The following is a 60,948-nucleotide window of genomic DNA, read 5'->3' on the forward strand; positions in this document are numbered from 1 at the left end:
TGCATTGGACGCGCAGCCCCTGCGGTTCACGGTCCGCCCCCCACTTGCCTGCTCCCTGCCCCTAATGCTGCTCAGCGCCCTCACACTGTGTCTTGGTTATCAAGCAGCCCTCACCGAGGCCCCCACTTGGATTGGCCCTACCCTGCGGCACCGGCCCCCCCCCCGCCCCCGCTTTCAAAGTGTACCTGTGCTGCACCCCACCCCCCAGCCTGCGGCTCTCCTTCCAAGCAGACTAATCAGATGGAGTGACCCACGTGCTCTGAAGAGCTGTGATTGGGAAGGAGGGGGAATTTCAAACCAAACCACGCAGTGGTTGCCTGGACACGGAGCCAGCGAAGCTTGCACACCCAGTTGCCGGAGGAGTGGCATCGGCTACGTTCTGTGCTCACAGGCTGAGCCCCAGCTCCCTTTCCTCCCCTCCTCTGTGGCTTCTCCTCAGGCCCCCAGGGAGGTGGGAGATCTTTCCTGTCCCTCTGCCCAACTTGCCAGAATACCAATCTCACCAGAGCCGGAGAGATATCACCCCACAGAACACAAGATGGGTGTGGGCAGGCACCGCTGTCTTGGTTAGGCATCTCCTTCTAGATCAGGGCAGCTGTATTATCTATGGCCCTGGGCTAGGGCATTATGTACCTGTGGGCAGAGCTAGGAAAACGGGCAAAAGGCTCCAAACTAGGACCATCAGGCAGCCGGGTCCTGCCCTCCGCGCACAGTGGGTCCTCGAATTCTTGGACTCCCAGCCCTGCTTCCCAGGCCTCCCTCCACAGGCTGGGCTCCATCTCCATCTGCTGAGCTCCTCTCCACCGCCCTTGAATCTTGCTGCCCTGACTGGCTGCGTGACCTTAAAGAAGGCATTTCCTCTTTCCATAAAGTGAAGGACTTGGACGCATCACTAAGACCTGTCTGGCTCTGAGGCTTGGTGACCTCAACACACTGCCCAGCCATCCAAAGAAATCAGTGCCCGAGCCAGAGTCCCCATCTCTAAGCTCCCTGGTCGTCGTTCTTGCCATTTGGCTGGGAAACCTCCTTCTAGCTGCCCCCATCTAGCCCCTACCCTGGGCCCAACTCTGCCCTACCCCTCTGCTGCTGACACTCAGCCCCGTCCTATCTCACAGTTGGATGCAGGACCCAGGCCAAGGAGTAGGAAGGACACTGTGCAAGAGGAACCAGGCTGGTCCTGGGGGCAGGGGCCCTGAGGGCAGCAGTGTCAGGGGCCAGGAGAGCACGGAGTCAGGGGAGACGGGGAGCAGAGGGCCAGGGCCCTGCCTGCCTGAGGTCATGGTGGTCGTGGTCAGTTCCCTCTCCTGCCAGCTGTGGAATGTGAGGCCTGGCCTGGGAGATATTTTGGCTGTACTTGGAGCCATCCCCGCCCCCTGGAATCAGACCCTGCTCACTCCATGCCATAACAATGACAACCACTTCCAATTGTTTCCTAGCTGGAGGTGGCGGGGAGGGGAGCACGGTTTGGGAAGGGGGGGGGAGCCTGGGGGAAATGCTTCTAGTGACAACAGTCCTTTCTAAATCTGGCTGGGGACTGGGTGCAGGTGGGGGTGGGGGGCGCCCTGCTGCCCCATATATACAGCCCCTGACCAGGTCACTTCCACAGCTCTCTCCTGCACTCTGTCTTCTTTCCTTGCTGCTCTCAGGTAAGAGCGTAGAGCTGGGGGCCTTTCTCTGGGAAAAGGGGCCCCAGGTTTCGAAAGGAGCTCCCTAGGAACAGCAAGCTGTATGCAGGGCTTCATGCAGAGTGCCAGGTCCGGTCACTGAGCACACATGGGAAGGTCTAAACATGCCTGTATGTGCCAGGGGAGTGGGGGGCTCATGTGTTACAGGGGGAGGTGCGTGTATCTGAGCATGTGGGACCGGAATGCACAAGAGGGGTGTGTGTGTGTGTGTGTGCACACGTGTGTGGTGTCTGAAGGCATGGTGAGGGAGGCTATGTACCTCACTGCCTAAGACACAAAAATATCAACTGGGAGACATGTTTATGATCAGGCCCGAGGACAGGTAGGTCCATCTGTGGGGAGGGGCAAGAGGATGGCGGAGGACGATTGTTTAGGAAGTGTGCGCATAAATGCTAGGCTTGCGATGTGTAACTACCCACGTCCATGCACGTGGAGGGGCTCGTGTGCACAACTAGGAGTCGAGCCCACTGCCGTGTGTGTGTCCCCTGCAGAAGCTGTCCCCAGGCACAGGCACGTGGTGTGGCTATTCCTGTCTTCGTACCCTTGACACTGTACTTGTGCTGTATACATACTGAATGTGCACGTCTGTTGTGGAGAGCGTTCGGCTGTACCATGGGTCTGTCTACAAGAAGAGACCCACAGCGGCTCCTCTCTGACAGTGTTCACCACAACTGACGATAAAACGGGGACAGGAAGGATGAGAACTGGCTTTGGAGTCCTGAGACTGGGGTTCAAGTCCTGGCTCCACCACTTATTGTTACGTGTTCTTGGACAAGCAAGCCGGTTAACCTAGATTTCCTCCTCTGTAGAATGGGGTGAGGACTGAGTAGGAGCACGTGCATAAAGGTGCTCTGTAGGCTGTAAAGCCCCAAAATGTGACCACTGGTTGTACATCAGGTGGCTCAAAAAGGCAAGCTTCACTAGATGGGGGTAGGCAAGGGTGGGGTCATCTGCCAGGAGTGAGGAGTGAGGGGCTCATTGAGTTGACATCAGGAACCTGGGCGGGGAAAGCAAGAGAGAGGACAGGACCAGAGAAGCCACCACCACCGCCCACCCACGTTCATGCCTGAGATGGAGGGAAGATGAAGGGCGGGGCCAGGGCGAGGCAGGGAAGTAGTCCTCACCAGCCAGCCTTCCTTCTCTCCAGGCCCCAGCCAGCTTGACCCCCTTTCCTCTCGAAGGCACATCCGAGAAGCCAAGGTAAGGAGAGCTGAAGATGGGGTGTGGGGGATCTGGGAAGACACACAACTCTAGTTTCTGCCTTGCCTTGGGAGCATGGCTTGGTGGCCAGGAGTTCTTACCTGTGACTAGTGAGGGAGCCAGGGAGGGATGAGGCTCAGAGACGGGTACGGTGGGTATAGTTAGCTTCCTGCTCGCAGAAGCCGGGGACACTCCTCGCTCCTCTAGGAGACCCCCAGCCAGGACAGACGTTAGCCTCCCCGCTCCGCCCCGACAGGTTTGCTAGGGAGTTCTCAGGCTAAAGGATGAGCTCAAGGAACGAGGGACTCTCGGTGACCCCTCCTGAGCCCTGAGCACAGTGCTAGGCTTCGGGGCTCCTGCTGAAGGGGAGAGCCCCGAGAGGGGAGTGGGGGGGGAGGGCAGTCAGCTCCTTTTCCCTCCCGCTGCAGGCCCAGCCATGGGGGATGCAGAGATGGCTGCGTTTGGGGAGGCCGCCCCCTACCTGCGCAAGCCGGAGAAGGAGCGGCTGGAAGACCAGACCAGGCCTTTCGACCTCAAGAAGGATGTCTTCGTGCCTGATGACAAAGAGGAGTTCGTCAAGGCCAAGATTTCGTCTCGAGAGGGTGGCAAAGTCACCGCCGAGACAGAGCGTGGCAAGGTAGGTGGCAGGGCCGGTGTGAGAGGCCACCATAGATGCCCCCCACACCTGGGTGGCCAGAGAGGGGTGCCACCAGGATTGCCCTTCCTCTGGGTAGGGACCTACTCCCTCCAAATAGCCCTTCTCGTCCCCAGCATCCGGTCTTTCTTCTCTGGGACCCTGGGTCCTTATCTCATGAGCATCGTCGTCCTGTAACTTGCCCAAATCCTATCCCTGCTGAGGGGGCTGACAGCAGGGCCTGCACATGGGCTGTTGCAGACGGTGACCGTGAAGGAGGACCAGGTGTTGCAGCAGAACCCACCCAAGTTCGACAAGATCGAGGACATGGCCATGCTGACCTTCCTGCACGAGCCCGCGGTGCTCTACAACCTCAAGGAACGCTACTCAGCCTGGATGATCTACGTGAGTGCACCCCGGGACATCCCTCTGAATCTAGTGGCTTCCTGCTCCACGTAATTCCACCTCCTGGAGTCCCGAGAGTTTCTGTCTTTTGTGCCCAGGCAGTATTGCACTCTGTCCCAATCCTTGCATCCTTGGTGCAGTTCTAATACCCTGAGGGCTGGGATTGCTCAGATTGAGCGCGTTCATATGTTTTCCTTTCTCTTCCTCTCCTAAGACCTTTCTGTAACTCCGAAAACCGCCAACCCTCCCCCTTCATCACTGGCAACTCACTCCTCGTTTTCCTCCCCTAGACCTACTCGGGCCTCTTCTGCGTCACCATCAACCCTTACAAGTGGCTGCCGGTGTACAACGCCGAGGTGGTGGCTGCCTACCGGGGCAAGAAGAGGAGCGAGGCGCCGCCCCATATCTTCTCCATCTCTGACAACGCCTACCAGTACATGCTGACAGGTGACAGGCCCCAAGCAAAGGGTTTCCAGAGGGCCCTTCCTCCTCTGGAGGGGTTCAGGCCGCTGGGAGTTGCCGAAGAGAGGCAGGGAGCTGGGGCGGGTTGGGGGGTGGGGAAAGCCAGATGGAGCATCTTATGTGGCTCCTGACTTTTCCTCCCCATTTTCCCCCCACCAGACAGAGAAAACCAGTCCATCCTGATCACGTGAGTGTGGCTCCTACCCGTTCCCTTCCAGAATCTCCCTGAGCCCAGCCCCTATGAGGACCACAGCCCCTGTGCATAGACCCACAGTTCTCTTTCCCTCCACCTTCATGCCAGCTCTGATTTCTTCTCTGGCCTTCACCCTGACCTCTCCTTGCTCTCCCCCTTCCTTTCTGCTTCCCATCCGTCTCTTATTTTTTCCTCTCCCATCTCCTTCACTCACGCCCCTCCAGCTCATCACTCCTTTATCCATAATCCCAGTAACACCACATCTTCTTCACCTCTTCATTTTCTTTCATCGTTCCCTTCGCAAACCTTCTCCATTCTTCCAGCCCCACCCATTCTTTTCCAAAACAGCCCAGGCCCATCTCCTCTGATTGACCTTGCCCAGCTAAGACCAGGTTCCACCTGCCCAAATCCACACCTTCTTTCAGCATCCTTCCTGGTTGCTACCCTTGACCATATGTACGTCAGAGTACAGCTGTGTGTTTGAGATGCATATTACCTGGTGGCTTCCTGCTTCAGGGCTCCCCCTGCCAAGTAAAACTAGGCAATCTCTCCTGACTTTAGGCTTGTTGGTCTCCAACAATGTTTGTTCACTGCCTAATAAGCCCAACTGTCCCAACAGTGGAGAATCCGGGGCAGGGAAGACGGTCAACACCAAGAGGGTCATCCAGTACTTTGCTGTCATTGCCGCCATTGGCGATCGCAGCAAGAAGGAGCAGGCCTCAGGCAAGGTAGGCCTACTGTCCTCCAGGGGCCTGCACTGCAAAAGGGAGGAGGAGGCCTCTCACCCGCCACCCTTCTTGACCTCTGCAGGGCACCCTGGAGGACCAGATCATCCAGGCCAACCCCGCCCTGGAGGCCTTTGGCAACGCCAAGACCGTCAGGAATGACAACTCCTCCCGCTTTGTGAGTGGTCCCTGACTTTGGACTTGGGATTTGGGCTGGTCAAGGGATGGTGTCAAGTATGAGCCTTCCCTCAACTCATCACCACTCTTCTCCACCTCTCCAGGGGAAATTCATTCGAATCCATTTTGGGGCCACCGGAAAGTTGGCGTCTGCAGACATAGAGACCTGTGAGTGCCAGGGATCTGCTAGGGCTCAGCCTGAGCTCATCCTCATTCTAACCATCTCCGTTTCAACCTCCCTCTTTGTCTTTCTCTAGGGCCCTGCCCCTCAGGCTCTCTCCCTCTCTCCACCTCTGTGTCTCTAGGTCTATATATTCGTCTCCTTCTGAGACTTCCTCTGGTCTTTCTCCATCACTGTCTCTGCACATCTGTGTGTCTTTCTCTGGGACTTTTCTTGGAGATCATTTCTCTCCTTCTGGGACTCCATCTCCATCTCTGTGTGTCTGTGTATGCGTCTCTCTCCCTCTCTTGTCTCCCTCTCCCTCTGTCCTTCTCTCACTACATTTATCATTCCTTTTTCTCTATTTCCTTATACTTAAATCCCAACCTTTTCTTCCTCTCTTTCTTCTCCCCTACTATTCACAGACCTTCTGGAAAAATCCAGAGTTATTTTCCAGCTGAAAGCAGAGAGAGATTATCACATTTTCTACCAAATCCTGTCTAACAAAAAGCCTGAGCTGCTGGGTGAGTCACAGCTACCAACCGAGACCAACTATCTCCATGGCAACCTGGTCACCTCGGCTTGTGGCTGCTTGTTGACAGGCCCTGGGTTTATGGCACTGCTGGATTCAGTTCTGTGGGATGTAGGACCCTGTTAAGCCCTGTTCATGTGCTTTTCTGCAGGTCATGTGGCAGATAGCCCCAGGGAGGGCCAGGGGTTTGCACTCACATTCTAACCACGTCTTTCTCCCCCGCCAGACATGCTGCTGATCACCAACAACCCCTATGACTACGCATTTATCTCCCAAGGAGAGACTACTGTGGACTCAATTGATGATGCAGAGGAGCTTATGGCCACTGATGTAAGTGCATGAGGACCCAGCTGAGAGGCGAGGGGATTGGCAGTCAGGGGTAAATGGGGCCAGTTCACTGGCCCACGAATAGAGCTAAGACACTGGCTGTCTGTTGTTCAACGTGGTACGGCCCTCCCTGAGGACCAGAATGTGCCCTATGACCAGGATGTGCTGGGGTACGGGTGTGGTTAAGACAGGGCAGGCCAGTACTTGGTGTTTTCAATCAAAGCAGAGAGGGTTGAAAGCCATGGGACAGAGAAGCAGACAAGCGAAAAAGCAAGGCATTACCAAGGGAAACGGGGTAGTGGTGGTCACGCAGATGCCGTGGGCCTGGGGCAGGCTGTCAGGTAAAGAACGGGTATAGACACATATGAAAGGTCCAGGCGGGGAAGCAAGGGGAGGGCCTAGAAGAGGGGTAACAGTAGGAAACATGAGTGGGCAACCCTCAGCGCCTCCAGCGCACAGCCTGACCACTGACGCCGGGGCTGAGGCAGTCCACACCCCACCCAGCTCTTGTACCTCCCGTCTCAGTTTTGGAGTTCCCCACTGGGGACGGGAGTCTCAGAGCTCACAGGGATTCGGGAGACAAGATCTCTCTCCAGTTCAAGAGGGGTCTCACTTACCTGCCATACTCCCATTTCTGGCTTCCACCAATACGGGCCTGCCTACAGAATGCCTTTGATGTGCTGGGCTTCACATCAGAGGAGAAGAACTCCATGTACAAGCTGACGGGAGCTATCATGCACTTTGGAAACATGAAGTTCAAACTCAAGCAGCGAGAGGAGCAGGCCGAGCCAGATGGCACCGAAGGTGGGAGTCAGGGATGCGGGGAGCAGCTGTGGAGCCCCTGAAGCCTACCTCTGCAGAGGAGTCATCGCATCCTTTACCAGCTTTGCTACCTGCCCTTTCCTTCCAGAGGCCGACAAGTCCGCCTACCTCATGGGGCTGAACTCAGCTGACCTGCTCAAGGGGCTGTGCCACCCTCGGGTGAAGGTGGGCAACGAGTACGTCACCAAGGGGCAGAATGTCCAGCAGGTGGGTCACCTTCAGAAGTTAAATGGGGGGCTAGCATGGTGCAGTGGGAGCTTTGCAACTCACTCTTTCCTACCACTCTCTCATCGGGGCCTCTCCTCCACCTTCCAGGTGGAGTACGCCAGGGGGGCGCTGGCCAAGGCCGTGTACGAGAGGATGTTCAACTGGATGGTGACGCGGATCAACGCCACCCTGGAGACCAAGCAGCCGCGCCAGTACTTCATAGGCGTCCTGGACATTGCCGGCTTCGAGATCTTCGACGTGAGTGGGGAGCCCCGGGGCCGGGAGAACAGTAACTCACTGGTTCGCACAGGCAGCCACCGCTGGCTGAGCCGGCTGCAGGCCAGGCGCGGGGACGGCGGTGTGCTCTGGTGGAGACGGTCATGTGTCTTCAGGGCGCCCTCCCTCCCCGCCCTGACAGGGGAGGGGAGGGGCCAGCTGCACCCCTTGCCGGGCTGGACGCGGCCCTGGGCGCACCGCATGGGCCACGGACAGCTGCCCGCCTGACCCGCTCCCCTCCCCCACCCCCCGCTCTGTAGTTCAACAGCTTTGAGCAGCTCTGCATCAACTTCACCAACGAGAAGCTGCAGCAGTTCTTCAACCACCACATGTTCGTGCTGGAGCAGGAGGAATACAAGAAGGAGGGCATCGAGTGGGAGTTCATCGACTTCGGCATGGACCTGCAGGCCTGCATCGACCTCATCGAGAAGGTGCCGCTTCGGCCCCTCCGCCTGAACTCTCCACTCACACCCCACATGCATGAACGGCCCAGAAAAGTGGCAGACCCCTCTCCCTTCTGGGAGATCCAGACAGCAGAAGAAGCCCGAGCCCTAGTTCCCAGAACCTTGCAGGAGAGGGTGGTGCCTGGGAGAGCTGAGTTTCCAGAGGCTTGAGAGTGGACACACGGAGGACGGGCACCTCAAGGATGGCCTCCCATACCAGTGTGCTTGCGGCCCTGGTTTACCCATCAAGGAGCAGGAAGTTTGAGGGCGGCACAGGGGCGCATGAGAGAACACCTATTTTCAACCCCATCATCTCAGGGATCTGGGCGATGGAATGGTGTGTAAAGCACCTGTAGCATCCACATTCCCAGACTTTCACAAGGTCCCTCCGAAATCAAACAGAGCCCCACCTTGGGAAGGCTTGAACAGGTGCCAGTCAATAGACAACTGTACTCAGAGCTGACACTGCTACCTAATACCCAAAGGAGCAGCTCCATTTGCAAATACTGACCCTAGAGCAGGGTCCATCTCCATCTGCTTAAAGCAGGCTCAGTGATGCTCTCCCCTCTACCCTCAGCCCATGGGCATCATGTCCATCCTGGAGGAGGAGTGCATGTTCCCCAAGGCCACTGACATGACCTTCAAGGCTAAGCTGTTTGACAACCACCTGGGCAAGTCCAGCAACTTCCAGAAGCCACGCAACATCAAGGGGAAGCCGGAAGCCCACTTCTCCCTGATCCACTATGCCGGCACGGTGGACTACAACATCATAGGCTGGCTACAGAAAAACAAAGACCCCCTCAACGAGACGGTGGTGGAGTTGTACAAGAAGTCCTCGCTCAAGATGCTCAGCACCCTGTTTGCCAACTATGCTGGATTTGACACACGTGAGTGGAGACTGGGACCCAGGGGACTGGGAGAAGGACTTCTGCCGTGGTTCTGAGGCAGGTCATGTGCTACACCCCACCACTTCCATGTCAGGCTGGGCCTCAAGCTTTACAGGTTCAGTGAGATAGAATTGGGTGGAGAAGCTGAGGCACCCACAATGAAGACCCTGGCCTGCAGGCTGAATGTGAAGAGAGGTTGTGATTCCTCACCCCCTGTCCAGACTCCCCACGTGCACACTCGTCCCATTTTCTCGACTCTCCTTCCCACAGCTATCGAAAAGGGCAAAGGCAAGGCCAAGAAAGGCTCATCTTTTCAGACCGTGTCAGCTCTGCACAGGGTGAGCATGTGGCCCAGCGCCACCCCAGTCCTGCTTGCCCCCTGCCTGGTTCATCCCCAGCTCCTGCCCCTCAGTCTCTTCAGGCCCTTCCTGATCCTGTCCACCCTGTCTTCTCTCCCCTTCATCTGCTGGCCTCGTCTCCCACTCCTTTCTCATCTCACCTCACTTCACTGTCGCTCCTGCCTCCCATCCTCTCCCTCTCCACGCCTCCCCTAGCCCTCCTTTATCCTCTAGTTCCTCGAGTTCTCTCTGTCTCTCTTTCCCTTCCTTCCTCTCCGCTCACTTCTCTTTCTTTCCCTTTCTTTACTTTTCCCTCTTGGGTTTTGGGCCACAGGAGAATCTGAACAAGCTGATGGCCAACTTGCGCTCCACACACCCCCACTTCGTGCGGTGCATCATCCCCAATGAGACAAAGTCTCCAGGTAAGCCCAAGAAGTCGGGCCCAGCCCAAGGTTGAGACGCGTTGCCCCGGGGTCAGGGCCTTCTAGGTCACCTCCTGAGCTCCCACCATGGAGCTTTCCAAATCACACTCTTCTCCTCCCACTGCCCATGGAGTCTCACACACTACCTCCCAACTCGGCCACAGTGCTGCCTTACATTTGGAATGTGTAGCTCAGAGTAATGTGCAAGGCACTCTGATGGACATTACCTCACTAGTGCCTTACAACCGCTGGTGGCACGTGTAAGGATTGTTTATCCCTTTCTGAATGAATCATAAGGAGATGGAGGAGTTCAGGTGCCTAGGTTCAAGGCCTGGCTCTCTTCTGATCAGTTCAGTGACCTCGGTCAAGTCCCTTAACCTGTCCGGGCTTATTTTATTCTCTAAAAAATGGGCTATATTTGCCCTGGCTATCACCTATGATAATAGGCATAAACCATCTAAAATAAGGACCGTGAAAGCCTTTCGGTTATTCTCAAAACACGGCTAGGAAAAAATACTGACTTGCTAAGGTTATAGGCCAGTACGTGGCAGAGCCAGGATCAGAACCCAGAACCCTTGGCTGTTAGTCCCGTGCTCTCTCAACACACTCCTCTCTCTTCCCCTCCTGCCACAGGGGTGATGGACAACCCCCTGGTCATGCACCAGCTGCGCTGCAATGGCGTGCTGGAGGGCATCCGCATCTGCAGGAAGGGCTTCCCCAACCGCATCCTCTACGGGGACTTCCGGCAGAGGTGGGTACCAGGGCCCCCCAGGGCTCAGGGAACAGGGGGAGCATAGGCAGCCTCAGGTGGGAGGGGAGTCTTCAGGTGGCCTCAGATTCTCTGGGCAGAGAAGATCAGTGCAGAACATGGGTAACTACGGGCACCTCCCTCCCAGGTACCGCATCCTGAACCCGGCAGCCATCCCCGAGGGCCAGTTCATTGACAGCAGGAAAGGGTCAGAGAAGCTGCTGGGCTCCCTGGACATTGACCACAACCAGTACAAGTTCGGCCACACCAAGGTGAGGAAAGGGAAGAAACAAACTGATTACAGGAAGACCTGTCTTGTCCTTTGACTCCTCACCTCATGGCTCCTTTCCTTTTACCAACCATCTCAGGAACATTACTGAACCACGTGCTAGCCCTCCCCATGGACCAGACAGCACTGCTCCCCCATGCCAGCTCCAGCTGCCATTGACCTCCTTCCTCCAGTTCTTTCCTGCATTGTTAGCCTCTCTAAGATAAGCACCCCCTCTTTTCCATCCTGCCTGTCCTAGTCATGTCCACACACACCTTCTCCACAGGTGTTCTTCAAGGCGGGGCTGCTGGGGCTGCTGGAGGAGATGCGGGACGAGAGGCTGAGCCGCATCATCACCCGCATCCAGGCTCAGTCCCGGGGTGTGCTCTCCAGAATGGAGTTCAAGAAGCTGTTGGAACGCAGGTGAGAGATCTCAAAAGGAGGTTCTCAGGTCTCTAAGGCCCAGGTTGGTTCAGGGCAGTATAAGGAGAAAGAGCACACCAGGTCTTCAAATGACAAAGGGGGCACGACACACATACAGACACAGGGTGGGCCTTGCTGTCGGAGTGTGGGATGGATGCAGGACAGGGCCATGACCCAGGAGCCAAGGCCTCAGGACGGGGAGGAGGGAGGAAGCTCTCTCACCAACCTTCTTGCTGTGCCCCTGCAGAGACTCCCTGCTGGTAATCCAGTGGAACATTCGGGCCTTCATGGGGGTCAAGAACTGGCCCTGGATGAAGCTCTACTTCAAGATCAAACCGCTGCTGAAGAGCGCAGAGACAGAGAAGGAAATAGCCCTCATGAAGGAGGAGTTTGGGCGCCTCAAAGAGGCTCTGGAGAAGTCGGAGGCTCGACGCAAGGAGCTGGAGGAGAAGATGGTGTCCCTGCTGCAAGAGAAGAACGACCTGCAGCTCCAAGTGCAGACGGTGAGGCTCCCGGGCCTCTGCTGGCTCTTCTGCCCTACACCTGCCCACATCCCCCACACACCCTGCACTTCCCCACCCAGGGGCTCACCATCTTGTGCCCTCATAGGCAGAGGATTCTGGAATCAATACTTCCAAAGACCTCCAAAGAGGTCTCTTGAGGGAAAGAAAGGGAAAGGGAGAAAGAACTAACTTAAAAACATGGGCTTTCCACCAGGGTTCAACCTGGATCCACAGCTTAATAATTTTGCAACCTTGGGCAAACCATGCATTATCTTTGAGTCTCAATGTCCTCATCTCTAGATGGGAAATAAAGCCACCCATCTCACTAGGTTGTAAATATGTAAAGTGCTGGCATCAACAAACACAGTTCCCTCCCGTTGATGGAAGAACCAGAGGAAGAGGGCCAGATAAAGAGACTTCTGGTTCCCTTCCTCTCGGCTCTCATCCCCCAGTGCTCCCATCACATTGCCCTAAAACTCTTCCTCTCCCCATCCTTCTGAGGTTCTTCTCAGCTGGGGAGATCCTAGAGCTCCCCTCCTATAGTGAGGGTGGAGCCTGTCCCTCCATGCACTTGCCAGGGCGAGGACCCCACCCACCAAACAGCCTCCCCTCTGTACCTTGCGCTCAGGAACAAGACAACCTGGCTGATGCGGAAGAGCGCTGCGACCAGCTGATCAAGAACAAGATCCAGCTGGAGGCCAAGGTGAAGGAGATGACCGAGAGGCTGGAGGACGAGGAGGAGATGAACGCCGAGCTCACGGCCAAGAAGCGCAAGCTGGAAGACGAGTGCTCTGAGCTCAAGAGGGACATTGATGACCTGGAGCTGACGCTGGCCAAGGTGGAGAAGGAGAAGCACGCCACAGAGAACAAGGTGAGGGCAGCTCCCTCTGGCTCCAGCCCGTGTCTCCTCAGGATTCCCAGACCTGAGTGTGGCCCAGGTCCTTGGCATTGGAGGTCTCCACAGATGTCTCTAGGTTGGTGACCTTTGACCCTAAAGGGGATGGGGTTCTTGGTCAACAGGTGAAGAACCTGACAGAGGAGATGGCTGGGCTGGACGAGATCATTGCCAAGCTGACCAAGGAGAAGAAAGCTCTGCAAGAGGCCCACCAACAGGCCCTGGATGACCTTCAGGCTGAGGAGGACAAGGTCAACACCCTGACCAAGGCCAAGGTCAAGCTGGAACAGCATGTGGACGATGTAAGTAGATTGTCACAAGGGCCTAGATATACCATGTCCATCTGTGCTTGTGTGTGTGTGTGTGTGTGTGTGTTTGGGGGGGTGGGGCTGGACAGTGCTCCCTCTCCTGATACCTTTCTAGAAGGGAGCTGGGGAATAGAAAAGGGGAGGGGTGATCAATTCTGATTTATATATCTTATCTTGCTGATGTGATCCACAGTAGAGATGGGCTTCCTTATTCCACTTGATGTTCAAGCCTATATGTCTCTCCCTTCAACCACGGGATTTAGAGGGTTAACTTGTAAGAACATGAAACATTTTCTTGGGAATTTTGTGAAGCTCCTCAAGGATGATCTTTGGACTTCTAATATTTTAGCCAGGATCTGATCCTTAGTGATCATTGTTCTCACACGTAGTCCTTTGAGCATATCTCTACTGAATCACTTTTTATCACTCTGTGTTATCATTACTGAAGTATTCGTCCCAGCCATAGACTGGAAGCTGCCTTTAGGTGGGAACTTGGATTTATTCAATTTTGTGCCTATAGTGCCTAATAGGGGGCCTGGTATCCAGTAGGTGCTTATAGGATGCAGAATGAATGAACATAGCTTTGGGATTTCATCCCACAGTCATTCATTCAATCATTTATCAAATAGTTACTGAGCATCCCTCCATGCTAGGTGCTCTCACAGTCCCCTGGCAACAACCGGCCCATTCTGGGGAAGCTTTCCCAAGTCTTGACACCTCTCAGGATTCCTCAGCCACAGAGGGACTTAGCTCCCAAATCACCAAATAAGGATGCTTGGCCTAACAGGGCACATTGGTCCTTTTCTCCATCAGCTGGAGGGATCCCTGGAGCAGGAGAAGAAGGTGCGTATGGACCTGGAACGAGCCAAGCGGAAGCTTGAGGGAGACCTGAAGCTGACCCAGGAGAGCATCATGGATCTGGAGAACGACAAGCAGCAGCTGGATGAGCGGCTAAAAAAGTAGCGTGTTCCCCGCCCCATCGCCCTTCCTCCTCCCCCGCCCAGCAGACTGTTCCGCCCATGGCAATATTAGCTGAGCCAAGACATCCAACCTCAGAGGCAACAGCCTCATGCAGCCTCCATAAGTAGGTGCAAAACTGTGGGCAAAGCCTCCAGGAAGAGGGCTTTCCTCCCCCAGACACGCACATCAGGGCCCGGCAGGCCTCCCTGGCAAAAGTCTAACCCGGATCCCTCAAGCCCTCTCTTCCTGCTGGGCCCTCAAAAGGGATGGAAAATAACAGCTCACCCCCTTTATACACAAGTCTCTTTGGAGACCAGTTGCTTAACACGGAGGAAACCTCCACACAAAAGCCTCTCAGGTAAATCCTTTCAGGTCCTTCACAGAGAGCCCAGAGGACCGCAGAGAAACGGCTCAGCCACCACGTGTGAGCAGGGCATGGTCTGGCTACTTCTTTGTTCAGTGATCTTGTGGTTCCAATTCTTATTGCAAGATCTTCAAAAATGTGTGGATCCACTTTTCACACCTGGCGAACAGTGAGTCTGTGGGGCATTTCTGGATGATCAAAGTGCTTTAGCGTCAGGACTATGAAAGGCTGTGAAACTCATCCTGGTCTACAATCTCACCAGGAAACCTTCACACTTCCCCAGGCACAGTACTTGCTGAATGAATGAATAAATATATGATCCCAGTGATCCTCAAACCACCTTTTAAGAATGGTACTTGGGGCTTCCCTGGTGGCGCAGTGGTTGAGAGTCCGCCTGCCGATGCAGGGGACAAGGGTTCGTGCCCCGGTCCGGGAAGATCCCACATGCTGCGGAGCGGCTGCGCCCGTGAGCCATGGCCGCTGAGCCTGCGCGTCCGGAGCCTGTGCTCTGCAACGGGAGAGGCCACAACAGTGAGAGGCCCATGTACTGCGAAAAAAAAAAAAAAAAAGAATGGTACTTGAACCCCACTTACCAAAGAGGAAAGGAAGGCTCAGAAAGGTTACCAAGTTGCCCAAAGTAACAGTGACAGAATTAGAGACCATCAGAGCTAAAAGGGGCCTTTGAGTCGACCTAGTCCAACGCCTTCATTTTATAGACCAAAGAAGGGAGCATCTCGGAGCCCAGGTCCTGTCACTCCACCTACAGTGCTCTTCCTGTTATATTTCCTATTGAACTTCAATCCTTCAGCAGGTGTTACACTTTCAGGGACCTTACAACAGCCCTGGAAGCTGGGGTTTTTTTGATGAAATTTTGCTCCTCGTTTGTTTCATTACCATCTCCAACCACGGGCAGGCCCTCCTGGAGCCCAACCAGCCTCCCTTGCCTCACCCTCCCTCCTTCCCCGCAGGAAGGACTTTGAGCTGAACGCCCTCAATGCAAGGATTGAGGATGAGCAGGCCCTGGGCAGCCAGCTGCAGAAGAAGCTCAAAGAGCTTCAGGTAAGGTCCCTGGGCTGGTGCTCAGCCCCCCAACCCTCCTCCAGGCCGTTCTCTCCCAGCGTCACAGGCACTGGCTCTGTGTCTGTGAAGGGAGGTGCTGGGCCATCACAGTTCCCCTGTGGAGCACCTCGAGGAGGGCTGGCTGATCCAAGGATGACATAGGAAGAGATCTTGAAACACTCACGGGTCTGGGGACAGAAATCCCAGCTTCCTATATCAGCTGTGGTTCAGCTGGTGACTGTGGGTAGTCCACTGCCAATCTCTGGGTCTATATGTCCTCCCTTGTTCCCTGTGGCTTTTAAGGTCCCTTCAGCCCTGATGGTCTGTGACTTCAGTTCTTACCTCTAGAGTGAACGCTGTGTTGGGTCTTTAGTTGTCTGGTCAGACGAACGTGGCTCTCTCATTCCAACTTCTATTATTTTTGCCACAAAACTGCTTAAACTATCCCTGGAACACAGGTCTCTTTGTCCTTCTTCAAGAGCAAGCTTCAACCGCTTTCCTTCCAATAAAGACAATGTACAATGTTCCGGCCCAAACTCAGCTGTCCAAACCATCTCACCAAAATCCTGTTATTTCTACCTGTCCACTGGTGGAACTAAGCTGCCTGCTGTTCCAGACAGGCCAGGAGCCTTCTAGAGCCCTGGGGAGGGGGCTGTGATAGAGGGTTCAGGCGGTGGGTCTGAGCCCCCTGTACCCTGCCCAGGCGCGCATCGAGGAGCTGGAGGAAGAGCTGGAGGCCGAGCGCACTGCCCGGGCCAAGGTGGAGAAGCTGCGCTCAGACCTGTCCCGGGAGCTGGAGGAGATCAGTGAGCGGCTGGAGGAGGCCGGCGGGGCCACGTCCGTGCAGATTGAGATGAACAAGAAGCGCGAGGCTGAGTTTCAGAAGATGAGGCGGGACCTGGAGGAGGCCACGCTGCAGCACGAGGCCACGGCGGCCGCTCTGCGCAAGAAACACGCCGACAGCGTGGCCGAGCTGGGCGAGCAGATCGACAACCTGCAGCGCGTGAAGCAGAAGCTGGAGAAGGAGAAGAGCGAGTTCAAGCTGGAGCTGGACGACGTCACCTCCAACATGGAGCAGGTCATCAAGGCCAAGGTGGGCCTCTGCTCTCCTCTCCCCTCCTCCCATTCCCTCCACCTGCCTCCACTTTCTGTCCGTGCCTCCTCTCTCTTCTTTGATGGTTCAGCTTCCTGCTTCCCTTCTTTGACCCAGTTCTTGGACCCTTTTGTTCCTCCATGCCTTTCTCTTCCCTTCTCCTTTAATTGCATCACTCACACCCCTTCAGCACCCCCTACATAGATCGTATGACTCCCCTTCCTGTCTCAGGCTAACCTGGAGAAGATGTGCCGGACCCTGGAGGACCAGATGAACGAGCACCGAAGCAAGGCCGAGGAGACCCAGCGTTCTCTCAACGACCTCACCAGCCAGCGGGCGAAGCTGCAGACCGAGAATGGTGAGCCCCATCCTAGTCTCCCAACTTCCTGAGCCACCACAGGCTTGGGTGCACACACATATCTCTCCAGAGAATGGGACCTGAGGGTTAGGGGAGGGGTTGGGGGAGAGAGGACTGACTGACCTTTGAGAGTTGAGCGTGCCTCGGTGCCTCTCCAGGTGAGCTGTCCCGGCAGCTGGATGAGAAGGAGGCGCTGATCTCCCAGCTGACCCGGGGCAAGCTCACCTATACCCAGCAGCTGGAGGACCTCAAGAGGCAGCTGGAGGAGGAGGTTAAGGTGAGGCCTGGACTCAGGGCACTTGGTCCAGCATACTGGCTGGCCTCGCATCCACATCACTTTCTTTCCTAAGAATGAGGCTTGCCATCTACCCAGTATTTTCCCATTTTCCAAAAGGGATAATAGCCCAGACTCTACCACGCGCCTCCTTAATCTATTCCCCATGCGGAGGCCCTCTGTCTTTCTGCTGCTGTCTCTGGAGGGCATGAAGTAAGGGTGCCCAGGTCGGGGGGAAGCGAGGTGAGGAAATAAACTAGGGAGATGTGATGGCCTTCACTGGGTATAGGTATGGGATGCAGAAACTGTACAAGTGGTCCTGGGATTAGCAGAGCAAGCTGAAAACTGCAGAAAGAAACTCCACTGGTTCCTGAAATTCTTAGCACTTTGCTGGGCTCATGAAAAAGGGAAACGACTATGACTTTTAAAAAAGGCCAGGTCTCAAATCCTAACCTGCCTCTTAGAGCTTGGTGACCTTGGGGAAATCAACAAACCTCTGTGAGCCTCCGTCTCCTTCCCTGTAAAACAGGGGTGAGGATGATAACGCCTGCTGCCATGAGGAGCACGGGGGGGACGGGCAGGAAGCATTTTGTAAATAGCGCAGTGCTGTACGGACTTTCTTTGCTTATAGTACTTAGTAAACCGTTCCAGGTTCACTAGGGATTTAGAGATAGGTGAGGCCACTAGGGTGTTAGTGCTGAAATTTAGGGTGAGGAGACGGGCAGGAACTGGAGTTGCATCACAGGGAAAGCTGAGCCCGCCTCCCGGTGCCGCCCCTCCCAGGCGAAGAACGCCCTGGCCCACGCGCTGCAGTCAGCCCGGCACGACTGTGATCTGCTGCGGGAGCAATACGAGGAGGAGACGGAGGCCAAGGCCGAGCTGCAGCGCGTCCTGTCCAAGGCCAACTCGGAGGTGGCCCAGTGGAGGACCAAGTATGAGACGGACGCCATCCAGAGGACCGAGGAGCTGGAGGAGGCCAAGTGAGTCCCGGGCAGCCTGCCTCTGGCTGAGGCCCCTGTGAGGGTAGGATGCAGCCCAGCCCACTCCTCAGTGGGTCTGGCCCAGGGGATGGATGCTTAGCTGTGTTTTGACCACACAGAGGACCCTGCCCTGGCCCCACCTCCTTCTCCTCTCAGGGAAGCTTTTTGCTCGCGTTATGTTTCTCATCCGAATATAAGACGAACAAAAGGTTTGTCTGAGGGCAGAGCGCTCCCACCTGGGGCAGGGTGCCATGGCAGGGGAGATGGGGGCGCTCAGAGCCCATGTGTCCTCCGTGTCTGCAGCCTAGAGCCTAGGGATGCCTCGCAAAGGGCCCTCCGGGTGCTGTGGGTCTTCACACCTCCCAGAACCTCTGCCTGCCCCGTTCTCAGCCCCTGGGCCTGTCCTCAGGTTTCTCCAACAATGCTTCTGAGTTTTCAAAGACTGTTTTCTACAAGCCTCACAATGTGTACCCTTGTCCAAATCCACACCCTCCATCCTCCCCACCCTCTCCCACCACTACCCCCCTTCCCCCAACACGGGCAGGAAGAAGCTGGCCCAGAGGCTGCAGGACGCCGAGGAGGCCGTCGAGGCCGTCAACGCCAAGTGCTCCTCTCTGGAGAAGACCAAGCACCGGCTGCAGAATGAGATCGAAGACCTGATGGTGGACGTGGAGCGCTCCAACGCGGCCGCCGCGGCCCTGGACAAGAAGCAGAGGAACTTCGACAAGGTGGGCCCAGGCTGGGGACTCGCAGCCAGGGGCCAGAGCAGGCGGGCAGGCGGGAGTCAGGAACGTCCTCCCAGGAGGCAGAGGCTGGGAGGAGGCTGAGCCCAGGAGAGGGGCCTGGGTGCCCCTGGACGTGGGGCTGGGGCTGCCCGGTGAGCCGCGTCCCGTCCCCGCAGATCCTGGCCGAGTGGAAGCAGAAGTACGAGGAGTCGCAGTCGGAGCTGGAGTCCTCGCAGAAGGAGGCGCGCTCCCTCAGCACCGAGCTCTTCAAGCTCAAGAACGCCTACGAGGAGTCCCTGGAGCACCTGGAGACCTTCAAACGGGAGAACAAGAACCTGCAGGGTGCGGGCCCAGGCCGGGGGCGGGGGCGGGGCAGGGAGGGTCCGCACGTGGCGCCACCCAGCGGCTCCTAGAGGCGTGCCCCCCGTTGGAGCCCGGCTGCCCCCAGCTGAGCGGCCCGCCCCTCCCACAGAGGAGATCTCCGACCTGACCGAGCAGCTGGGCTCCAGTGGAAAGACCATCCACGAGTTGGAGAAGGTCCGCAAGCAGCTGGAGGCTGAGAAGCTGGAGCTGCAGGCGGCCCTGGAGGAGGCCGAGGTGCGCACACAGGGGTAGGGGGTGCGCAAGGGGTGGGAGAAGAAGCTGAGCTCTAGGCTGTGGTCCCTGTTCTCATCTCCCTTTGTTTTTGTTCACTGCTCAATTCTCAGAGCCTAGAACAGTGCCTGGCACATAGTAGGCACTCAACAAATATTGTGGAATGAATGAATGAACCCGGTCACTCAGTTCCCTTCACACAAACATTTTACCTATTACATCTTAGACAAGATTTCCTGTTTCACTCCCCCACCCCCCTTCCATCTCTGCCTCCCTCTTCGGGTTTTTACATTCTGTGCCTGATTGCCTCGGTTTCCTTGGCAACACCACTCTCTTCATTTTCCTCTTTGTCTTCATAGCTTGCTCTCCTCTGTGAGAGCCTGAATCACCTTCTCTTAGGCCTTTTTTTTTCTTTCTTTCAAATTCTCTTTTCTTCTTCCTCCTTCTGCTTCTTTGACTGAACCACTTACACCACTCTTGAACTCACTTTGTATCCACGATTCATGGACAGACCCCTGCCCCCATCTGTTCCCTGAATTCCTCGGACCCTCTCTCCCCACCCCACTCCAGGCCTCCCTGGAGCACGAGGAGGGCAAGATCCTGCGGGCCCAGCTGGAGTTCAACCAGATCAAGGCAGAGATGGAGCGGAAGCTGGCAGAGAAGGACGAGGAGATGGAGCAGGCGAAGCGCAACCACCTGCGGGTGGTGGACTCCCTGCAGACCTCCCTGGACGCGGAGACGCGCAGCCGCAACGAGGCCCTGCGGGTGAAGAAGAAGATGGAGGGCGACCTCAACGAGATGGAGATCCAGCTCAGCCACGCCAACCGCGTGGCCGCCGAGGCCCAGAAGCAAGTGAAGAGCCTCCAGAGCTTGCTGAAGGTACCTGGTGACTCTTGGAAGCAGGAAGTCACCTCACCCAGAGAGGGGCGGTGGCCGAGTTGGGGGGTGGCGTCCCATCACAGCACCAGATCCCTCCTGCCCCGGGGCCGTCGCAGGCACCTCCCACAGGTCCCACCTGAGCCACCGCCAGGGGCTCTCCGCAGCATCCAGTTCAGCTGACGGCCTCCTGATGGGCCAGAGCCCAGCTGCCTCTCTCACGCCCACTCTCGTGATGCGCAGGACACCCAGATCCAGCTGGATGACGCGGTCCGTGCCAACGATGACCTGAAGGAGAACATCGCCATCGTGGAGCGGCGCAACAACCTGCTGCAGGCCGAGCTGGAGGAGCTGCGGGCCGTGGTGGAGCAGACGGAGCGGTCCCGGAAGCTGGCCGAGCAGGAGCTGATCGAGACCAGCGAGCGGGTGCAGCTGCTGCACTCCCAGGTGAGAGGCCGGGAGAAACCTGCCGAGCAGCAGAGCCAGGACACCTAGCGATGCTCTGAATCAGATGGCCTGAGAAAGCATATGTCCAAGCACATGGATCATAAATTATTTCATCTCTGGGACCAGCTCGCCTCTGTTAGTCATGGCTGCGGAACCACAACCTTGAGAAAGGGGTCTACACTTAAAAGCTAAGAGTGTCATGGTGGATTGGTGGTGCCTGGCAAAATCACAAATCTGGGAGTCGTGGAATGCACGCTGTTATGTGATATCCTACCTCTAGAAGACAGCCAGCCTCAGCTTGCTGTATTAAAATGGGACTTTTGGGCTTCCCTGGTGGCGTAGTGGTTGAGAGTCCGCCTGCCGATGCAGGGGACACGGGTTCATGCCCCGGTCCGGGAAGATCCCACATGCCACGGAGCGGCTGGGCCCCGGAGCCACGGCCGCTGAGCCTGCACGTCCGGAGCCTGTGCTCCGCAACGGGAGAGGCCACAACAGTGAGAGGCCCATGTACCGAAAATAAATAAATAAATAAATAAAATGGGACTTTTGGAGTTGAAAGAAGCACAACTGCATCTACTTGCAAACCAAATTCTCCACAGAACACCATTTTTCTGCAATCCCATACACACTGTTTTCAGCTATACTCGGTAATGAGTTTTTACGTCCATCTCACTGCACTGCCCTGTGGAGTTTTGTTCTGTAATCTAGTACATGTGGGAATGACATCACCCACGGATGTGGTCCTCTCTTCCTTACCCCACTCCTTCTATAACTATAATCGCTTCCAGGATACAGTCCCTTTAACCAAGTTTCTCCCATTTTCCTTGGAATATTTTCATCCTCCTGCACAGACGTGTTACTACAGAGCTCAGGAGTAGAACAACAGACCCTTTCCTGCTTGAAGTCTTTCTTCAGAGCCGAGTCCCTTTAGATATACTGTCTAGAATATACCTATTTTCATAGGAAAAGAGAAAGCAGGTGCAAAACAAGGAAAATACTAAAATCAAGACATGTTTTTAAAAAATGACCAGTTCTAATTTTCTCTGGGTAAAAGTGTAGAGTCAGGCAGCAAAGCATACATTCAATAGTTTTCTTTGCCTTTATCTAGAACACCAGCCTCATCAACCAGAAGAAGAAGATGGAGGCAGACCTGTCCCAGCTTCAGGGCGAAGTGGAGGAGGCAGTGCAGGAGTGCAGGAACGCCGAGGAGAAGGCCAAGAAGGCCATCACGGACGTGAGTGACCGCTCCCCTTCTTGCCCTCCCCAAAAGACTCGAACCAGGCCTGTGGGTCCAGGCCAGGCCACTGTGCTGTAACAGCGGTGACTCTGCCACTCTGTGGGTTTGAGGGCCTCAGGGAGCAAACGGCAGGATGGGAAAGAGGTGATCCTTAATGGGAAAGAAGAGGCCCCGGGGTCCTGTTCTTTTACGCTCTCTGTCGTGCACAGGCCGCCATGATGGCGGAGGAGCTGAAGAAGGAGCAGGACACCAGCGCGCACCTGGAACGCATGAAGAAGAACATGGAGCAGACCATCAAGGACCTGCAGCACCGGCTGGACGAGGCCGAGCAGATCGCCCTCAAGGGCGGCAAGAAGCAGCTGCAGAAGCTGGAGGCCCGGGTGCGGGAGCTGGAGAATGAGCTGGAAGCCGAGCAGAAGCGCAATGCAGAGTCGATCAAGGGCATGAGGAAGAGTGAGCGTCGCATCAAGGAGCTCACCTACCAGGTGCGGGCGTGGCAGCTGCTCTGGGGCCAGGGCCTCTGCATTATGGCATGAAACCAGGGTGACAGCCACCCCAGAGGGATGAAGTGTTCTCTCTTAGCCTCTTACAGGTCAAGGAGTGAGAGTACAGCCCCTGGCTGCCCTGTTTCTACCTCTGCCTGACCCTGTTCTACCCTGAGTGTCCCCTGGCTCAGAGGGCAGTCTCTGAGCCCCTGGCCTTCAAGTTCCACCTCAGCATTCCCCCTCAGCCTTTCCCCTTCAGACACCAGAGCTCGAGCTAGAGCTCACCCTGCACAGATTACCAGAAAGCAAATATGTAGCCAAACCTTAGCCTGGCGTCATCACCACCAAAAAACACCAAACCATTTAAACGAATCTCAGAACTTTTCGGTTACTCAGGGAAGTGTAGACTTTAGCTCTTATGGTGTTTTCTAGAATCAGACTGTCAATCAGATTTTCTTTCCATTCCAATCCAGAGATTCGCCATCCCTCTATGCATACTTGTCCTTAACCTAGATCAAGTCAATGTCATTTCCCAGCAGCCCAGGAAACCCCGTCAGGCCTGCAGTCCCAGAGTTCCTGCCAGCACACGCTGGGTTCTAGAAACAGGGGGCTTACTCTCCATGGGCCCCCAGGACCCCCCAGGGCCTGTGCACACACACAGTTTTGTGTGCAATTTCAGGGAGCCCATCCGCTCCCTAGACTCTTTCTTGGTACAAACCATTAAAAGTATTCATACCTTTTTGGGTAAGAAATTGTGAGGGGAACTCAAGTGTTTGGTGAGGATCCAGGAGTTGAAATGGGTCAGGATATTGCATTCAGGGTAAAGCCGATGAGTGGGGAAGGGGCTGCAGTGCTTCCCATGACCATGCCGTACTCACTTCTGCCCGACCCCCAGACGGAGGAGGACAGGAAGAACCTGCTGCGGCTGCAGGACCTGGTGGACAAGCTGCAGCTGAAGGTCAAGGCCTACAAGCGCCAGGCCGAGGAGGCGGTGAGTGACCCCGATGGGGCCCAGGCCTGGAGGAGGGGACAAGGAGCCGGCCCCCAGGCTGGGAGTCTAATAACCCCTGGCTCCTCTCGCCTCATCCCCCCGCCCCCCCGAACCCCCGCAGGAGGAACAGGCCAACACCAACCTGTCCAAGTTCCGCAAGGTGCAGCACGAGCTGGATGAGGCAGAGGAGCGGGCGGACATCGCCGAGTCCCAGGTCAACAAGCTGCGGGCCAAGAGCCGCGACATCGGCGCCAAGGTGGGTTTCCCGCATGGCAGCGCCCACACACACATCAGTCCCCCTCAGACAGAGCCCCTCGCCCCAGCATCCCTCCCCTTCATTCACCCCCACAGCTGAACCCCACGACCCCAGAGGCGGGGTAACTCAGTCCTCCACGATTTCTAGGCTTCTTCCCATTCTGACTACCAATGATTTTGTGAATCCCAGCCCTAGGGTGGTCAGCAAAGACCCCAACTGATAGACACCTAGTGTGTCCCAATTTCCCCCAACTGCTATTTCTACTTCTCTTCCACCTAGTTTAGGCCTTCAACCTTGTAATTCCAACCTAAGGTGCACCTCCCAGAGGACCCCTTGTCCTCACCCAGGAAGCATCCCTCCAGCTGACCCCAGAGCCCTACCCTCCAGGACTTGCCCTCCACACTGACCCCTAGGACCCATCTCCCACCACCAGGGGGCCTCCCTCAGGCCACACGGTGGTCCTGCCCCCATCGGTGCCCATCTCCCCTTTGTTGCCTGTGCCCATCCCTGCCCAACACCCACCTCTCCGGAGCTAGTTTGGACTTTGTTTCCTTTCCAAAGGTCTTGAACGAGGAGTAGCTGTGCCACATCTCCTTGATCTGCCCCGTCCTGAGGGTGCAACGAAGCTCCCAGTCCTGGAGCCTGGAGAGCAGCCCCTTTGGAGGAAACAGAATAAAGCAATTTTCCTTGAAGTGAGATCCTGCCTCTAGACTTTTCTTCGCAGTCTGCCAGCCACAGGAACACAGGGACGTGGACGCGGGGTGGGGGTGGGTGCTCCGGAGGAGGAGTCCAGACCCAAGAGGCCTCCCTAGGGAGCCTGTGAGGCTCTGAGCATCCTGGTGCAGCCCTGCCAGGTGCTCCCCTTCACTTCCTCCTCAGCAGGTGACACCTCTCCTGCCAGCCCTCTCCCTGGCCCAGAGACCCTGGGAGGTAAAGGAGATTTGGGGAGGCCCTTAAGGCTCTCCTAGAGCAAGTGAGCCCACCTGCATGGCCCTACACCCCAAATCTGATCAACACGACCCTCACCTCTGACAATACTGAAGCTGGGCTGTGGGGAGGAGGTTTGGTGTGTAAGGATGCCCCCTGAGGCATGACCCACTTGGGCAGGTGGGCCCCCAGCCTCCGTCCGCGGCAGGTATCTGAGGGACACAAGGACTTGCATCCACAGCCCACCCCCTTCCAGACACGGCCTCCATGGTCTCCAACCACCTCCCCACCGCGACCAGGAGAACTGTACCCTAGCCCACCTTCCTCTCCTCCTCACCTCCTCCCGGGGCCTGGCCCTTGGTCCAAGGCACTCCATTCTTCTCCCTCGTTACTTCCCACGGTAGCTTCCGTTCCCGAGACCCTCCTCGTCTGGTCTTGCTGGAAGACGGGGGTCCTTTGGCCCGTTTAGAGCAGGCCATCTGGAGGGGAGGCAGGCAGAGGAGGGATTGGGGAGAGTCACGTGTGAGCAGGACCCTGGGGAAGGGAGGGGAGGGAATGGGTTGCCGGAGGGCTGGAAAATGGAGGAAGGAGCAGGCTCCCCTCCACCTAAACAAGCCTAGCTCCCCTGGAGTCGCTGCCACACCTGGGCTGCTCAGGGAAGGCCTGGGACTATGGGCCACAGAGGGCAGGGGCTTGGGAGGCCCTGGCCTGAATCTCCCCCATGCACCACACACAGCCATTCTGGGCTCTGAGCTCCCAATGCAGCAGCTGGGAAGAAGGGAATGCCAGTATTAGAGAATGGGAGGAGAGGGAGAGGGGAGAAGGGGAGTAGGGAAGGAAAAAGGCAAGACCTGGGCTTCCCTGGTGGCGCAGTGGTTGAGAGTCCGCCTGCCGATGCAGGGGACACGGGTTCGTGCCCCGGTCCGGGAGGATCCCACGTGCCGCAGAGCGGCTGGGCCCGTGAGCCGTGGCCGCTGGGCCTGCGCGTCCGGGGCCTGTGCTCCGCAGCGGGAGAGGCCGCAGCAGTGAGAGGCCTGCGTACCGCAAAAAAACAAACAAAAAAACCCACAAAAAAACCAAAGGCAAGACCTGAGGAGTGGGGCAGTGGAGAGAGAAGGAGAGGGCTCAAAAACCTGGAGGACGGTGACCAGGGAAACCAACAGAGAGAAAAGATAGAGGAAGTGCTGTGTCCTCTCCTCACATCCTCCTGCACTCTCCTCGCCTAGCCCTGCTCCTCTTCCTAGGAAGGACCTGGAGAGCAATGAGGAGATAAGTGAAGGAAAGAGAGGGACACACTTGAAATGGGAGACGCAGGGGATGCCCAGAGAATCCAAGCTCCCAGAGCAGAGGAGAGAGGCTGAGGAACAGCCAGAGACTGGGCAGCAGACCGGGGGATGGGGGGCGGTTGACAGGGCTGGCAGCCGAGCCACAGAAGGAGGGTGCCGAGAGAGGATTGGAGAGGAGACAGGGAGGGTGAGCCTTGGATCAAGAAGCTGGGAGAGCGAGGTGGGGCGGTACTGGGCAAAGGAGAGAATTCTGGGTCACCTTCAGATGCAAGCAAAATCAGGAAAGTGGAGAACAGGTTAGAGAGAAGCGGATGAAGACCCTGGAGCAGGGTGTGGAGGCAGAGATGAGACAGGCAGAGAGCAAGCCGAGGTGGGCTTAGAGAAGGCAGAGACTTATGGAAATGCAGGCATGTCAGACCCCGCGATGGGCAGAAACGTGGTGCGAGGGAGAATCAGAGGCCAGGCCCAACTTTGAGACAGGGAACCAGGAAGAGGGAAAGGGAGGCAGACATACAGGGAGCCAGGCACAAGAGGGGCAACCCGGTGCCAAGGCTAGCCCTGCCTCCGCGTCCCCTTCCCTGTGGCAGGAGTCTCCATCCCGTGCCCTCACTGGCCAGGACTTCTAGCAGAATGAGGAGTTGCTCTAGGAGGCAGTGGAGGGAGGACGGAGAGCAGGGATGGATGTGAGAGCTGGGGAGAGAAGGGGACCTAGGAAAGGGAGAGAAGGGCAAACCAGACCAGATGGGAAGCAGAGCCCTGGGACCAATTTAACCCCTCCCCTCCTCCTCCTTCCACAGGAGACAGTGGGAACTGCCTGCCTACCCCTCACCCCCACTCCACCTGTACCCAGTCTGGCCTGCTCAGGACATAGGGTTCCCTGAGGACAAAGCCTAGTCTTTGTCATCTGGGCCTGACCCAGCCTGACCTGGTGTTCTCAGCCCCTTATCACGTCCCCGTGGCAATGGGAACCAGGCAGTGGCGCACTGGGCCACAGGCTGACCCCCAGCTTGCACGCTAGGTCCTCCAGTGACCTAGAGCTGGGGACAAGTAGCTTGCATCCCCTAGGGGAACAATTTGGCATATGTACCTGCCGGAGGCGGGAATGTGGGGTTGATTCAGGTCCCCCCAAGGACACTGGATATGGAGTACGGGTTCCCTGCAGACAGATGTATCCCTGAGTCCATTAATGGGGCGGTGGAGGGTCCTAAGGAGTTGGCGCATTGGGGGAGAGACCACATATTTGGTGGAAAGCAGAGAAGTTGACCCCTGTCCGTCCTACCCACCTCCCCACTCTAGAGCTATATTGAGAGGTGACAGGAGATGGTTTGGGAGGGGCAGCTGGGAGAGCGTTCCTGGGTGTGAGGGTGTAGGGCAAGCCAGGGCAGGGGAGTCTGGCTTTGTTTTCTGCACACAATGTCCACTTAGTCATAACAGGCATGGCCTGTTGAAGACCTGACACCTACCACCTCTGAGAGACAGCATCACTGGAGGCTGGGGAGGGGGGCCCTGAGGGCCTGGGGCGCTGGGGGACACCCATGAAGATGGATGTGTGAGTATGACCCCCACGACGGTCGGGAGGGAGCGCTGGGGTTCTACCTGGGGAGGGGGAGCAGACGGCAGAGCCCCGCCCCTGCCCTGCAGAACGCAGAGCTTGGGGCCCAGCTCCTGTAAATCCCTGGGGCGGCCAGGACCCCAGCCAGCCTCAGCAGCACCTGCACCCTCTGGCAGCCCAGAGAGGCGGAAGGGAGCAGCCCCCACCCCCTCCCGCCTCAGGCCCTGGGATTAACGCCTCTTGCCCCTCCCCACCCTACCCCGCCCCTCACCGGGAGCAGAGGGTGGCAGAGGAGGGGTAAAAGCTTATGTGTGCAAATGTGTGTTTCAGTGTGCATAAAAGCAAGAAGGAAAATCTGCAGACTTAAGTGTGTAAGTGTGAAATATCTGTACGCGTGTGTTTAAGAATGGGCACGGACCCATGGTGGCCAAGGCCATGTGTGAGGGTGCTGGACTGTGGGTCTGGGTGCGAATCTGCTTTGGTGGCGTGGGGAAATCCCTTCCCCTGTTTGAGCGGTTAGACGGTGGTCACTGTATCAGGAGCAGCAGGGGAGGGGCTGGGGGCTCCAGATGTGTCCCCCGAGTAATGCAGCCTCACGTTCCCAGGAGGACACCTGCCTGCAGACTTGGGGATCAGAAGGAAACCAGGACCACGCAGAGAGGACAGCCTGGCAATTCTTTTCCTGACAAAAGGAAACTGAGTCAAGGATCTGGGAAGTAGAGCCCCTCCCTGGGCATCCTGTTTCCGGCTGCCAGTCCCCAGCACCATGGGACTCCAGGTCCAGAGAGAGTGGGGAGTTGCTCCCAGCCTGGGCTGTGTGAGGACAGGCTGGGGAGGAAAGGAGGGAGGGGAGCCCGTGGTTGGGGGCAGGGGACAAGCATCTGGCCTGCAGGAGAAGGTGGCCCTCACCAAGAGAGCTCAACTCACCCTTCAGGTTAAAAATAACCAAGGTAAGGGCCTGGTGGTGCCGGGTGCGGGGTGGGGGTGGGGGGTGGGGGGGTGTGAGAAGTCCTGTCTTCCCACTATCTGCCCATCAGTCCTTTGGAGGGGAGGAATGTGCCCAAGGACTAAAAAAAGGCCCTGGAGCCAGAGGGGCTAGGGCGACAGACCTTTCATGGGCAAATCTGGAGGCCCTCTTGTCCTCTTGTCACCTCCAGAGCCAAGGGATCAAGGGAGGAGGGGCCGGGAGGGGAGAGAGGTGGGAGGGAGGGTCCCTAGGGAAGGACTCCAAATTTAGGCAGTGGGTGGGTGCAGCAGGATATAAAGGATCATGCTCTAGGGACAGACTGACACTCCTCTGAGCCAGGTAAGATGGGGTTTGGGTGGGAGCTCCGTAGCTAGCCCTCAGAGCCCCCAACTTGAGGGGAACGGGGGTGCAGGTCAGTCGGAGGCCCAAGGGTTCTGCTAAAACTGACTTTCTCCAGCCCTGGGACGTTTCCACTGACAGAGGGGAGGTTCCAAGGGGAAAACCAGAAACCTCTTTTCTTCTCCCATCTGCATTTCTTTCCCTGCATCTGTCCTCTCCTGCTTTCTGTGTCCTGCGTGTGCTTTCTCCATGTCTGTCCCTCCTTGGACGGCTTCCCTCTCTTTGTCCAATTTTATTTTGCCTCTTGGTCTTTGTCAGTACTTGTCACTATCATACTTCTTTGTCTGTCTCTCCTCCTGCCCTTCACAGCTGCGTGTTCTAATCTCCTTGCCTCTCTGTTTCCAACTCGGATTCCACTCCTCTCACTGTTACTAGCTCTGCATCCTTTCTTTCCTGTCTCCCTGCCTCTCATCTGCCCGACTGCCCATGTCGGTCTGTCCGACTCGGCTGGCTCTCGGTTTAGCTTCCCGGCTTACTTCTCCCCACGGGGCTACCTCCGTTGTTCCTCATTCTCCTTGTCCGTTCTTCCCTCTGCCTGGCTGTACCTCTGTGGCTCCGCCCATGGTCCAGAGTCTCCAGGATTCTCTGTGAAGAGATCGCCGGGTGAGAACCACCTCAATTTTCTCCTGGAAGCCAGGTTGCTGCTCTCCTCTGAGCAGCTCAGCACCTCGCTTTAGCAAACGCTAGCCAATTCCACCCCACGCAGACCCCTCACAGATTCTCCCTCAGCTTCACGTCAGAGGGCAAGGGAAGCAGAACCCGAGTTGGGGAGGACTGGACCCAGGCCAGGTAGGGAGGTGAGACTGATAGGACCCAGGTGGTGAGGGGGTGGGGCAGAGAGTCAGGGGCAGAGGGCAATGCCACCCACTGAGGCCTGGGCCCTCCTGTCTCAGCCGCAGAGGAGGGACAGGATGACCGATGCCCAGATGGCCGATTTCGGGGCGGCGGCCCAGTACCTCCGCAAGTCAGAGAAGGAGCGTCTAGAGGCCCAGACCCGGCCTTTCGACATCCGCACTGAGTGCTTCGTGCCGGATGACAAGGAAGAGTTTGTCAAGGCCAAGATCTTGTCCCGGGAGGGAGGCAAGGTCACTGCCGAGACGGAGAACGGCAAGGTGCGTGGGGCACAGCACGGGGTGGTGGGTGCAGGGTGGAGCCACATGCAGTGGGAGCTGAGGGGCTCTGGAGAAGAGCCAAAGCCAGTGGGGGTGCTGGATGAGCCCCCTCGAGAAGCCCAGCATCTGAGTAAGAACTGACCTTTCTTGTTAGGTCTGAGCAGGGGTAACGAGGCCCCACGCCAGCCCGTTGCCAGAGAGGATGCTGGCGGCCAAAAACCTCAGCTGGTTTCCTCTTCAGAGGGGACTTGTAGATAAAGAGGGCATAGACACAGCATCAAATGAAGCGCCCTTCTCAAACCTGCGTCCCTCCATTCTGCCTCAGTTTCCTCCATGAACCGAGTCTCCCCAGTCCTCCCCAGCCATACCAAGAGCAAACTTTTACCGATGAACGCAAAGAGCAGGAACTCTTGAGTGGAATGTTCAGTCCAGAGCTGACGACTGGCACTCAGAAATCCACAGTCCTTGTCCCTCGTGCCGGCCACGAGAACTGCCACTGGTCAGCAGCAGTGGCTCAGAACCTCTGGGGACTTTGACCCTGAACCCAGCTCTGCCACTAGCAGCCACCATGCTGGCAAATCATTTAGTTATTCGATCCACAGCTTTCTCCGCTGTAAAAAATGCTGGAATACCTACTTGCAGGATCTCATGATGTCAGGGCACGGCAAACTGACCAGTGGAGATCGAACCATTTGACAGTGACCAATGAAGAGTGTAGGGTAGATGGATGAGATGTTTTTCCGTTAGTGGCAAGGTTTGCCCTGAGCAACTGATGCCCTGAAGTACTGCCCCCAGGAGTCAGGGTAAGGTGTGTGTGCACAGGCCAGAGAGTGGCCAGCCCTAGACAATTAAGCAGGGACTGAAAGGTGATGCTCATGGGCACAGGGTCTGGGGAACTGGCAAGACACAGGGACTCTAGGACAGTCTCTAGAAAGGGCGAGACAGTGGGCAGGTAAATTATCTGGTGTCATGGGAAGCTATGGGCTAGGGCCCAGGCACTGGTGAGAGAAGAGCTAGGGGAACGAGGCCAGGTCACAGCCTGTACTCTGGGAGGAGGTAAGTGGGCAAGGCTGGCAAGGGTCCTGGTGGGAGTGTGGTCACCCCTGTCTTACTGCCGCAACCCCTCCCCAGACGGTGACCGTGAAGGAGGACCAGGTGTTGCAGCAGAACCCGCCCAAGTTCGACAAGATTGAGGACATGGCCATGCTGACCTTCCTGCACGAGCCTGCAGTGCTTTTCAACCTCAAGGAGCGCTACGCAGCCTGGATGATCTACGTGAGTGTGTCCTGCACACGGCGGGCAGCCTGTCCTGCACAGAGTCCAAAGTAGGCCGGGGCGATTCTCTCACGGGGAGGGGGTTGGAACGCTCCCAAAGGGCTCTCTGCCCCTATCCCATCCCTGGTCAGCTGCAGGAAGAGAGGAGCCAGCTGGGCTGACCATGGACTCTTCTGCCTGTCACCACTGCCCATCCCAGGCTCTCCCTTCCAACTTCTCATGACTGCCCTATCTCCCATTTCAGACCTACTCGGGCCTCTTCTGCGTCACTGTCAACCCCTACAAGTGGCTGCCGGTGTACAACGCCGAGGTGGTGGCTGCCTACCGGGGCAAGAAGAGGAGCGAGGCGCCGCCCCATATCTTCTCCATCTCCGACAACGCCTACCAGTACATGCTGACAGGTGGGCTGGCTGCTCTGACCTGTGGCCCCTCAGCCCCACACCCGTGGACCTGGGCCCTCAGCCCTGACCCCATTGCCTCTGCTCTTTTCTCTTCCAGATCGGGAGAACCAGTCAATCCTCATCACGTGAGCAAACACCATCCACCCACAGAGGGGCGTGGGCTGGGGGGGACCCAGGCTGATTCCTGGGGGTGATGGGGTGGGGAGGAAAGGTTTAAGGCGGAGACTGCAAGGAACTGGGCTCTCCGAGGAGTGCCGGAGTGACCTACAGTGCTGGGCAGACTCTGCAGGGAGCTGGGCCCCGGGGGAGGAGATTAGATGGCTGGGACTCTGAGAGAGGAGGGTGCAGTGCTGAACTTTGAATGGAGGACGGTGGGAATCTGGGTTCTGATGGGTCCCTGTTGCCCCCAGCGGAGAATCTGGGGCAGGGAAGACTGTGAACACGAAACGTGTCATCCAGTACTTTGCCAGCATCGCAGCCATAGGTGACCGTGGCAAGAAGGACAACGTCAATGCAACCAAGGTGCCGGGTGGGCCACAGGCTCGGCAGAGGGGGACCGGGGGGTGAGCTGACCAGGTGACCCTTAGCCCTGCCCTGGGAAACACTGTGGACTGCACCCCTGAGCTCAAGACCTACCTGGCAGGAGACACACACTCTGAGGGTCTGAATATGACCCGTTGGAGCTGCAGACCCCCCAGCAGTCCATCCGGCCACACCCCCGGCCTCCCCACCACCACCTGGAGGTGGACTGGAGATGCAGCCCCACGCTCTGCTCCCTCTGCAGGGCACCCTGGAGGACCAGATCATCCAGGCCAACCCCGCCCTGGAGGCCTTCGGCAACGCCAAGACGGTCCGGAACGACAACTCCTCCCGCTTCGTGAGTGCACCTGACCACTGCCAACTGGCCTCATGCGGCCTCGACAAAAAAAGGGGGGTGCAGTTTTGCCAACAGTCACCCCACCTGGTTGATTGTCCTGCATTTGGTTTTGGGATATCAAATAACACACACACACACACACACACACACACACTCCAAACCCTCCCCACTCAGCCTGGCCCCCGAGTGCTGGGAACTCAAGAAAAGAGACCCAGAGCTACCACAGATGTTCCAGAGCCGAGTAACAGGGCTGATTTGGGTCACAGTCTAGATTTTCCTTACGACTGTTTCCAAAGCTCTTCCACACTGGAAGTGGAAAGAGAGCGTGGGCGTTGGAGCCAATTCCCCAGCATTCCATCTGCCCAGTAAGTCCCCACACCTCTCTGAGCCCCAGTTCCTTCATCAGTGAGACAGAGGTAGTAGTAGCTACCTTGCTGGTTATTGGGAGGATTACAAGAGATCATATCAGAGGTACAAACAGGACAGATTCTATCAGTGCTCATTCCTGTGTCATTTCTTTCTTTTTTAAAAAAATATTTATTTATTTGGCTGAGCTGGGTCTTTAGTTGTGGCACGTGGGATCTTCATTGTGGCATGCGGGATCTCTAGTTGTGGTGTGCAGGATCTATTAATAGTTCCCTGACCAGTGATTGAATGTGGGCTCCCTGCATTGGGAGAGCAGAGTCCTAACAGCTGGACCACTAGGGAAGTCCCCTCCTGTGTCGTTTCTGCTCAGAGATCCCTGGGTGGCATGTGGGGATGGGCATCCTCTTCCCTGTTTTACTGATACTAAACTGGGATTCCAAAGAAGTCATTTACATTTCCAGAACCGTCCAGGGCATTCTGGGTTGCGATGAGGTCCAGGATCTCCATGCGTCTCTTCTGGCCAGTTCTCTCACTCTTTGTCCCATCTGCCCCCAGGGGAAATTCATCAGGATCCACTTTGGAGCCACTGGAAAGTTGGCTTCTGCAGACATAGAAACCTGTGAGTACGTGGGGAGCGCTGCCCACACCTCTGGGTCCTCCACCTCTGCCTTCATTCCCGCCGGATGCCCCACCTCAACATTTCCCCTCCATCTTCTGTCTCTGTCTACATTTGCCTCTTGGCTTTAGAATTCTTCTTCCTTTAAACCGTATCTTTCCCCGGGCTCTCTCCACTTGCCATGAGAGCCCTTCTCCCCTGACCTCCATCCTGTTGCTGGCTTGGCTTTTTCCCTCCTTACCTGCCTCCCCGCCTTTCCTCACTTCAGATCTCCTGGAGAAGTCCCGGGTGATCTTCCAGCTGAAGGCTGAGAGGAACTACCACATCTTCTACCAGATCCTGTCCAACAAGAAGCCAGAGCTGCTGGGTGAGCCCAGCCCAATGGTCCTGCTGCCCCCAGCGCCCTCCGCAAGCCCGCCTGTGCAGGGCAGATCCCTCCTCCTCACCCGTCCCGCCAGACTTCTCACCCCCCCGCTTCCATCTGCCCATTGCCTTTCTCTTCCTCCCTCACCTTGGACTCCCCTGTGTCAATTCTTGCCTCCCTTTCCACCCTTCCTTGCTGCTTTACTCCTTCTCCTCTGCATTTGCCTCCCCTTCTCCCACCTGTCATTCGCCCACCATCCTCCCACCCTGGGTCCTCGCCGCCCACTTTTCCTTTTCTTCTGGGCCCTCCCCTTGGTCCTTGCTGACGGTCCTCCTCTCTACCTGCTCCCGCTCTTTCCTTCATCCCACCCCTGCCCCTCACCGTGCCCCCTCCCACCCCCTTGTCCCCTGCCCTGTCCCACGCCTGGACAGACATGCTGCTGGTCACCAACAACCCCTACGACTACGCCTTCGTGTCTCAGGGGGAGGTGTCCGTGGCCTCCATCGACGACTCCGAGGAGCTGGCGGCCACGGATGTGAGCTAGGAGGCAGTGGGCGGGTCCCGGGGCTCCTGGGCCGCCCGCCCCGCCACCCACTCTGCCTCTCTTGCCCTGCCCCAGAGCGCCTTCGACGTGCTGGGCTTCACTCCTGAAGAGAAGGCCGGCGTCTACAAGCTGACGGGCGCCATCATGCACTACGGAAACATGAAGTTCAAGCAGAAGCAGCGGGAGGAGCAGGCCGAGCCCGACGGCACTGAAGGTTCGAGGACAGGAGAGTAGGCGCTGAGAAGGCCTGAGGGGATGGGCGTCTGCCCGTCATGCAGAGACGTTCCTCTGGGAGCACGGTCTCCCATTCTGTGTCCCAAAGGGGTGCCTTTCAACGATTTTTTTTTTTGGCTGAGTTGGGTCTTTGTTGCTGCGCGTGAGCTTTCTCTAGTTGGGGCGAGCGGGGGCTACTCTTCGTTGCAGTGTGCGGGCTTCTCATTGCGGCGGCTTCTCTTGTTGCGGAGCACGGGCTCTAAGAGCGCGGGCCTCAGTAGTTGCGGCACGTGGGCTCAGTAGTTGTGGCTCGCAGGCTTAGTTGCTCCGCAACATGTGGGATCTTTGCAGACCAGGAATTGAACCCGTGTCCCCTGCATTGACAGGCGGATTCTTAACCACTGCGCCACCAGGGATGTGCCCCTTTCAATGATTTTTAAGGAGTTATGTTCACAGTAGCGATGTCAGGACCTTGATAGAGAAAGTGGAAAGAAACCAGGAATAGGAGAAGCAGGTGGTTGAAAGGCTGTGCTTTCTCCCAGGGCGGGCTCAGCCCCACCCCAAGTCCACCTGGCCCAGGCTCCAGGCTTTCTTCTCCATTAGAACCTAGCCAGATGCCACCCTGCATCCCAGACAGGCTGGCTCCCAGAGGACCTGAGGTTTGTGGGTGGGTGAAGGCAGGGACATGGGAGAAGTGGGCAGACAGGGAGGCACCTCTCAATCCCGCTAGCTTCTCAACCCAACTGCACAGAGCAGAAGTGAATTGGGGAGATTTCCTTCTGCACCCAAGACACCCCCAAGCCCAGGAAAGCAGAGAACTGATCTCTGCACACCCCTATCACTACTGCAGTGTGTATGTGAGGGATGCCCAGGCCTTGGGTGAGCCCCTCACAGCCTCCGTGCCATGTTCTGTTTGGGAGGCAGGAAGCCAAGGGTCAGGACACAGCTCAGGGCATTGGCACATCACCCACATCGCTGGGTCTCAGTTTCCCCCTCAGTGGAATGGAGCGAAAGTCCTTCCCAGCTCCCTCTAAGGCTATCTCGAGAATCCTTTGAGAAGGAGATGTGAAGGGGTGTGAACAGGGCTGGCCCACCTTCAAGGACCCCTTCTCCATGTCTGTCCAGATCAAATGCCAAGCCTCAGTTTCACAATAGCATGTTGCCAGTTATCACAAAACTCTTGAAATTAACCAAATAAATTCCTTCTAAATAGATATCATATGTTGGATGGCACATTTGGAGAGCTGGGGATTGGGGGAGGGTGACCAACATGCTATTAGGAACCTTGATTTCCCAGCCAGCCATGTTGGCCAACACATAGATTCAGGGTAGAGCAGGCCCAGTCCTGGGCTAGATCCTGGGATTGGGGACAAAGGAGGAAAGAAGCAGAGGACAGCATCAGCCACAGTCCCTGCCCTGGAGAGATGAAGGGATGCAGTGTGGTAGGAGGTCCTGGGGTGAGGGAGGGGCCTGGGCTCCAGCCTGACTCGGGCACACACTGGCTGTGTCACCATTGCAAGTCTTGTGCCCTTCAGGCCTCTATTTGCAACTCTTTTTTTTTTTAATTTATTATTTACTTTTGGCTGCGTTGGGTCTTCGTTGCTGTGCGCGGGCTTTCTCTAGTTGGGGCGAGCAGGGGCTACCCTTCGTTGCGGTGCGCGAGCTTCTCATTGCGGTGGCTTCTCTTGTGGCGAAGCACGGGTTCTAGGCGTGCAGGCTTCAGTAGTTGTGGCACACGGGCTCAGTAGTTGTGGCGCACGGGCTTAGTTGCTCCGCGGCATGTGGGATCTTTCCAGACCAGGGCTCAAACCCGTGTCCCCTGCATTGGCAGGCGGATTCTTAACCATTGCACCACCAGGGAAGTCCCTATTTGCAGCTCTTTAACGAGAGAGGCAGGACCTGATGGTCCTGGGCAGGGAAAGAGGGTCTGCTGAAAGTGCTTGCTTATCCCTTTCCTTCTCCACCAGATGCTGATAAGTCCGCATACCTCATGGGGCTGAACTCAGCTGACCTGCTCAAGGGGCTGTGCCACCCTCGGGTGAAGGTGGGCAACGAGTACGTCACCAAGGGGCAGAATGTCCAGCAGGTGTACTACTCCATTGGGGCGCTGGCCAAGGCCGTGTACGAGAAGATGTTCAACTGGATGGTGACGCGGATCAACGCCACCCTGGAGACCAGGCAGCCGCGCCAGTACTTCATAGGCGTCCTGGACATTGCCGGCTTCGAGATCTTTGACGTGAGTGGGGAGCCCCGGGGCCGGGAGAACAGTAACTCACTGGTTCGCACAGGCAGCCACCGCTGGCTGAGCCGGCTGCAGGCCAGGCGCGGGGACGGCGGTGTGCTCTGGTGGAGACGGTCATGTGTCTTCAGGGCGCCCTCCCTCCCCGCCCTGACAGGGGAGGGGAGGGGCCAGCTGCACCCCTTGCCGGGCTGGACGCGGCCCTGGGCGCACCGCATGGGCCACGGACAGCTGCCCGCCTGACCCGCTCCCCTCCCCCACCCCCCGCTCTGTAGTTCAACAGCTTTGAGCAGCTCTGCATCAACTTCACCAACGAGAAGCTGCAGCAGTTCTTCAACCACCACATGTTCGTGCTGGAGCAGGAGGAATACAAGAAGGAGGGCATCGAGTGGGAGTTCATCGACTTCGGCATGGACCTGCAGGCCTGCATCGACCTCATCGAGAAGGTGCCGCTTCGGCCCCTCCGCCCGGTCCCCTTCACCCGCCATCCCAGACAAAGTGGCAGCCCTGTCCCTCTACACCCAGGAAACTAGTCCCAGAACCCCAAGCCCTGCTTTCACACACCGTGACATCACAAGTGTACACGGGTCCAGCCCTTCCTTCTCTCCCCAACACCTAAGACCTTGTCCTGTCTGGTGGACACCTCCCAGGGTCTTAAGAGGGGGGTGTAGTGAAGGTGAGGGTTCCTGCCCCCTCTGACACCCCATGAGAAGTGTCATTCGTGGAAAGAAACTAGGCTGAAACTAGACATGTCGGCTTCCCATCCTCTCCCTGTTGGCTGAGGATAAGCCTGTGTTCAGCTCCTCTTATCTATGGAGGTTCCTCAGAGGAGACAGGACGGAGCTGGTGGGAGGCTCCCAGTGCTCACTTGCTCCCGGGGCTCCATTGCTGATGGAGGCCAGAGGCCGCAGCAACTGCCCCTCCCCCAGCCCAGCCGCGGCCAGTCAGAAAACAGGGCCTTCCCCACAAGCTCTGCATAGTTATCCAGGGTGCTCCTCTTCCAGAGGCCTCAGATTTCCCTGAAATTGTATGTAAGAGTGTGTGTGGACTGGTCGTGGGCAAGGTGTATATGCAAGTGTGTGTGTGTGTGTGTGTGTGTGTGTGTGTGTGTGTGCATTTCTCTGGGGAGGGAGTCTTTGGATTCGCCAAATTCTCAGTAGGATCCCTGTCCCAAGAAAAGTCAAGAGCTGCTACACTTTCTGAAGTGCAGGACATTGTGCAGAACCTGGATCCCGCTAACCGTTCCTTGAACGATTGTTACCCGTCATATAGGCAGGAGTCTGGCCTGCCCTGTAGTCTGGTGCCTCTGACACATTTCTGTCCCAGCCTTCACCCCGTGCTGGGGCAGGGAGCCATTCAGGAAGAAGGGGCTGTTCTTGAGCCCTGGGGGGCCGGGGGCTGGGGATTGGGAGTACAGGGCTCTTCTCTGGGTCCACTGGGGCAGAAAGGTTACATTGCCCAGATCTGAATGTATTCGGATTTAGGTTAACTCCAGGAATATTGGCTTCCTGTATCGGGACACGAGGTACCAGCTCAGGCTCTCTGTGGCCTGCCTGCTACACTGGGCTGCAGTCTCTCCTCCGTCGGGGTATGGGACTCTGCAAGCCTGGGAGTGCACTCAGTGATGCTCTCCCCCTCCCCACCCTGCCATCAGCCCATGGGCATCATGTCCATCCTGGAGGAGGAGTGCATGTTCCCCAAGGCCACTGACATGACCTTCAAGGCCAAGCTGTACGACAACCACCTGGGCAAGTCCAACAACTTCCAGAAGCCGCGTAATATCAAGGGGAAGCCGGAAGCCCACTTCTCCCTGATCCACTACGCCGGCACGGTGGACTACAACATCATAGGCTGGCTGGAGAAGAACAAAGACCCGCTCAACGAGACAGTAGTGGGCTTGTACCAGAAGTCCTCCCTCAAGCTCATGGCCACACTCTTCTCCTCGTATGCCTCCACTGATGTCGGTAAGAGGGCAGCCCTGCACTGCCAGAGCAGTTCCGGAGGTGCAAGGGGCTAGGATCCCGCTGCTTCAAAGCACACAACTCTAAAGGCAGGAGGGAGCCCGTGAGCCACGGGAGGGGGTCAGGAGATCCCACAGCGGCCCATCTCTACCCCTTCTGTGGAAGTACCATTTTGCCCTTTGGGTTATGGACGTTGTTGTACATGCTGTGCATCTCTTCAAGACTCTGAGCAACTGAAGATCAGTGAGAGTGGCACGCACATCACTGCAGCAGGCCTGGCATGGAGCCGTGCCTGCAGGAGGTCACAGTAAATGTTGAGAGGATCACTGAACATACAGTAGAACAAACGAGCCTCCAGTTCAGAGAAGGAAGAGAAAGGGTGTGAACTGAAACGATGAGGGTAAAGTACAAGAAGAAAAGTAGAAAGTGGAAAGATGTAAGCATGGGTAGGGGTTAGAAGGGAACGGGAAGAGAAAGCACAGATGTTATTTCAATGCCTGCTTTGTGCCAAGCACTGGAAAGGCACGCTCCATGCTTGATCTTTTCTAATCTTCTCCTCCTCATGAGAAAACTGAGACTTAGAGAATAACTTGCCCAAAGTCACACATCTAGTGAGCAGCAGAGCCTTGTCCCTACCCGAGGGCTCCTCCGTTTTCAAGCCCTTGTTCATCATTCCTTCTCTTGTTATTAGGGGACAGCAGTAAAGGCAAAGGAGGCAAGAAAAAGGGCTCATCATTTCAGACAGTATCGGCCCTCCACCGGGTAAGAAGGGCCCAGGGATGCCAAGAGACTTGTGGTGGGCAGGCCCAGCCCAGAGCATTTTGTCTGCACCACCCTAACCTGATGCTCTGAGTTTGGAGAGGAAAGAAGCTAGAGTTATGTGGTCATTTTTGGCATGTAAATTCTATACAAGCCTGAACTCACATCATAAATTATGTATCAGCTCCCTATCCCTTTGAGGGTTCTGGTGACAGGTTGTCTGGGTCCCAGGGCTCAGGGACCAAAGGGATGGTCCCTGTGGCTCCTGACCTCCAACTCTCATCCACCCCCAGGAGAATCTGAACAAGCTGATGACCAACCTGAGGACCACCCACCCTCACTTTGTGCGCTGCCTCATCCCCAATGAACGGAAGGCTCCCGGTGAGCGATGCACAAGCGTCTAGTCTGGAGAGGGCACTTGGCATCCACTTGCCCTAAGGCTGACCCCCTCCCTCTCCCTTCCTGCCACAGGGGTGATGGACAACCCCCTGGTCATGCACCAGCTGCGCTGCAATGGCGTGCTGGAGGGCATCCGCATCTGCAGGAAGGGCTTCCCCAACCGCATCCTCTACGGGGACTTCCGGCAGAGGTGGGTACCAGGGCCCCCCAGGGCTCAGGGAACAGAGGGAGCATGGGCAGCCTCGGATGGGAGGGGAGTCTTCAGGTGGCCTCAGATTCTGTGGGCAGAGCAGATCAGTGCAGAACGTGGGTAACTACGGGCACCTCCCTCCCAGGTACCGCATCCTGAACCCGGCAGCCATCCCTGAGGGCCAGTTCATTGACAGCAGGAAAGGATCAGAGAAGCTGCTGGGCTCCCTGGACATTGACCACAACCAGTACAAGTTTGGCCACACCAAGGTGAGTCTAGAGCCCCTTAGGGTGGCGTTGCAGGATGTGCGACCATGCTGAGTGGACCAGCTGGTAGCCTGATTCCTGGCTACCCGTATCAACAAAGGGCTGGAACCCAGGCTTCCTTTCTGTCTTGTTTTTCACATTTCACTCCCAGGTCTAGGATGTGTGGGTAACAGGGCCCTGGGAAGCTGAGCCAGGGTCTCCCACACTCTCCCTCCACCCTGACTACCCTTCTCTGAGGCTGTGGCCCCCTTGGCTCTACCCCTTACCCCCAGGTGTTCTTCAAGGCGGGGCTGCTGGGGCTGCTGGAGGAGATGCGGGACGAGAGGCTGAGCCGCATCATCACCCGAATCCAGGCACAAGCCCGGGGTCAGCTCATGCGCATTGAGTTCAAGAAGATCCTGGAGCGCAGGTGAGGCTGGATGGAAAGAGAGAGGCACTCCCAGAGATGTAAGAGGCAGACAAGCAGAGCGAAGTGGCGTGGGTCAGGAAACCTAAATTCAAATCCTGGCTGCACCACTTACTAGCTAGCCTGAGCAAGTGACTTTGCCACTCTGGGTCTCATTTTGAATTCTTTAAAAAAGAAAATTCCCCTTAGGGAAATACAAATTAAGACTCCAATGAGATACCGTTTTAAAACACTAGATTGACAAAAACCAAGAAGTCTGACCCACTGCTTATGGATGTGTAAATGTGTGCAATCTCTTTGGAAAACAATGTATCATTTTCTTTTAAAGTTGAACAGTTACATACCTTTCCACTCCTGAGTGCATTCCCACAGAGAAACTCCTGCACGTGTTCAACATGAGACAAAAAAATGAATCTTTATGGTAGCATTGGTCAAAATAGCAAAGATCTGGAAACAACTTGAATTTTCATCCACAGGAGAATGGGTGAATAGTAGTATACTCATTCAGGGGAATATTATAAAGCAATGAAAAAGGAGGGAACTAAAACTACATGGTACAATACGTTTGCGCCTTAAGAGCATATTGCTGAGTAAACAAAAGCAAGTCACAGAAGGATACTTATTGTGTGATGCAATTTTTATAAATCTCAGAAATAATTTTTAAAATAGCATATTGTTCAAAGATGCATACACACATGGTTAAAATATTTTTTGAAAAAGTTAGGAAACAAAAAACACAAGATTCGAGGTAGTGGCTGCTTCTGGTGGAAGGACCAGGAAAGGGGATGGGGTGGAGCCCACAGGCAGAATCAGCGATGGCAATGCTCTAGTTCTTGTTTGGGTGATGAGTTCATGGACAGTCATTTTGTTTCATGCTTCATAACTTACACATATATTATAGATATTCCTAAATGGAAAATATCATATTTTTAACATGCTTGAGGTTCTTATGAGATTAGAAACACCGAACACAGTAGACATTCTACTGTGGTAGACATTCTACTGTGGAAGTGGTAGCTTCCATAGCTACTAATACTCCAGTAAGGAAGATATAAACTGCCCTTTTGTTGAATTGATCAATCAATAACTATTTATGGAGCAACTCCATGTTCAGTGTGGTTATGCTGAGGTGGGGTTGCCTATCAAGGCTACAAGACAGGGTTCCTGCCGTCAGGTGCCTACAAACTTGCTTAGATGTGCTGGGAGCCGAGTGCTGCTGGCCCCATGATTGCGAAGCGCTCTTTTACAGTGCCCTTCCCTGCCTCCATGTTTCTTTGCCAGGGATGCCCTGCTGGTAATCCAGTGGAACATTCGGGCCTTCATGGGGGTCAAGAATTGGCCCTGGATGAAGCTCTACTTCAAGATCAAACCGCTGCTGAAGAGTGCAGAGACAGAGAAGGAGATGGCCACCATGAAGGAGGAGTTTGGGCGCCTCAAAGAGACGCTGGAGAAGTCGGAGGCTCGACGCAAGGAGCTGGAGGAGAAGATGGTGTCCCTGCTGCAGGAGAAGAACGACCTGCAGCTCCAAGTGCAGGCCGTGAGACCATTTCTCCTCTCCCCTCCCCTGGATTATAGCCCATCTCATCACCAGGGACTGAGTCTCAGAGCTCTGGCTCTCTTTAAGACCCTGGATCTCTCCTCTCTGTCCTCTTCTCCCAGGAACAAGACAACCTGGCTGATGCAGAAGAGCGCTGCGACCAGCTGATCAAGAACAAGATCCAGCTGGAGGCCAAGGTGAAGGAGATGACCGAGAGGCTGGAGGACGAGGAGGAGATGAACGCCGAGCTCACGGCCAAGAAGCGCAAGCTGGAAGACGAGTGCTCTGAGCTCAAGAGGGACATTGATGACCTGGAGCTGACGCTGGCCAAGGTGGAGAAGGAGAAGCACGCCACAGAGAACAAGGTGAGGGCAGCTCCCTCTGGCTCCAGCCCGTGTCTCCTCAGGATTCCCAGACCTGAGTGTGGCCCAGGTCCTTGGCATTGGAGGTCTCCACAGATGTCTCTAGGTTGGTGACCTTTGACCCTAAAGGGGATGGGGTTCTTGGTCAACAGGTGAAGAACCTGACAGAGGAGATGGCTGGGCTGGACGAGATCATTGCCAAGCTGACCAAGGAGAAGAAAGCTCTGCAAGAGGCCCACCAACAGGCCCTGGATGACCTTCAGGCTGAGGAGGACAAGGTCAACACCCTGACCAAGGCCAAGGTCAAGTTGGAGCAGCAGGTGGATGATGTGAGTAGTAACAACCATGCTCCATCCCTCTCAGGTTGGGATTTTTCAGGCAACACCAATGGCCAAGGGGTTCCCAATCCCTAGAACTAACTTCCATGACCCCTGCGGCCCTTTTCTTTCTACAGTTCCTCACTAGGCTGGGTCTCTAATGCTTCATGCTTGCAGGGCTAACTCTGCTGGTTTGACTTCCAATCCCATTGGACTTTGGGTTTAGACGGGAGCAGAAGAGGATGCACTGTGGATCTCAGGTTTCCTACATCCTGTTCATTTTCTTTTCTCCACCAGCTGGAGGGATCCCTGGAGCAGGAGAAGAAGGTGCGCATGGACCTGGAGCGAGCCAAGCGGAAGCTGGAGGGTGACCTGAAGCTGACCCAGGAGAGCAACATGGACCTAGAGAACGACAAGCTGCAGCTGGAAGAAAAGCTCAAGAAGTAGGAGCCTGCAGCGGCCAGGAAGGGCTACTGAGGGTGTCTGGCCTGAGGGTTAGAGTGCAAGGTGCTGCAGCACCTCTGGCCAAGGCTGCTCTGGGCACACAGCCCCCACCCCCAACCTTCACCCTCGGGGCCAGGGGGAGGGGACTGGTCCTCGAATACCGAGGCAGAAGGAGAGGATGGGCACAGGGAAAGGAAAACCACCTGTCACCCTCTTCTCCTCCAGGAAGGAGTTTGACGTTAATCAGCTGAACAGTAAGATTGAGGATGAGCAGGCACTGGCCCTTCAGCTGCAGAAGAAACTGAAGGAAAACCAGGTGAAGTTCTTCTGGGTGTAGCCACCGGGAGCTCAATGGCGCTGAGGCAGCTGAGGCTGTAGGAGCTGCTTAGGGTTCTAGACAGTATCTAGAACTCCAAGCCGCCCGGAGGCCCCAACAGCCCTGACTTACAGGCACTTGGGAACATCAGCCTTCCCCCATTAGAGCAATAGTGTCTTATTTCAGCAGGACTATTTGGGGGAGAGGGTGGGGATCATACTTACTAAAAGGGCTTCTCTTGCTGAGCTATGCTCCACCTCATGGGTTTGCTGCTCTGGGACAATTGGCAGGGCTCCGTTCTCCTCTAACCCTTACTTTTGGTGCTTCTCCCCACTTCATGGGGGTGAGAAGGGCCTTCATGGAGCACCTTGCCATGGGAAGCTCTGTTCTTATTCTTCCCGGGTATTTACCCTAGCCACTAACTCAGGTTGGATCCCCACAGAGCACCGTGATATGGAGTCAACTCCCGCAAACTTAAGCAAGTCACTCCCCGTCCTGAGCCTCAGATTCTCCTCTCATCTGTAAAATGGGACTAATGACCCCTGCCTTGCAGAGGACCAGAAGAGACATTGTACAGGAACCCACTTTGTCAACCAAGAGGCAACATATATATGTTATTTTAATATAGCTCAGGCTAGAGAAGTGAGCCAGCCACTTGCAAGAAGATGTTCTTTTGTCTTTCGCATGGCTTTCTCATCCCTCTGCAGGAGGAGATTGAATTAACAGCCAGAGCCTCCCTTGCCTTTAATGAACTGAATTTTAATGTGCTTTTAGTCCCATGTTTGTCAGAAGAGCCCTGGAAGCAAGGAAGGCAGGTACTCTCGTTCCCATTTCATAGCTGCAGAAGCTATACGGCCACATCTGGACATAGTGGCCCCAAGGCCACAGGGACTCAGCTATTTATCCTCTCATTTTCTTATGAGGCCACTAGTGGAGAGAGCTAATCTCCCCTCAGCATTCAGGGTCGATGGCCCAGGGTGCAAGTGACACATGAACACAATTCCCCTCCTCTAGGGGCTGCTCAGGGGCTGGTCTGCCTTCAGTGATACTCTTCCCTCCCATCTTCTTGGGTGCCCCTTCTGGGTTTTAGCCTGAATATTAGGACATCCCCAGGTTCTCCTAGCCTGGTCTGGGCAACCTCTTTGACTGTTGAACCCAGAACAACTGTGCTGTTATCCTCACCAGGTCTTGGCAGTGGGCTGTGGCTCCTCCTTCTTCCTGCCCAAGCTCTTGCACTCAGTCCCCATTCTCCATCCTGGGAGCAAGGGTCTGGTGGTTCTCTCTCTCCTGCTCCCAGGACCCCCTCACACACATTCCATCACCACCATCCATAACCACAGGTGAAGGGATCCCACCAATCCTCCCCTTTGCTCCTTGCTAGTCAGACAACAGATCAAAATTGTAAATGGGACATTCTGCCAATTTAGTCAGGCCAAGGCTAAGACCAGAAGGTAGGGACATGATACAGAGGAGGGCACCCTGCTAGCACTCACCGGGCCTGGAAGGGAACAATTAAGCTGGAACCGAGCCCTGGGCCTAAATAAAGTAAGCCCTGGAGAGTGAGGAATGTGGTTGATTGGAGTTTGTGGTTAATTCGGAAGATTACAAAAGCTTTTGATTATTTGGAGGCATACTGCTGCAAGTATTTGTAAAATACAAGCACCAGCTTTCCTGCCTTATCATTAGCAGAGCAGAGCCTAGTGGATCTGTGGAATCTTTGAGACCCAGGACCTCACGGGATCTCAAGATCCCTCTCTGAAGACAGATTCTCAGGATTCAGGGCTGCAGATGCGCAGACTGGGTCTGAGATGCCCCTCCGGGAAATGCCTTGAGAGTTTGGCTTCAACCAAATTCCCACTGACGGTCTTGCATTATAGGATGTTTGGCAGCCTGCCTGGCCCCTGCCCACTAGATGCCAGTAGCAACACCCACCCCCTCCCCAAGTCACGACAATCAAAACTGTCTACAGACCTTGTTGACTGTCCCCTGGGGTACAGAATGTCCCCTGGTGAGAACCACTGCTCTGCAGGACCTGGGTGCTTTGGCCAGGAGCCTTCTAGAGCCCTGGGGAGGGGGCTCTGATGGAGGGGTCAGGCGGTGGGTCTGAGCCCCCTATACCCTGCCCAGGCGCGCATCGAGGAGCTGGAGGAAGAGCTGGAGGCCGAGCGCACTGCCCGGGCCAAGGTGGAGAAGCTGCGCTCAGACCTGTCCCGGGAGCTGGAGGAGATCAGTGAGCGGCTGGAGGAGGCCGGCGGGGCCACGTCCGTGCAGATCGAGATGAACAAGAAGCGCGAGGCTGAGTTTCAGAAGATGAGGCGGGACCTGGAGGAGGCCACGCTGCAGCACGAGGCCACGGCGGCCGCTCTGCGCAAGAAACACGCCGACAGCGTGGCCGAGCTGGGCGAGCAGATCGACAACCTGCAGCGCGTGAAGCAGAAGCTGGAGAAGGAGAAGAGCGAGTTCAAGCTGGAGCTGGACGACGTCACCTCCAACATGGAGCAGATCATCAAGGCCAAGGTGGGCCTCTCCTCTCCTCTCCTCGCCCTCTCCTCTCTCACAGCCTCGCAGTGTGCCTTCCTTCCACTTCCTCTCTGCCATCGCTCTTATTCTCACTCCCTTCGTCACCCTCTGGTCTCTCTCCCTCTCTCCCTTGCACCTGCCTTGCCCTCCACCTGTGTCTCCATCTCCTCACCATCTCTCCCTTCTTTAATTCATGCATCCTCTCCAGATTGTGCCCCTCCAGCCCCGCCCCATTTCACCCCCCACCCCCTGCCTCTGTGCGCTCCCCAACCTTGGCCCTCCCTTCCTTCCTCCAGTCAACCCAGCCCCTCCCACATTCACCTTTCTCTTGTCCCTTACCGCCTGAAGGCAAACCTGGAGAAGGTGTCCCGGACACTGGAGGACCAGGCCAACGAGTACCGGGCGAAGCTAGAAGAGGCCCAGCGCTCCCTCAATGACTTCTCCACCCAGCGAGCCAAGCTGCAGACGGAGAACGGTGGGTGCCCCTAACCAGCCCTGTGCCTGCCTCACGGAAGAGCATCAGTTGCCCCCTTCCATGGCCCACAAACCCTTGTTCCCACCTGCAGGTGAGCTGTCCCGGCAACTGGAGGAAAAGGAGGCACTGATCTTGCAGCTGACCCGAGGGAAGCTCTCCTACACCCAGCAGCTGGAGGACCTCAAGAGGCAGCTGGAGGAGGAGGGCAAGGTGAGGCCCGGCTACGGGGCAGCAGACAGGATTGATGGCAGCCCTGGGGCAACCAACCTCAGAAATGGAGCCTGGAAGCTGCAGAGAGGCTGCTAATGAAAAACCCTCCAGGCCAGGTTCTTCCACTCTTCAGCTAAGCCACACCCGAACATCACTGAGTGCCTCCTTTCTTATTTGGAAGGGATGGGCAAACTGGGAAGGTACCTTAAGATGTTGAGATTCCACACCAGCCCTCACCCTGAAGGAGGCCGGGGCTTGGTTAAAGTTCATAGATATGAAAAGGATCTGGAGAATGGGGACAGGGCCTTCCCTCCCACCTTCCCAGATGCTGAACCCACCTCCCGGTGCCGCCCCTCCCAGGCGAAGAATGCCCTGGCCCACGCGCTGCAGTCAGCCCGGCACGACTGTGACCTGCTGCGGGAGCAATACGAGGAGGAGACGGAGGCCAAGGCCGAGCTGCAGCGCGTCCTGTCCAAGGCCAACTCGGAGGTGGCCCAGTGGAGGACCAAGTATGAGACGGACGCCATCCAGAGGACCGAGGAGCTGGAGGAGGCCAAGTGAGTCCTGGGCAGCCCCCAACCCTGCTTCTAAGAGAGGAAGGCTCGAGAGGACATGGGTAGAGACAGGCAGAGTGGGCACGGGAGGCAGATTTGAGGTGGAAGAGAGGAGGTGGGGAGAAACGTGGTGGGCAATACAGGTGCTTGCGAGGGAGCTGGGATCCTGCACTCTGAGTGAACCCTGGCTGGCCCTGACTCACTTCCTGTGACGGGCGAGCTTTTGGCCCGGGTTATACCTGATGCTCACGTATAAGACGAGCAAAAAGCTTGTTGGTCAGAGGAGCTACCGCCGATCAGCCTGGGTGGGGAGAAGTGAGGGCTGCCACCCTGAAGCTGCTCCCCATAGGGAAGAGCCTCTGTTCTAGGCACCCGAAGCCCTGGCTCCCTGGAGGCTGGGGTTCCAGGGTCTGAAGGGCTACTCAGTGTCCCAAGGAGCTCTGTGGGAGGGCCGGGCCCTCCTCATCTGGCAGTTCAGGGAGGGGTCGTCCCAAGGCCCCGCTGTTCCCAGGTAGAGTGACACACATACACCCAACCGCGCCGGGCAGGAAGAAGCTGGCCCAGAGGCTGCAGGACGCCGAGGAGGCCGTCGAGGCCGTCAACGCCAAGTGCTCCTCGCTGGAGAAGACCAAGCACCGGCTGCAGAATGAGATCGAAGACCTGATGGTGGACGTGGAGCGCTCCAACGCGGCCGCCGCGGCCCTGGACAAGAAGCAGAGGAACTTCGACAAGGTGGGCCCAGGCTGGGGACTCGCAGCCAGGGGCCAGAGCAGGCGGGCAGGCGGGAGTCAGGAACGTCCTCCCAGGAGGCAGAGGCTGGGAGGAGGCTGAGCCCAGGAGAGGGGCCTGGGTGCCCCTGGACGTGGGGCTGGGGCTGCCCGGTGAGCCGCGTCCCGTCCCCGCAGATCCTGGCCGAGTGGAAGCAGAAGTACGAGGAGTCGCAGTCGGAGCTGGAGTCCTCGCAGAAGGAGGCGCGCTCCCTCAGCACCGAGCTCTTCAAGCTCAAGAACGCCTACGAGGAGTCCCTGGAGCACCTGGAGACCTTCAAACGGGAGAACAAGAACCTGCAGGGTGCGGGCCCAGGCCGGGGGCGGGGGCGGGGCAGGGAGGGTCCGCACGTGGCGCCACCCAGCGGCTCCTAGAGGCGTGCCCCCCGTTGGAGCCCGGCTGCCCCCAGCTGAGCGGCCCGCCCCTCCCACAGAGGAGATCTCCGACCTGACCGAGCAGCTGGGCTCCAGTGGAAAGACCATCCACGAGCTGGAGAAGGTCCGCAAGCAGCTGGAGGCTGAGAAGCTGGAGCTGCAGTCGGCCCTGGAGGAGGCCGAGGTGAGGGCCTGGCTCTGCCTGCACCCCTGCCTCCGACCCTCTCCTACCCACCCCTGCCCTCCTGTCTCTGACTCCGCACTCTCCCTCACCTGGGGGTGACGCTGACCCAAGACAAAATCTATCAGCTCCTTATTCTGAGTCCAAGGTCATATACCCACTACCCATGACTACCTCCAAAGCCAAGGTCTGTGCAAAGGAAAATGCCACACACAGCTTGATCATAGGTTTGTTTCCCACTGGGTTTATAAAGTTGAAACCTGGCCATCATAAAAACCCCTCAGACGGGGTGGGAGCATGGGCTCCGGACTCAAACAGACTTGAGTTTGAAACTTGGCTTCAGGACCACCACTTTGTCATTGGGCAAGTTCCTTAAGCTATCTGTACCTCGGTTTTCTCGTCTGTAAAATGGCATCAGTTGTACATACCTCATGAGATGTTACGCATGACTATTATGAAGATGAAACGAGGTATCGTGCTTAAGCGCTTAATATATGTTAGCTATTGTTACTGTTCATTTGTAAGAACCTAGCGATAGCCCTGAGATTTGGGGCTTCTAACTTTTTTCACTACAGGGTGAGCGACCTGGGAAACAAAGAGAAATGTTCGAATTTCTGGTTGTAAAACTCCTTCCCTTTTCTATGCTATTTTAGATGGGTCGGGATCACGCAGTGTTGGTGCTGGAGGGTCTTGACAGTTGTGAGCTCAGAACACTTTCCTTGACGGAGGAAACCGGGGGTATCCAGCACTTCCTCCCCCAGAGCACCCGGATGGCCTGGGATGCAGGTCCCCCCTCCCCATCTTTCTCAGCTCTTCTCCTCTTGGCTGACACCTTGCATCCTCCCAGTCTCCCTCCCCAATGTACCCTGTGCCCTGACGTCCTCGGACCCTGTCTCCCCACCCACCTCCAGGCCTCCCTGGAGCATGAGGAGGGCAAGATCCTGCGGGCCCAGCTGGAGTTCAACCAGATCAAGGCAGAGATGGAGCGGAAGCTGGCAGAGAAGGACGAGGAGATGGAGCAGGCGAAGCGCAACCACCTGCGGGTGGTGGACTCCCTGCAGACCTCCCTGGACGCGGAGACGCGCAGCCGCAACGAGGCCCTGCGGGTGAAGAAGAAGATGGAGGGCGACCTCAACGAGATGGAGATCCAGCTCAGCCACGCCAACCGCGTGGCCGCCGAGGCCCAGAAGCAAGTGAAGAGCCTCCAGAGCTTGCTGAAGGTACCTGGTGACTCTTGGAAGCAGGAAGTCACCTCACCCAGAGAGGGGCGGTGGCCGAGTTGGGGGGTGGCGTCCCATCACAGCACCAGATCCCTCCTGCCCCCGGGCCGTCGCAGGCACAGGTCCCACCTGAGCCACCGCCAGGGGCTCTCCGCAGCATCCAGTTCAGCTGACGGCCTCCTGATGGGCCAGAGCCCAGCTGCCTCTCTCACGCCCACTCTCGTGATGCGCAGGACACCCAGATCCAGCTGGATGACGCGGTCCGTGCCAACGATGACCTGAAGGAGAACATCGCCATCGTGGAGCGGCGCAACAACCTGCTGCAGGCCGAGCTGGAGGAGCTGCGGGCCGTGGTGGAGCAGACGGAGCGGTCCCGGAAGCTGGCCGAGCAGGAGCTGATCGAGACCAGCGAGCGGGTGCAGCTGCTGCACTCCCAGGTGAGAGTGGGACTTTTGGAGTTGAAAGAAGCACAACTGCATCTACTTGCAAACCAAATTCTCCACAGAACACCATTTTTCTGCAATCCCATACACACTGTTTTCAGCTATACTCGGTAATGAGTTTTTACGTCCATCTCACTGCACTGCCCTGTGGAGTTTTGTTCTGTAATCTAGTACATATGGGAATGACATCACCCACGGATGTGGTCCTCTCTTCCTTACCCCACTCCTTCTATAACTATAATCGCTTCCAGGATACAGTCCCTTTAATCAAGTTTCTCCCATTTTCCTTGGAATATTTTCATCCTCCTGCACAGACGTGTTACTACAGAGCTCAGGAGTAGAACAACAGACCCTTTCCTGCTTGAAGTCTTTCTTCAGAGCCGAGTCCCTTTAGATATAATGTCTAGAATATACCTATTTTCATAGGAAAAGAGAAAGCAGGTGCAAAACAAGGAAAATACTAAAATCAAGACATGTTTTTTAAAAATGACCAGTTCTAATTTTCTCTGGATAGAACTGTAGAATCAGGGGGCTTCCCTGGTGGTGCAGTGGTTGAGAGTCCGCCTGCCGATGCAGGGGACGCGGGTTCGTGCCCCGGTCCGGGAAGATCCCACATGCCGCGGAGCAGCTGGGCCCATGAGCCATGGCCGCTGAGCCTGCGCATCTGCAGCCTGTGCTCCGCAACGGGAGAGGCCACAACAGTGAGAAGCCCGCGTACCGCAAAAAAAGAAAAAAAAGTGTAGAATCAGGCAGCAAAGCATACATTCAATAGTTTTCTTTGCCTTTATCTAGAACACCAGCCTCATCAACCAGAAGAAGAAGATGGAGGCAGACCTGTCCCAGCTTCAGGGCGAAGTGGAGGAGGCAGTGCAGGAGTGCAGGAACGCCGAGGAGAAGGCCAAGAAGGCCATCACGGACGTGAGTGACCGCTCCCCTCAAAAGACTCGAACCAGGCCTGTGGGTCCAGGCCAGGCCACTGTGCTGTAACAGCGGTGACTCTGCCACTCTGTGGGTTTGAGGGCCTCAGGGAGCAAACGGCAGGATGGGAAAGAGGTGATCCTTAATGGGAAAGAAGAGGCCCCGGGGTCCTGTTCTTTTACGCTCTCTGCCGTGCACAGGCCGCCATGATGGCGGAGGAGCTGAAGAAGGAGCAGGACACCAGCGCGCACCTGGAACGCATGAAGAAGAACATGGAGCAGACCATCAAGGACCTGCAGCACCGGCTGGACGAGGCCGAGCAGATCGCCCTCAAGGGCGGCAAGAAGCAGCTGCAGAAGCTGGAGGCCCGGGTGCGGGAGCTGGAGAATGAGCTGGAAGCCGAGCAGAAGCGCAATGCAGAGTCGATCAAGGGCATGAGGAAGAGTGAGCGTCGCATCAAGGAGCTCACCTACCAGGTGCGGGCACGGCGGCTGCTCTGGGGCCAGGCCCTTAGGAGTGGACGTGAAAGCGCATCCCTCGCGCCCCCCCTCTTGACCCACACAGGCCCCACACAGAGCCACCCGGCCCTCTTGCCACCTGCTCCTTGAGAAGCTGTCTTGAGATTAATTTTCTTTCACAATCTCTGCAGATAGTTTGGCTTGAGTCCATGAATTTTTCTAGCGAAGGGAAAATCTACTTCTACTTCTTGAAAGCTCTTTGAACCAGCATTTCCCCAGTTTTTTAATAAACTGAAGCGCTACCATGAAGGCTTCAGAACAGTCCAAGCAATCTTTCCACCAGTCTCAGAGGCAGGGGCATTGTGTGGCATTTTAGTGATAAAAGTCAGGGATGGGAAAAGGCTCAGATCTTCCATGGAACTTCTGGGACCACAAACAGAAGGCCTTAGAGAAAGAAATCCCAAAATGTTCTAAGCCCTCCATCTGTATAGCTCAGAGCTTATGCCTTTGACCTGTTATTTTCACAGTGTGCCTGGGCAGGAGAGACAGAGAAAGGGGTATTGGTCCGTTTGACAGCTGGATATGAGAGACACAGGAAAGAGATACAGATGTAGAACTTCAGGTGTATTGTGGGCATAAGTGGCAATAGCATCCTAGCACATGCAATGATCAATGCAACGCGACATTGGAGCCACTGATCCTGGTGCCCGATACCTGACCCAGTACAACGTATATTGGGTTATGATAGATTAGAATGATCTGGATTTTGATAATCCCTTCTTTCTGCTTTCCTCATTAGTCCTCTCTGGTCACTCCAGAACCACTGGCCAAGAGCGCCTCTGGTGCTCCAGATGAGAGCTGGAACAGCCCTGATGTCTCCATACTATCAGATGAAGAAATCCCGTTTGGTTCCGAGCCCCTCCTCCCATTTCTCACCTTAGGGCCACAGCCCTCCTTGCTTTTTAGATCCTGGACTGAGGACCTTGCCGTGCCCTTTGACCTATAAGTAGTGTCAGAGATGAAGTTTCCCCACCACCTCTTTGACCTGGCCTGTTGGAGGGAAGAGCAGCTAAGGCGTGAGGAGAAGATGGGGTGGTGAGGGAGGGAGAGATAATCGCTCTTGCCTCCACAAAAAAAACTGGCTTCTCCCGTGCATATGCCCCCAGACGGAGGAGGACAAGAAGAACCTGCTGCGGCTGCAGGACCTGGTGGACAAGCTGCAGCTGAAGGTCAAGGCCTACAAGCGCCAGGCCGAGGAGGCGGTGAGTGACCCCGATGGGGCCCAGGCCTGGAGGAGGGGACAAGAAGCCGGCCCCCAGGCTGGGAGTCTAATAACCCCTGGCTCCTCTCGCCTCATCCCCCCGCCCCCCCGAACCCCCGCAGGAGGAACAGGCCAACACCAACCTGTCCAAGTTCCGCAAGGTGCAGCACGAGTTGGATGAGGCAGAGGAGCGGGCGGACATCGCCGAGTCCCAGGTCAACAAGCTGCGGGCCAAGAGCCGCGACATCGGCGCCAAGGTGGGTCCCTCCCCAGACCCCGCTACTCAGCCCCCTAGCAGCGCGGCCCCAATGTCAGTGCCCTCTTAGTGGGCACTCCTCCCCCTGTATTTGGATAGCCCTGAGGGTCCCACAGCACTCACACCTGAGCATCCCCCCTCCTGCTCAGAGAAGCCCCCCACAGACTGGAACCTCCTTAGAAAGCCCAGTCCCACCCCCCCGAACCACAAGGACCCCTGAATGGGACCCCAAGATTCCTGAGGCCTGAACCTCTCCCCACTAAGGGCATCTCCCTTAGGCCTCTCAAAGCCCTAGAGATTCCTCCCCACACCCTTCCTCCCTCCCGCCAGCCGCCCCCTCACACCTTTAATTCTTTCTCAGCAAAAAATGCACGATGAGGAGTGACACTGCCTCTGAGCCTCGCTCTTGCTGACCTGCAATAAACATGAGTGCCAGACTCTGCCTGAGCCCCTATCCTTCCCCGCCGACCATCCAGGAGCCGTCCTGGACTCCTGGGGGAGGGGGGCCCTGCCCCTGTGTCAGAGCTGGGGGAGCCAAGACACCCCACATCTACCGAAGAGGAACCGAGGCCCATGGAGGTGAGGCGGCTTCCCTGAGGTGGCAGAGCCGTGAGTCCCCTTACTGCTCAGCCAACCAGACAAGGGACGAGAGGGAGAAATTCCAAAAGTGGAGAAAACAAAGGCACCAGAGGGTGAGCCAATTCCAGACACTAGGAGACAGAATTGCACTGCGGAAGCTGAAGCCACCCTCCACCTACACCACCCCTGAGGCCACAGGAGTTAAAGTTGTCCTGGGACACCTGTTTCCTCCAAAATGAATTCCCCACCGATGCCAGGAGAGGCTCAGAGCTGGCTGGGGATGGAGATGTGGATAAAGAGGGTGACGCAGGTCCCTTTCTGGTCAGCCCCTTGAAAGTAACCCACAGGGAGTCCCGCTCCCCTTAACCCCCCGGTACAGTCAGCTGGGGCCCGGGCCTGTGGGCCACACCCCATCGTGAGGGCATCCTGAGACCCTGGAGCCAGCTGACACCAAACTGAACCAAAGTGTGGACCAAACCTAGGTCCCGCTTGTCTCATCTTGACCTCTCACACAGACACAGACGAGCAGGGCACGCGCAGGTGCACACCACAGAGCACACTTCTGCTCCCTTTGAGCTCCCTCCAGGGACAGGCTGGCCCGTGTCACACGGCTGCTCAGGGGACAAGGCGGGTCCTTACCCCACTCTGCTCCTAGCAAATCCCTGCCCCCTGCTGGGCTTTACTATGGCCAGGCCCTCCTGACCACCTTCTCATCCCTTCTTTGCCCCCCACCATCTCCTGGACTCCCCTGGCTAAGCCCTCCCTCTCCCTCTTCTGAGGCCTTGACCGCCCCTGCCCAAGGTTGGTCACCAGTGTTGAGAATGGCCTGTCGGTAAAGTCCTGAGAACTGTGAGCAGAGACCAGAGCAACACAAAAGCCAGTCGGTTCTAGCCCTGGAGAGGCTACCAGTTCCAGTGAGGAGCCAGGACATGAGGTCAGGAGAACAGGAGCCCAGAGGCAGGAAAAGCCAGACCAAGAGTGGCGGGTGGTTAGCACCGAGGGGAGCAGAGCAACTCTACCAGAGTTCAGGTGCAGGCAGGGCTTGGGTGCTGGGGCCTGCATCTGGAAGGAGCACCCTAGAAGAAGGAAGGCATTTCAGGGCAGGGACGCAGAAGCACTGGAGAGGGGCTAGCAAGTCAGCTTGGACGAGCTAGGCCACGCTGGGCTCTGCGGGGCTGGGCAAGGATGTCCCGGCCACATTGAGCTGTCACGGGCCAGGCAGGGCTGACTCCAAAGTCCCCCTGAGCCATGACTGCCCTTCACTAGCTGGTCTTCTTCCCCATCTGTGAGCGTTCAAGGGTGGACCTGCTGGGCACCTCTGAATCCCTGGGACCCAGCACGGGGTCTGCACATGGGATGCTCAGGAAATGTCCTGCTGAGGCACTGGCAAGCTGGGAAGGTGGACCTGCTGGTGGAGGGAGCTGGAAATGAGGCTGGGCCATTTTTTATGAGTTACAGGGGCTCAGTACCGTATCCAGAACACCTGTTCAGGTGTTAGGCGAGCTGGGCTCCAGCCCTAACTCTGTCACAGACGAAGAGGTCACTTCCCCTAATTGGGTGTGTCCTCTCGCATGTGAATTGAGGGCATTGAACCAGCTGTTATCTGGGGGCTCATGCAGCTCCAGCAATGTGGGAATCTCTGCCCTCATCTGATGCTGACCTCTCCCTGGCAGCCTGCGGGCCAAGTCCTCCCCTCACCACTAGGGGGAGCTCTACACACGCCCCAGGCAAGCACCTCACCTCAAACCCACTAAGACCGGTATGTGAAAAGCTTGGCAAGTGGGCACTCATTCACAGACGGAAGGCTTGCGCCTTCTCAGACACAGAAGCCTGGGTGCCCGGCCACCAGGCACACCGCAAGGTGGCCTTGCACGCACGAGGTGTGGCATGGAAGCTTTATGTTGAAGGATGTCTAAGCCCCCCCTTCCTCATTGTTCACACCTGGTCCCAGAGAAGGGACCATGACCTGCTCCAGGCAACATTCCCATGAATACTCTTTGGCATTCCTAGTCTGCCTAATTTGGGGGGAAGAAAAAGATTCACCAGTAGGATTCAAGTCTTTTAATTTGGGAATGACCAGCTTCCTCCTATACCCTCCCTTTCGTCCATAACACCCCCTCCCTGGCCGAGCATCATCAGAAGTCAGATCTCAGAACACCAGGCCCCACAGACAAATCCCCGGTGACTTCTCAGGCCTGGCTCCATCGCTGTAGGCTGGGGTGGTGGACAGTAGGCTGGGGAGCTAGTGAATCCAAAGGAGACGTGTCTGGGCTCTGCTGTTCCCCTTTTCTGGCTGGGCTCAGGAGCCAGGTAGCCCCAGTATCACTACTGGTCCCCTGTGAAGATGGAGCCAGGTGGGGTAGGGCATGGCAGGGTGGGGTAGCTGGGGCAGGGGGTGGAGGGGACATCTCCTCTTCCCAGAGCACAGGCACTCACCCTGGGTGGCCCTGGACGCCAACTCAGTCCGGTAGATCTTGAAGGCATCGTAGGCAAAGACGGAAACCAGGATGATGCCAAAAACCTGTGGGCGTAGGAGCAGGGATGGCACAACAAAGGTCATCGGGCCGTTGATACCGGGGAGAGGGAGGTGGGTGATATGGGGCAAGGTGTGAGGCAGGCCCTGGGCACTGAGTTGAGCTTGGGGTGGAGAGAGGCACACAAAGTGTGCAACCACCAGCCAAAGGTCCTTGGGGAGCCAGAGAGCTCTGTGGGGCTGGACTCACAAAAGCAGCAATGGCAGCTCCATCCCGGGAGGTCACAGCCGCAAAGGAGACCACCAGGAAGATGATGCTGGCGCTGACACAGCGGAGGAAGTCCTGGGGGTTGGGGGGGCAGGGTCAAAGGGAAGCAGAGGGCAGGGGGCATCGCCCCGAGGTTTTCCAGGCTAGTCAGCAGCTTGACCCTCAGGCACTGTGAATCCCTACACGGAGATACCCTTGGACACAACATAAAGTGCTTGAGAGACAAAGAGAGAGAGAGAGTTCACACAGCTCCCCAGGGGAGGGATGAAGATAAATGCGGAGCAACCAGGACCAGGACCAGAAGCCAGGGGCCTGGGCTGGGGCTGGATCTGGGCAAGGGAGCAGATCTGAGGGATGTGGGTCAAAGGAGTGTTTGAGTGTTGGGTATGGGAGCCGGACTCCTTGTTAAACCAGGGAAAGGAGAGAGGCTGGGAGAGGAAAGGAAAATTCAACGTGCAGAGAAGAAAGGGACCAAAACGGGGTGGGGGAGGCAGGGTCCCTCACCAGACAGGGCCAGTTCAGCCGATCGAAGCGCTGGTAGTACTGGGTGGCGTAGAGGAAGAGGAAGGCTAGCGTGATGAAGAACTCCAGTAGCGCAGCAGCCATGTAGGCGGAGATGGAGGCCGTGAAACAGATGAAGATGATGAAGGTCAGGGCCTGCGGGACCGAGTGTGGGAAGCTTGCCAGGAAGGGGACACAGGCACAGCCAGGCCTTTGCCCTCTCCCTCCCCGGAGCTCCCCCAGCCGGCCCCACCACCTGTCCTTGGAGGTCTCGCCATCCCTGGAGCCACATCCAGGGCCTTTGCCTACTGAGGCCCGACTCTGGCCCCCCACCTCTGCCCATCCATGCTCCCCCTGCCTCGGGATCCCAGCAGCCCCAGCAGTTTGGCCAAGCTGCACGGCTCCAGGGGCCGCCATTCTGTGAAATCCACAAGATAGTGTGTCCCCCTTTAGCCCCAAGTACAATGGGAACGCCAGCCCCTGGAGTGGCACCCACATCAGCCTGTGCCCCCAGGAGGCACCCCACGCCCCATAACGCTTCTCCCACTCCTGGATGCCTAAAACTCTTCTGACGAGGACCAGAGCCTCTGGTTCCATGCCAAGAGGCAAGGTTTAGAAGGCAGAGGCTCCAGGGTGGACTCTGGGGTCCCCTCAGCTCTGGCCATGTAGGATGGCGCATATGCAGAAGACTTAAGTTTACTAGTAGGTCTTGCTAAGTGACTAAGGGAAGCTCCTTTCCTGAGGACAGATATTCATGGGGAGCAGGCAGCAGATAAAGCGGGGCTGCAGGAAGTCTGCCCTTTTTGGTAGTTGAACTTCTCGGATCTGCCAAGAAGTGGCCATCTTAAAGCCCGGGGAAAGACCAGCTGGTGTTACCGCTGTCCCATCCCTGTGCCTCACACCCCCTCGATGTCCCAGAGAGCTGTCCTCTGTTTAACTTCAATCCTTCCTGCAGCAACTGAAACCTGCTGTGACTGCCTCCAGATGGGAGATGAGGGGCTGGGTGGGGGGATGGGGCAGCTGGGGCCGAAGGGGTGTCCTGAGAGCCTGGGGAGGGAGGCTGCTGAGGGCTGAGCCCTGGTGGGGGGCCCGGGCTGGGAGATGGAGGCTGTAGGTCAGGGAGGCAGCTGTTACCAGCTCAGTTTCCAGCAGGATGCCTTTGAGGGACGAGAGGAACGTCTTGTCCACGGTGAAGCCCTGGAGCCCCGCAGCTGCCCCCTCTTCAGGGGGTCGGTCCCGGCGATTCCAAGCACTGAGCATCTCCACGGGGCCCACCGCACACAGCCCCCACTGCCACCAGCCAGGAAGGAAAATGGAAAACTGACAGGATGGGGAAGCAGAGAGGAGCAGGAAGGCACTGCGAGAAACCTGAACGTGAAGCGGGCAGGGCTGCTGTGGGACCCCGGGGAAGGCGGCTGCCCAGAAGGGCCTGCACCCAGCTGCCCAGAGTGCTCGGCTGGTGCGTGCACTGCCCCCCAGGCAGCACATGGGAGGGGAGGCGCGGGCAAGGGGGGCGTGGTCAACCCTCCCCTTACTTGGAGCCCAACCCCGCCTCCCGCAGAGGGGAGAAGCGTGGGGAGGAGGAGGTCCGCGGAGAAACCAGGATGAGCTGGGAGGTGAGCTGAGTAATGGGCCGGCCTAGGAGCCCCCAAGGACCCAAGCCTGAGGAAGTTTGTGGCCCTCTTCCCTAACCTTAACCCTCTTCCTCACCATCCTTTCTCCCTTTTCCTTTTAGGGAGGGTGGGAGCTGGAGCCCAGCCCAGGCAACACCCCCCAGAACCAAGCAGTAGCAGCCAGAACTGAGGACAAAGGCAGATTGTTGGGGGACAAGGGGGCGCTGTGTGCCTGCTGCAGTACCTCAATGGGCCTCTGTCTCTCCAGCATGCCAGGAGGGCGGCCTGACCCGCCCCCCCCCCCCCAGTGTTTAGGGCTGAGCCAGGAAGCCAGGGAAGGGGAGGGATGGGGGGCCACAGCGGAAACTCTGGACGGCAGAGGGAGAAGGCAGTAGGTGAGGGCTGACAGTGGGGAGGAAGAGGGACCAGGCTGGGGACCACAAGATGCTCAGGCACCAGGGATGCCAAAGACAAATCAGGCCACTTTATTTATTTATTTATTTATCTATCTTTTAACATCTTTATTGGAGTATAATTGCTTTACAATGGTGTGTTAGTTTCTGCTTTATAACAAAGTGAATCAGTTACACATATACATATGTTCCCATATCTCTTGCCTCTTGCGTCTCCCTCCCTCCCACCCTCCCTATCCCACCCCTCTAGGTGGTCACAAAGCACCGAGCTGATCTCCCTGTGCTATGCGGCTGCTTCCCACTAGCTATCTATTTTACGTTTGGTAGTGTATATATGTCCATGCCACTCTCTCACTTTGTCCCAGCTTACCCTTCCCTCTCCCCATATCCTCAAGTCCATGCTCTAGTAGGTCTGTGTCTTTATTCCCGTCTTACAGGCCACTTACAGCCAGTTCAAGTCTCTGTCCAACCTGCAGGGGCGGCAAGCGTCAGGTCCTGGGGATAAGGCTGGCTGGCAAACAGGGGACCGGCCAGGAGCAGCGAGGCCCCAGGGTGGAAATGCCAGGACTGTCGGGGGCTTGGCTTCTTATTCGAGCTCTGGTACCCGCGTGTCAGGTACCCGCGTGACTTTGAACAAGTCACCCCCTGTTCCCTGGGATTTATTTCCCCCAACTGTCAGTGAGGGTCGAGCATAGAAGAGTGACTTTCCAACTGGTCCCAGAGCCCTAAGGGAGGCGGGGCAGGTGAGCAGCTCCACCAGAGCCTCCACCAGACCAGCCCTGGTTCCATCTGATACATACACTGGGCTCTAGCCTGAGGTTCCTTTTTGTAATTGTTATTATTTTTTAGGGTTTTTTAAAATTTTAAAGTAAAAACTGCTCTTATATCCAAGTATAAGAAAATATCAAGTGAAGGCTGACAGTCTGTCTCCCCGTCCCCCTCCCCAGAGGAAGCCACCATCTGCCATATCCTGCCTGTCCTCCAGACACAGGCTGTGCACGTATTATAAGCACACATAAGAGTGTGTGGTAAGGCTTAGTGACTTATTCTAAAAGGATTTCATGTCCCTAAAAGGCATAAAAAGTAGGTGCTCCAAAGGTCTGGGACCCCAGAAGCCCAGAGGGAAACAGCCCCTAGGTTGTAAAACCGTCCTCCAAACAGACAGGACTTCGCAAACTGGGGCTCAGCTAGTGCGGCATGTCCCGGAGTGGCATTCCCCAATAAACACGCTGCAGCAGGAGGGGTCTGTCGCCAAATGAGTCTGGGAAGCGCTGAGTTTAATGATTTCTTCTCTGTGGACTTCTTGCCATGAAGGTGCTGGGCACACTGGGAACCTCCAAGGAGTGGGGCTTGCAGCAGTTTTTCCCCCACTTACTTGACGTCATCATTTTCTTTTTTTTCTGAGGAACAGCTTGTGGGACAAGAGTTGCAAAGAACACGCTTTTGGGGAAGGACAGCAGAGTGGTTATCGGGGGTTCACGGCCTCCCAACCAGGGGTCTAGATCCCAGCCGAGTCAGCCATCTGGTACCCAGCCTCCCCAAAGGGGCTCCCACCTCTTCAGATTTCGCCCAGAACCCAGCCAGCCTTCTGAGACCACTTCAAAGCAAAGTGACCTACAGTCTCCACCC

General features: G+C 56.6%; 3 protein-coding genes across 4 annotated transcripts; 2 read left to right on the forward strand and 1 right to left on the reverse strand.

Moving 5' to 3' along the window:
- The first annotated feature begins 1,540 nt into the window (after positions 1-1,540).
- On the forward strand, positions 1,541-24,435 carry LOC309819478 (myosin-7). Of its 2 annotated transcripts, XM_082649641.1 has the most exons (40): positions 1,541-1,646; positions 2,833-2,885; positions 3,314-3,522; positions 3,781-3,924; positions 4,215-4,371; positions 4,546-4,573; positions 5,199-5,307; positions 5,390-5,482; positions 5,586-5,649; positions 6,067-6,165; positions 6,400-6,503; positions 7,166-7,304; positions 7,411-7,529; positions 7,638-7,787; positions 8,066-8,236; positions 8,826-9,135; positions 9,406-9,473; positions 9,808-9,895; positions 10,529-10,646; positions 10,792-10,915; positions 11,198-11,334; positions 11,582-11,837; positions 12,466-12,708; positions 12,858-13,034; positions 13,854-13,999; positions 15,333-15,423; positions 16,127-16,516; positions 16,748-16,874; positions 17,033-17,151; positions 17,932-18,128; positions 18,673-18,856; positions 19,030-19,195; positions 19,326-19,450; positions 20,018-20,326; positions 20,567-20,770; positions 21,879-22,004; positions 22,217-22,492; positions 23,388-23,483; positions 23,605-23,739; positions 24,301-24,435. In XM_082649641.1, the coding sequence occupies exons 3-40, from the start codon at positions 3,322-3,324 to the stop codon at positions 24,316-24,318; spliced, it is 5,808 nt and encodes a 1,935-aa protein (XP_082505767.1). In that variant the 5' UTR covers positions 1,541-1,646; positions 2,833-2,885; positions 3,314-3,321; the 3' UTR covers positions 24,319-24,435. The 2 variants fall into 2 exon arrangements, with proteins under 2 accessions (XP_082505767.1, XP_082505766.1); XM_082649640.1 differs by having other exon boundaries at positions 7,411-7,787.
- Positions 24,436-29,781: 5,346 nt separating this feature from the next.
- LOC309819257 (myosin-6) lies at positions 29,782-53,872 on the forward strand (the record flags this gene model as incomplete). Its single annotated transcript, XM_082649387.1, has 37 exons — positions 29,782-29,982; positions 31,114-31,257; positions 31,502-31,658; positions 31,756-31,783; positions 32,069-32,180; positions 32,443-32,535; positions 33,457-33,520; positions 33,786-33,884; positions 34,313-34,416; positions 34,501-34,639; positions 36,606-36,874; positions 37,153-37,323; positions 38,532-38,841; positions 39,530-39,600; positions 39,891-39,978; positions 40,069-40,186; positions 40,332-40,455; positions 40,725-40,861; positions 42,140-42,395; positions 42,518-42,760; positions 42,910-43,086; positions 43,372-43,517; positions 43,744-43,834; positions 45,962-46,351; positions 46,703-46,829; positions 46,921-47,039; positions 47,400-47,596; positions 48,142-48,325; positions 48,499-48,664; positions 48,795-48,919; positions 49,828-50,136; positions 50,370-50,573; positions 51,372-51,497; positions 51,698-51,973; positions 53,122-53,217; positions 53,339-53,473; positions 53,834-53,872. The coding sequence occupies 37 exons, from the start codon at positions 29,782-29,784 to the stop codon at positions 53,855-53,857; spliced, it is 5,820 nt and encodes a 1,939-aa protein (XP_082505513.1). The 3' UTR covers positions 53,858-53,872.
- Positions 53,873-53,923: 51 nt separating this feature from the next.
- CMTM5 (CKLF like MARVEL transmembrane domain containing 5) lies at positions 53,924-58,553 on the reverse strand (the record flags this gene model as incomplete). Its single annotated transcript, XM_082649388.1, has 6 exons — positions 53,924-53,964; positions 55,071-55,127; positions 56,488-56,572; positions 56,775-56,867; positions 57,297-57,449; positions 58,428-58,553. The coding sequence occupies 6 exons, from the start codon at positions 58,551-58,553 to the stop codon at positions 53,924-53,926; spliced, it is 555 nt and encodes a 184-aa protein (XP_082505514.1).
- Positions 58,554-60,948: the final 2,395 nt, after the last annotated feature.

This window comes from Grampus griseus (genome assembly GCF_964374135.1).
Source record: "Grampus griseus genome assembly, chromosome: 2".
Taxonomy (NCBI): Eukaryota; Metazoa; Chordata; class Mammalia; order Artiodactyla; family Delphinidae; genus Grampus; species Grampus griseus.

What these genes read in the sequence shown, in the direction of transcription:
- LOC309819478 (XM_082649640.1), top strand. Translation starts at nt 3,322, where the DNA reads ATGGGGGATGCAGAGATGGCTGCGTTTGGGGAGGCCGCCCCCTACCTG. An exon ending in CCGAGACAGAGCGTGGCAAG is followed by an intron (nt 3,523 to 3,780) that starts GTAGGTGGCAGG and finishes GGGCTGTTGCAG; the next exon opens with ACGGTGACCGTGAAGGAGGA. An exon ending in ACAAGTTCGGCCACACCAAG is followed by an intron (nt 10,916 to 11,197) that starts GTGAGGAAAGGG and finishes CCTTCTCCACAG; the next exon opens with GTGTTCTTCAAGGCGGGGCT.